The sequence below is a fragment of the Hordeum vulgare genome, chromosome 1H (genome assembly GCF_904849725.1).
Source record: "Hordeum vulgare subsp. vulgare chromosome 1H, MorexV3_pseudomolecules_assembly, whole genome shotgun sequence".
Classification (NCBI taxonomy): Eukaryota; Viridiplantae; Streptophyta; class Magnoliopsida; order Poales; family Poaceae; genus Hordeum; species Hordeum vulgare.
In genome coordinates, this window is record NC_058518.1 from 43,431,563 (window position 1) to 43,503,651 (window position 72,089).

The window sequence follows — 72,089 nt, forward strand, 5'->3', positions numbered from 1 at the left end:
CTGTAAAATTCCTCAACCCTAAATTCTTCACGCGAGTTAATCCTCACCTGTTTTTCTGTGTGCTTGCATACTGTGCAAACTGCTTTTCATATTCTTCACCTTGAAAAATTGTTGTAGTGATACTTTGCACCCCTGATCCTGTGCTATTTCCACTGCAAGTTAGTCATCAGTGAGAAATTTCCTCAAAAGGAATTTCCTCAGTGATGAAATTCTAAAAATCTCCTATTCACCCCCTTTAGTCGATATAACGCACTTTCAATTGGTACCAGAGCAAGGTACTCCCTTGTTCTGTGTGATTTTGGTTTAACCACCTGGAGTTTTAGTTATGTCAACTGCACGCATGATCAAGGTTACTGCAGGATGTCCTACTTTCGAAGGAAAGGACTTTCCCTTCTGGAAGACCAAGATGCAGATGCATCTACAAGCTATTGACAATGATCTCTAGTATATTGTGGAACATGGCCTCCCTATCATCACTGCTACTATCTCTGTCGCTGATGTGAAGAAATTCAAGCAACTTGATTCTCTAGCGAAGAATATCATTTGTGGCCATCTGAGCAAAGGTCAGTATGGCAGAGTGAGTGCTTTGGGCTCAGCAAAACTAATCTGGTAAAGGCTGTCCAAAGTGAATGAAGGAGTATCAACCCAGTGTGATGCTCGTGTTGATGTTCTACACAATCTCTTCAATCGCTTCAAGAGGCTTGACAATGAAAGCTGCCAAGATACCTTTGATCGCCTCACTGACATATCAAATGAACGGCAAGCACTGGGAGCTCGAGACATTACTGACCATGAAGTTGTGAAGAAACTGCTAAGATCTTTGGATTCTTCATTTTATACTTTGGTTCTGATGATTCAAGAAAGACCAGACTACAAGATGCTTGATCCTGCTCATATACTCGAAAGACTCAATACTCATGAATTCCAACAAGAAGAAAAGAGAGATCTGTATGGACCAAGCTATTCTAGACCTCATGCACTGAAGGCCAAAGCAATTTCCTCATCCGAAGAAGAAGACTCGGATGGCAGCATTGGTGATCCTGAAGAATTTGGACAGGAGCTTGCAATGCTCGTGAGGAAATTCCAGAAGTTTACAAGACGTGGTCAGTTTGGTAAATCTTCAAGAAGAGATATGAGGAAATCATAATCTTCATCTGAGGACTACAAGAAAAGAACCTGCCACAAATGCAAGAAATCAGGTCACTACATTGCTGATTGTCCTCGTTGGGTGAAGGAATCAAACAAGAAGAAATACAAGGATGAAAGTTCGGATGATTCGAAGAAAAAGAAGAAATCTTCAAAATCCTCATCCTCGAAGTCCTCATCGCACAAGAAGACTAGTTTCATAAAAGCTCGGGCACTTATTGGCAAAGAAATTGATTCTGAGGCAGAATCCAAGGAATGTGATGAAGAAGAGGGTTCCGATGAAGACTCAGAATCTGGATATGCTAGTCTTTCACTTTCAACCACATTCGTCAGCAAGTCAATCTTCAACCTTGAAGAAAATGATAACACCATCCACATTGATGACTATGCTGATGACTTCGCTCCAACCTATTGGTTCATGGAAAAAGGTTCAAAGGTACCGAATGATGCTTCCTCCTCTGATTCAAGTGACTTTGAACCTGATGATTATAAAAAACCCAGTTACAGTAAACTTGCTATCATTGCTACTAAACAACAAACTTCCCTAGAAAAGCTTCAGAAACTGCTAGACAGAAGCGATGATTTGTTGAATGATGAAATGAATCTTACCCAAATCCTCACTTAAGATATGAAAAGTCTTCAGTCCAGATTTGATAATCTTCAAGATCGTCATGTCACACTCCTCGCTGATCATGAGAAACTTTCCTATGAATTCCTTCAAAGGAAACTTGATCTTGAAAAGCTGAGGATTTCTCATGATGATCTTCGTATGGAAAATGATTCATTACTCGCTCAACAGATCAGTGCCGCTCAGGCTGAATTCATTCCTCCATGTCCTAAATGCATCAAAAGTGAAACTGCTAATTCTTCACCAGAATCATCAAATGCTTCTATTTCTACAAATTCTTCAACTGCTCCTGTGGTATCAAATTCCTCACGTGAGGAAACCACAAATGTCACTGATAAAAATGCAGGGCTGAAGGAATTGTATGTAATAGGCATGTACAAAAGTCTCAAAGGGCACCAAACCCTTTGTGACGTGCTCAAAAAGCAGATTTTGAACAGGAACCCAAGGAAAGAAGGAATTGCTTCTGAGAGGAAATTGAATGTTGATGGATCATACTGGAAACCTGAGCAGTATCCTAAAACTTCATGGGTTGCTGCTAAAGGGCCTCCTGTTGATCCATCCAATTTAGCAGGCTTTGCATGTGAATTATCCTATTCCTCGGATGAGTCATTTGACTCCAACTATAAACTGTTCAAAAATCAATCTGGTGAAGTATTTGCTCGATATGTTGGAACTAACTACAGGAATGGACCACCCCTAAGGAAAATCTGGGTCCCCAAGAGTTGCCTTGATAACCTTCAGGTGAATGTCCTCATGACACCACCTATGAAGAATCTGAACCCGAGATCAAGTTCCTTAGGTGGACCAAAGTCTTCAAGAGGATCAAAATCCTCAACTGGTCAAAATTATGCTCGTACCCGTGCTAATGCTTCTAACATGCAGGGAAAGTACAAGGAATATGAATATGAGCATTATTCTTCAAATCATTATGTTCATAACTCCTTAAAAAAATTCTCTGCATACTCGTTTGAGTACTTTAACCCCCCTACTGTAAAGAGAAGTGCATTAGCTTCAATGCCCCCTTTCTCATATCGTGCTCGCAGGATGATGAATTCTTTACCACCCCTTCAGATGTGGGTGGTGAAGAAATTGAACTAATCACTTGTGCAGGTCAAGTCTCTAGATGAAAATCATCATCTGAAGAATTTGCTGGAGACCTCAAGAAAATGCTTGATAGGACGCAAGCTAACATTGATGAAATGAAAATACATTTCACACGTCCTCATAATTACTGTTTATGATGAAATTCCTATCTAATGAAATTGATATCATATTCTTCAAGTCTGAAGCATATGAGATGGTAAGTTGTACTAATTCATCTGCTGGATGACAAACCCAAGAGTACTCAGTGGGTTCTTGATAGTGGCTGTACACATCACATGACTGGTGACAAAAGCTTGCTGATGAATATGCCACTAACTCCATCACCCCTGAAGCAAATCACTTATGCCGACAAAGGTAAAAGCAAGGTATTGGGACTTGGCAAAGTGGCTATTTCCAAGGACAGGCACATGGACAAAGTGATGCTTGTTGAATCCCTTGGGTTTAACCTCATGTCAGTCGCAATGCTTTGTGATCTTGATATGGTTGTTATCTTTGGAAAATATAGATGTGTTGTCATCATGGAATCTGACAGATCCAAAGTCTTCGAAGGTGTTAGAAGATGGGATTTGTACATTGTTGATTTCTCTACAGGTCCTCAACCAGCCACTTGCTTACTAGCAAAAACCTCAGAAGGGTGGCTATGGCATCGAAGACTTGGTCATGCAGGCATGAGGAATTTGCACACGCTTGCGAAGAAGAAGCATGTCATCGGCATCGAATCAGTCAAATTCCTCAAGGAGCACCTCAGTGGTGCTTGTGAGTCTGAAAAAATGACCAGATCCAAACACCCCTCGAAGACTATCATAACCACTACTCGTCCATTTGAATTGCTTCACATGGATCTATTTGGACCTACTCATTATTCCACTCTAACAAATGCAGCATCTTTATATGGCTTTGTCATAGTTGATGGTTATTCCAGATACACTTGGGTGCATATCATTCTATATAAAACTGAAGTGCAGGAAGTCTTCAAATGATTTTCCTCAGTGAAACTAATCTGGTAAAGGCTGTCCAAAGTGAATGAAGGAGTATCAACCCAGCGTGATGCTCGTGTTGATGTTCTACGCAATCTCTTCAATCGCTTCAAGAGGCTTGACAATGAAAGCTGCCAAGATACCTTTGGTCGCCTCACTAACATATCAAATGAACGGCAAGCACTGGGAGATCGAGACATTACTGACCATGAAGTTGTGCACAAACTGCTAAGATCTTTGGATTCTTCATTTTATACTTTGGTTCTGATGATTCAAGAAAGACCAGACTACAAGATGCTTGATCCTGCTCATATACTCGAAAGACTCAATACTCATGAATTCCAACAAGAACAAAAGAGAGATCTGTATGGACCAAGCTATTCTAGACGTCATGCACTGAAGGCCAAAGCAATTTCCTCATCCGAAGAAGAAGACTCGGATGGCAGCATTGGTGATCCTGAAGAATTTGGACAGGAGCTTGCAATGCTCGTGAGGAAATACCAGAAGTTTACAAGACGTGGTCAGTTTGGTAAATCTTCAAGTTTGGTAATTCCTCAACCCCAAATTCTTCACGTGAGTTAATCATCACCTGTTTTTCTCTGTGCCTGCATACTGTGCAAACTTCTTTTCATATTCTTCACGTTGAAAAATTGTTGTAGTGATACTTTGCACCCCTGATCCTTTGCTGTTTCCGCTGCAAGTTAGTCATCAGTGAGGAATTTCCTCAAAAGGAATTTCCTTAGTGATGAAATTCTAAAAATCTCCTATTCACCCCCCTCTAGTCGATATAACACACTTTCAAGGCCGCTCCATGTCTTCCTGAACTCCAGTCCGGCGAGCATAGTTCCTCGCCAAGGACAATAGTTCTACGTTAGAGTAAGTCACATCATCCATATAATATGTTCGAGTGTATCTCAAACAAATGAATGAAAAGACTATTTTCCCTTTTTCTGATTCCGTTCTTTGTATGATTTGTCTTTGCATTTTTTGAGAGCTTGCCGGCAACTACCGGCAAGACTCCTTGCCGCGTTCAGTACAACCATAGAAATTGCCAAGCGTAGCTTGAGACGAAATCGGGTGCTACCTAGCCGCATGCTCTGTTGATCTGGTTCGAAACAATTTGAAGGCGCTCTATGGTCGTTCAGCTTGTTTGAACGAGTTCGAAACATAGACAAGGTGCACTGATCTTTGGAAAGGTCCCAGTATGCGCAAACTCCACAAAGAAAGATTGGAAACTTTCAAAGGGGAAGCAGAGAATATATCTACTTCATATGTGAATCTTAAACTCAAAAACTTATATGCTCATGCCATGGTCGCATGGCGCTTGAATCTTTTGTCGGTGCGTTGGAGCCCTTGGCAAGCAGGAAGTTACCACTCCTGGCAGCTTTTTCTCCGGCAAACACTTCTTGCCGACAGTCCGTGATCGTCGTTTGGAGAAAAAGCCAGCCAGGGTGTAACCCCTTTGCTTTTCTCTTGCTAGGCTGTGCTTGCGGAGCCCCCGAGCGCACCTTTGGGTGACGATGCGACGCTCTCAGGGGCGCAACACTCGCACTGGAGTGCGCGACGGGGCTTCGGGACCGTGTGGCACATCCTCAACGAATATGCATCACTCCGCAGAGGTGCGTCCGCCGGAGTATGCACCGAGGCCTCTGTGAAGCTCCCAGGCACGCCCTCAACAGTTGCGCGTTGGCCCTGAGCGACGCATCGGCCTGGCGGCGCCGCCTCTGGAGCCTCTGCCTCCCTGCCACGTGCTCGAGTAGCAACGCGCTCACGCAGGCCTTGGGAAGCCGTAGCAGAACAGAGCGTCCGCCGTGGTACCCCGTTCCCGGGGGAACGCGGCGTAGCGCCCAAACTTCGAAGAATCCGGTGCTGAGTTTGCTCTGATTCACGCACAACTCACTAGCCCCCTACCTGGCGCGCCAAAGATGTCGGTGATGCTAGGTCAACACCTATGGGAATCAACATGAAACCCTTGTGATCATAGGGCGGGGAGAGGTGACGTTAAGAGCAGAGCTAACGATCAACACCCGACAAGACTTTTTACCCAGGTTCGGGCCGCTTACGTGTAAAACCCTACGTCCTACTTGTCTGGTTGTATTAAGCATTTTGTTGTTGAATGTTACAGTGACTGTTGATAACCGTCTTCTGGGCCAATGTCCAAAGAGTCTAACCCCTTGTGAGTGAGCTAAGGGCCTCCTTTTATAGGCAAAGGGGTCACCTACACTGCTCGGTGGTAGGTTCACGAGAAGTTACACTGAACCTAGGGCGATGCTTATCCATCTAGCGCTGTCACGTGCATTAAATGCACGTCTTGTCCTTGTCAGCGATGTGTTGGTGAAGACATGTATCCAGGTGTTTCGACACCTGGAGGCTGCGCTAGCGCATGCGGAATGCGCTGGAACTTGGGGGGCGGTGTCACTATGGCAAGGGCGGTTGCCCTCCAGTGCCTAGCCTCGTCATCCCAGCAAGGAGCTTGCCGGAGCCTTGGGTGTTCGTCCCGGCAAGGGAGCTTGTCGGGGGCTTCGGTCGTCATCCCAGCAAGGGAGGCTCACCTAGGTCTTGTACTTTATGAGTTCATCACGCCCTCTGAATGGGCGCGGCCTTGGCTATCTTCCCGGCAAGGCAGGCTTGCCAAGGCCTTGAAATTCTAGGGGGTTACATCTTGATTGGGTTCTGCCATCCCCCTGCCGGCAGGGGCTCTTCGCGCCTGTGCACAAGTCTGGAGCACTAGGGACACCTGTCCTTAGTGCACCGGTACTAAGGATCGTCGCTTGGCGCTAGGGTATGATCGGACGACTGCACTTCGACACTAGGGCTTGAAGAGATGTTGCGGAGTTTTAAGTTGGTCAATGGGGTTATCTTAGGTTTGACCAACTTTCAAATGACCTTAACTAACTCAAAAAAATGAAAAAAAATAGGAAACCTTCGCGGTTCGTCATTTTGTAAGACATAGTTACCATAAAAAAATACAAACTTGGTTTAGGGACATTTTTATGAAAAACATTTTTAAGGTGAGCTACCATTTCCAAGTTCAAATGAGCAGAACTAATTCAAAAAAATCAAAAAAATATGAAACTTGCACCCATAACCGTTTTATGTGACTCACTTGTTCAGAAAAATAAAAACTTGGTCTATGGGTATTTTCATGAAAAAACCTTCAAAAACATAGCTATCATCAACGAGGTTGCACGGATTCAAGCTAGGGTTTACGACTAAGCATGTCATAGTTTTTCAAAATGATCTCATATTGGGCATGGACCCTATATTTAACATGCATATGCCTAATATTTGAGAAGGATCTGAACTTTATTTTTCATTTTTGAAATTTTAAACTGTTTTTATAATGATTTCTAATAAAAATGGTCTTCTTACCCTAACTTTGGAACTCATCACCATGCCATATTTCTCATGACTACGCAGATACATCGGGTTGATCATCTAACATGTGTAATAATTTAAAATCATTGCAACATCGCATCACAGAGCAATGGATTTTGAATGTTGCTTATAATTCAAAGGTTGTTCAAATTCAAATTTCATGCCTAAGCATGTCATAGTTTTTGAAAATGATCTCATATTGGGCATGGACCCTCTATTTAACATGCATATGCCTGATATTTTAGAAGCATTTGAACTTATTTTTTTCATTTTTGAAATTTTAAACCGTTTTCATAATGATTTCCATTAAAAATGTCTTCTTACTCTAACTTTGGAGCTCAGCACCATGCCATATTTCTCATGACTATGCATATACATCAGATTGATCATCTAACATGTCTAATAATTTAAAATCATTGCAACATCACATGAGAGAGCAATGGATTTTGAATGTTGCTTATAATTCGAAGGTTAGTTCAAATTCAAATTTCATGCCTAAGCATGTCATAGATTTTCAAAATGATTGCTTATTGGGCATGGACCCTATATTTGCACACTAGATGTCAAGTTTTGATTTTTGGCTCTTTAGAAAAGGTCAAAAAATTCTTCTTGGGAATGGGGTGTTTAGTCTATCTACGGAACTCATTTGGAGCACATTTTTCATAACTATTGTTTTACATCAACAATAAGTGCTCGGATTGATCACTTTACATGCATATGCCTAATATTTGAGAAGGATATGAATTTATTTATTCATTTATGAAATTTTAATTTGTTCTTATAATGATTTACATTAAAAATGTTTTGTGATTCAATTACATAAATAATAAGTTCTCGTATTTCTATCACATGACATCACATTCGAACATCACATGACTTCACATAACCCTGCATTAACTTTAATTAAACATTAATGTGGGCCACACATGCTGATGATAGTTCACAAGTCTGCCATGCATTACCTAAAAGGATACCTAACTAAAAACATTAAAAATAAAATGAAAACAAGGATGCGAGCTGCCCTAGGTGTCCTCCTGCTCGTCGTCGCGGCTGGTGAGGTCGACGAGGGTCGGCGCCGGGCCAGCCCAGGGGAACATCATCTCCCAGGCGATGGCGACGTTGTCCGTCGGTGGCTTCATCGCCGCTGCCTGGGCTACGACACGATGCTCCTCCTCCTTTGTCTCGGCATCCTTCTCCCACTCCTTGAGCCGCTTACACTCTTCATGCTCCGCCTGCAAGTGTTGTTGTCGCCAGTGCTCCAGGTAGATCTACTCTTGCTCCGCCCTCATCCAGACGGGTGGCACACTCACCCACTCATGCACCACCCCCTCACATATGGACTCATTGGGCTTGAGGAGGGTCAACACCAGCTCGAGCCTAGTGGGGGACGGCAAGGCCAGCGGCGGCATGACGCAGTCTCTGGAAGCGGAGAGCGCAATGGCCTCCGTCATCCATGCGTGGTAAGCTGCCTCCTCCTCCTCCTGCTTGTGCCGCTCTTCATGCTTGCTTTCATGAAGGGTGGTTGCCAACGCCTCCCTGTCTGCATCACGCGTGACGAGGGGTGGAAGATACCATCCCACACGTTGCGGACGCCACGCCGACGTTGCTCCTCGTGCTCAAACACAAGCCAGACCTCCCAATCGGGAGAGTCTTCAGCGTACGTCGGGTTGAGCCGCTGCTGAGGCATGATCTGTTGTCGTCGGTGCCTCACCTCCACCTCATGTGCCCACACCGGCCATGGCACCGCTGACACTGGGATCCTCTTCGGATCCAAGTGCTAGTCATGTGACAGGACAACGTCGGGGCAATGAGAGGTTTGTGGTGTTCCCAGTTCCACCTTGCCTGGTGCACTAGGATGCTAATCCGTTGCCGGGGCGGACGGAAATACGACGGCAGGGATAGCACGCACCAAGGGGCGGCAGGGGCCTTGACCTTGTTCTTGTCGGAGCTTGAGCCAACCCGTGAGAATATTCCCATGGTGGCTACTGGCTAGGGTTTGTTGCTGGTGGGCTAGGGTTTGCAGATCCTACCGTGGGTGGAGGGGGCAGGCTTCGCTTTGGAAGGGTAGAAACTATTGTGGACTGGCCCGTCCATGGTTTTCCATCATGAAGATGATCCTCACATTCCCAAGTGCCTTCATCTTCAGAATGATTTGAGAACTGCACATTGAGGAACTTGGTAACCTTTTGACGAGTGTGACATTCAGTTTGATCAAGAAGGCAGACCGAGTCCTTTTTGTAAGAAAGGTCTTGTTGCAGCTCAAGCATATCATGATCCACTACTCTAATAGGATCGTCCTTCAAGCACCGGCGGAGCCGTGACACATGGAAGACATCATGAACTTGAGAAAGGTTCGATGGTAGCTCCCACTGATATGTCACCTTTCCATTCCTTTCAAAAATAGTGAATGGATCAATATAGAGAGGATCGAGCTTGCCCTTGATCCTAAGGCAGTGTGCACCTCTCTTTGGTGTGACTCAAACATAAGCCTTTTCACCAGGTTGATAGACCATATCTTGGTGATGACGGTCATACTGACTTTTTTGACGAGATAAATCAGCCTTCATATTCTCACGAATAATGCGGACTTGATCTTCAGCATGTTGGATAATATCTGGACCTAAGAGTAATCGTCCCCTAGTTTCTGACCAATTCAAAGGAGTTCGACACTTTCGTCCATACAACACTTCAAAGGGGGCCATATTTAGACTAGCTTGATAGTTATTGTTGTAGGCGAACTTGACATACGGGAGAGATTCCTCCCATTTCTTGCCAAAAAAATTGCACAAGCTTGAAGCATATCTTCGAGAATTTGGTTGACTCGTTCAACTTATCCCTAGGATTGAGGATGAAATGCGGTGATAAAGGACAGATGAGTTCCCTTAGCTTTCTGGAAACTTTCCAGAATCTTGAAGTGAATAAGCTGCCAAATTCGGGGCTAATTACCAATGGAATACCATGGAGTAAAACAATTCTGGCCATATATAGATCTACCAGCTGACTCGTAGTGATGGTTTCCTTGACAGCCCAAAAATGTGCAACTTTACACACGCGGTCAATGATGACAAGAATAGGTTCGTTACCTTTGTGTGATCTGGGAAAACTAGTGACAAAGTCCATTTTGACATGGTCCCATTTCCATTCAGGAATAGTAATAGGTTGCAGAGTTCCAGCAGGCCCTTGATGTTCTGCTTTGATTCGACGGCAAATGTCACATTTTGCAACTTAGCGTGCGATGTCTTGCTTCGTGTTTGACCACCAGAATCTTTGACGGATGTCTTGGGACATCTTGGTACTACCCGGATGAATAGACAGATGTGTATCATGAGGTTTTTTCATCACCATCGGAGTCATATTCAGGTTTTCCCTCTGACTTGGTATGAATAGGCGACCCTTGAAGTACAAGGTGACATCATCAGCCATAGTGAAGCAAGAGGGTTTACCTTTTGCAAGGTAGCCTTTAATATTTTCGACTTCATTGTCGTAGAGTTGAATAGTTTCGATGTCGCCCACGAGATCTAGTTCACCACCCAGGTTATTAAGAGAACCCTGATTAACAAGATGAAGGTTCATCTTGCGGAACTCTTCACGAGGGGGAACAAGCTAGCAGTGAGGAACAATATGGAGGTTCAACTTGCTGAATTCTTCTTGAAGACGGGCCTAAACCTTATGAACCTGGAGGTGATTGCAGCATGACTTGCCGCTCAAGGCATCAACCATTATATTAGCCTTGCAAGGTGTATAAGAAATACCCAAGTTTAAATATGTTATGCTCTCCATCCATCTCTGCTGACGGAGATTCTGATCGGCTGAGTAAATAGGTACTTCAGAATTTGGTGATCGGTGTAGATCTCACAATGATTACCAATAAGGTAATGTTGCCATTGGAATAATGCATACATAACTGCAGCAAGTTCAAGGTCATGAACTGGATAGTTCTCTTCATGAGCACGCAACTATCATGAGCCATAGGCGATCACTCTGCGCTCTTGCATTAGGACATAGCCTAATCCTTGACATGAAGTGTCGAAGTATATGAAAAAATCCTTATTAGTATCCGGAGGAGAAAGCACTCGAGCAAATTGCAATCTTGGATAATTTCTCGACAAATTGACGTCATTAGCTGGATATTCTGAGAAATATTGTGACTTGCTTCACATTCTTCGGGGGAGTCCAGTCAAGAATAGCCTCAACTCATTCAGGTTTGACCACAGTACCATCCTTGGAAATCACATGGCCAAGGTAGGTCACTTCGTCCAGCCATAATTCACACTTTGAATACTTGCCATAAAGTTGATGCTCCCATAGATTTTCGAGTACAAGACGAAGAGGTTCGGCATGTTCTTGTTTATTCTTGGAGTACACCAAGATATCATCGAGATAAACCAAGAAGAATTTGTCGAGGTAGTCCATGAAGATATAATTCATCAACCGAGAGAAGGTTGTCGGGGCATAAGTTAAGCCGAAGGACATGACAGTGTATTCATATGAACCATATCTAACGAAGGCGGTTTTTGGGTTACCCTCTTCGCGAACACGGATCTCTTGGTATCCCAACCTCAAGTCGAGTTTAGAGAAGACTGAGGAACCAACTAGTTGATCATACAAATCATTTATCCAAGGAACATGATACTTGTTTTGAATAGTTTCGTGGTTGATTGCACGATAGTCTTCAACTGAACGATTTGTATCATCCTTCTTGTTAACAAAGAGAGAAGGTTCTCCCCAAGCAGAGGAACTTGGATGAATACAACCACATCTAAGAGATTTGTCGACTTCTTTCTTAAGTTCATGGAGTTCGTGTGGCGGCATTTTCTCGGGTCATTTGGCGATAGGAGTGGTGTGTGGTACTAAGTCAATGACAAACCCGACAGCTCTCACAGGGGGAATCCCTGAGAGTTCTTCTAGAAAGACATCCGAAAAGTCATGGACAATTGAAATGCTTTAAATCCCCTCAAGAGGTGACGCATTTAATGCATCAAGGCATATATTCGGGCTTCGGCATCTCGAACGAGATGAGCATGGTAGATTATTATTTCATTTGAAGGATGTAGGATATGAACGGTTTTGGTGGCAAAAACGATTGAAGACGTACGAGCTTTCAACCAGTCCATTCACAGAATGAGGTTAATATTGGAAGACTTCAGAAGACTTCAGCAACATGGGAGCGGCTAGGAATTCCAATCCTTCAATTTCAACGGGGACATTGGGGCAAACCACGAAGGTTCAACACTAGCCCGTGGGGGTGTTTCCCGCTATTGGAATGCTCATTTCTTCGCTTCTTATATCATGCATTTATGCAAAATTTTCTCACATAGAAGTATATGATGCTCCTATATCAAACAATACATAAGCTGGTACTAAGTTAACAAGAAGTGTACCCGTCACTGTAGCAGGCTCCGTCGGGGTACAAGTCGTCTACAGGATCAGCCATCTCCTGGGCTCCATCATCTGGTGAGTACTCATCCAAAGTACTTGCAAGACCGGCATCAAAACTATGCTAAGTATGCATGAGTATCAAAGGAATGGGGCTATATCTTTGGACTGACTGCAGAAATGCTAGAATACAAAGAGGCCTAGTCCTATCAAAGACTAGCATCTTCGGTGTCTTGCAGCATTAGAAGAGTGAAGAACAACATAAGTATAATGTAGCAAGTTTATTAAGTAATGACGAGAGATCCTTCCTCGACTCCCTACGAGAAAGCAATCTCGTAGCCATGTTTCAAATTAAGCCACACTTGTGGTTGAATTAGATCGGGATACAACTCTGAGCGCCCGTTACCATGGACACAACTACTCGAATAGATATTCTTCCTTGCAAGGGGGCACAAACTTACCCAACACACTCGATCAACTCCGGCTGGACACACTTTCCTGTGGCATGCCCGGCCTCGGCCGATCAACATGTCGTAATCCTACCTAGGCTCAACAAAGAGGTCACACGCCGGTGTAAATCCTAATCACAAAGGGGTATGATACCTCTCCATCGTAGCTACAAATTATTATTGTTCCATGCCAATATTATACAAATTTCACTTATTTTTGGCAACATTTTATATGATTTATTGGACTAACAGACTGCTTCAGTGCCAAGTCCTAGTTGTTGTTTGTTGCATGTTTTTTCTTTCGCAGAATAACCATATCAAACAAAGTCCAAACGCGATAAAAATTTACACATTATTATATTGGAATATATGTGATTTTTGGGAGGCGGAATCAAGGCCAATGAAGGTCCACAGCCTCCACTAGACATGAGGGCACGCGTGCCCCTCGCACGGGGTGGTGTCTAGTGGGAATCCCTTAAGTTGGTTGGGGATCGTTTTCTGGTGGAAGAAAGCTAATTTATGTATAAGGATCCCCTCAAAATTTCAGCGCAATTGGAGTTACAGATCTCCCGTAATTTAAGAAACGGTGAAGGGATAGAAAATAGGAACACGAAAGAGAATAGAATAGAGAGGGAGATCGAATCTAGGAGGCGCTCCTGCCCTTCCATCGCAATGGTGGCCATGGACTAGAGGGGGAACTCTCCTCCCATCTAGGGCGAGTCCAAGGAAGAATAAGGAGGAGGGGGCTCTCTCCCCCTCTCTCCCTGTGGCGCGAGAGTGCCGCCGAGGCAAGGAGCATGACGACGATCTACACCAACAATATTGTCGCCTTCAACATCATCTCTTTCCCCTCTATGCAGCTGTGTAACACCTATTTTCCTGATGTAATTCTCTACTTAAACTTGATTCTCAACACTACATACTATTTCCCAATGATATGTGGCTATCCTATGATGTTTGAGTAGATTCATTTTGTCCTATGGGTTAGTTGTGATATGATGTTATTGATATGAGTTGTGTGTTGATATGGTGTTGTCCTAAGGTGCCTTTCGTGAGGCGCACACATGAAGGATACACACTGGAGGGTTTGTAATATGTTCATAATTCGCTTATAGTGGGTGGCAAGAGTGACAGAAACTTACACCCGAGTAAGGTAGTTGTGCGCGTATGGGAGTAAATGTTGGAAATATGCCCTAGAGGCAATAATAATTTAGTTGTTATTATATTTCTTTGGTTGTGATAATTGTTTATTATCCATGCTATAATTGTATTGATTGGAAACTCAAATACATGTGTGGATACATAGACAAAACACTGTCCCTAGTAAGCCTCTAGTTGACTAGCTCGTTGATCAAAGATGCTCAAGGTTTCCTAACCATAGACAAGTGTTGTCACTTGATAATGGGATCACATCATTAGGAGAATCATGTGATGGACAAGACCCAAACTCTGAACGTAGCGTATTGATTGTGTCGTCTTATTGCTATTGTTTTCTGCGTGTCAAGTATTTGTTCCTATGACCATGAGATCATATAACTCACTGGCACCGGAGGAATACCTTGTGTGCATCAAACATCGCAACATAATTGGGTGACTATAAAGGTGCTCTACAGGTATCTCCGAAGGTGTCCGTTGAGTTAGTATGGATCAAGACAAGGACTTGTCACTCCGTGTGACGGAGAGGTATCTCGGGGCCCAATCGGTAATACAACATCACACACAAGCCTTGTAAGCAATGTGACTAAGTGTAAGTCACGGGATCTTGTATTACGGAACGAGTAAAGAGACTTGCCGGTAACGATATTGAAATAGGTATGCGGATACCGACTATCAAATCTCGGGCAAGTAACATAGCGAAGGACAAAGGGAATGACATACGGGATTACATGAATCCTTGACACCGAGGTTCAACCAATAAGATCTTCGGAGAATCTGTAGGATCCAATATGGGCATCCAGGTCCCGTTATTTGATATTGACCGAGGAGTGCCTCGGGGCATCTCTACACAGTTCTCGAACCCGCAGGGTCTGCACAATTTAGGTTCGATGATGTTTTAATATAGTTGAGTTATACGTGTGGTTACCGAATGTTGTTCGGAGTCCCGGATGAGATCTCGGACGTCACGAGGGTTTCCGGAATGGTCTGTAACGAAGATTGATATATATGATGGCTTCATTTGGTTACCTTAAGGTTTTCGGGCATTACCGGGAATGTATCGGGAGTGACGAATGGGTTCCAGAAGTTCATCGGGAGGGGGGAAACCCACCCGGGGGAAGCCCAATGGCCCTAGGGGTGGCACACCAGCCCTTAGTGGGCTGGTGGGACAGCCCAAGAGGGCCTTGGCGCCAAGGAAAGAAAACCAAAGAAAAAAAAAGAGGTGGGAAGGAAGAGAAGGACTCGAGTTTGCAATCCTAATTGGAATAGGATTGGAGTAGGACTCCTCCTCTCCCTTGGCCGGTGCACCCTTGAGGGCTTGGCCCTCAAGGAAAGCCTCCTCCCCCTCCCTCCTATATATAGTGGTGATTTAGGGCTGATTTGTGACAACTTTTGCCACGTGCAACTCAACCCTAGACCACATAGTTCTACCTCTAGATCGTATTTCTGCGGAGCTCGGGCGGAGCCCTACAGGAGTAGATCCTCACCACCACCGGAGCACCGTCACGCTGCCGGAGAACTCATCTACTTCTCCGTCTTGCTTGCTGGATCAAGAAGGACGGGATCATTGTCGAGAAGTACGTGTGCTGAACGCGGAGGTGCCGTTCGTTCGGCACTAGATCGGAACGGGTTGTGGGACGGATCGCGGGACGGTTCTGGGACGGTTCGCGTGGCGGATCGAGGAACGTGAGGATGTTCCACTACATCAACCGAATTTCTTAACGCTTCTTGCTGTGCGATCTACATGTGTACGTAGATCCAAATCTCCTCTCGTAGATGGACATCACCATGATAGGTCTTCGTGTGCGTAGGAAATATTCTGTTTCCCATGCAACGTTCCCCAACAGTGGTATCACAGCTAGGTTCATGCGTAGATGTTATCTCGAGTAGAACACAAAGGGTTTTGTGGATGGTGATGTTCGATTTGCTGCCCTCCTTAGTCTTTTCTTGATTCGGCGGTATTGTTGGATTGAAGTGGCCGGACCGACATTATTCGTACGCTTATGAAAGACTGGTTTCATCGATTGACATGCAACCTCGTTGCATAAAGATGACAGGCGGGTGTCGTTTCTTCAACTTTAGTTGAATTTTTTTTGACTGAGGCGATCCTTGGAGAGGTTAAATAGCAATTTGCACATCTCCGTTGTGGTTTTTGCATAAGTAAGATGCGATCATACTAGATACCGATAGCAGCCACGTAAAACATGCAACAACAAATTAGAGGACATCTAACTTGTTTTTGCAGGGTATGCTTGTGATATGATATGGCCAATGACGTGATGCGATATATTGGATGTATGAGATGATCATGTTGTCATAGTTAATATCGACTTGCACGTCAATGGTACGGCAATCGGCAGGAGCCATAGGGTTGTCCTTAAACTAACACGTGTGTTTGCAGATGCGTTTACTATATTGCTAGGACGTAGCTTTAGTAGTAATAGCATAAGTAGCATGACAACCTCGATGGCGAGATCGCGGAACACTCGGGTTAAGCTTGAAGATCCTAGAATGTGCAGACATGGCCTCGGAACACATGAGACCGAAAGGTCGAGCATGAATCGTATAGTTGATATGATTAGCATAGAGATGCTTACCACTGAAACTATTCTCAACTCACGTGATGATCGGACTTGAGTGAGTGGATTTGGATCATGTACCCCTCAAATGACTAGAGAGATGTACTTTTTGAGTGGGAGTTCTTAAGTAATATGATTAATTGAACTAATTATCACGAACATAGTCTATTGGACTATGCGAATTACGATGTAGCTTGCGCCATAGCTCTACTGTTTTATATGTTCCTAGAGAAAATTTAGTTGAAAGTTGATAGTAGCAACCTTGCGGACTGAGTCCGTAAAACTGGGGATTGTCCTCATTTTGCGCAAAAGACTTATGTCCTTAATATACCACTCAGTGTGGTGCACCTCGAGCGTCGTTTGTGGATGTTGCGAACATCTGACATACACGTTTTTGATGACTACGTGATAGTTCAGTGCATAATACTTAATAGCTTAGAAGCAAGGCGCCGAAGACGTTTTGAAATGTTGCGGAACATATGAGATGTTCTAAGAGATGAAATTGAGATTTCATGCTCGTGCCCTTGTTAAGAGGTATGAGACCTCCGACAACATTCTTTGTCTACAAAGTAAAGGAGAAAAGCTCAAATCGTTGAGCATGTTCTCAGATTGTCTGAGTACAATAATCACTTGAATCAAGTGGGAGTTAATCTTCTAGATGAGATAGTGATGGTTCTCCAAAGTCACTCCACTAAGCTGCTAGAGCTTCGTGATGAACTATAACATATCAAGGATAGATATGATGATCCTTGAGCGATTCGCAATGTTTGACACTACGAAAGTAGAAATCAAGAAGGAGCATCAATTGTTGATGGTTAGTAAAACCACTAGTTTCAAGAAGGGCAAGGGCTAGAAGGGATACTTCATGAAACGGCAACCCAGTTGCTGCTCTAGTGAAGAAACCCAAGATTGAACCCAAACCCGAGACTAAGTGCTTCTGTCATGAGGGGAACGGTCACTGAAGTGGAGCTACCCTAGATACTTGGTAGATGAGAAGGCTGTCGAAGTCAACAGAAGTATATTTGATATACATGATATTGATGTGTACTTTACTAGTACTCCTAGTAGCACGAGGCTATTAGATACCGGTTCGATTTCTAAGTGATTGGTAACTCGAAATAGAAGCTACGGAATAAACGGAGACTAGCTAAAGTGAGGTGACGATAAGTGTTGGAAGTGTTTACAAGGTTGATGTGATCAAACATCGCACGCTCCCTCTATCATCGGTATTGGTGTTAAACCTAAATAATTGGCATTTGGTGTTTGCGTTGAGCATGATTTGATCGTGTTCATTGCAATACGATTATTCATTAAAAAGAATAATAATTATTCAATTTGCTTGAATAAATTACCCTCAATGGTTTATTGAATCTCGATTGTAGTGTTACACATGTTCATAATATTGGTGCCAAAAGATACAAAGTAATAATGATAGTACCACTTAGTTGTGGCACTGCCACTTGAGTCATGTTGGTGTAAAATGCATGAAGATGCTCCATGCTAATGGATCTTTGTACTCACTCATTTGTGAAACGTTTGAGACATGCAAACCATACCTGTTGGTATAAACGCATGAAGAAACTCCATGCAGATGGGTCGTTTGGACTCACTTGATTTTGAATCACTTGAGACATGCAAAATATACCACGTGGAACAAGAAAGTAACTTGTTGGATATACTACATTTTTTATGTGTGCAGTCCAATGAGCGCTGAGGCACGCAGTGGATATCGTTATGTTCTTACTTCACTGGCGACTTGAGTAGATACAGGAGTATTTACTTGATGAATCACAAGTCTGAAATATTGAAAGGTTCAACGCTATTTCAGAGTGAAGATCGTCGTGACAAGAGGATAAATTGTCTACGATATGATCATAGAGATGAATATCTGAGTTACGAGTTTTTGGTACACAGTTAAGACAATGTGTAAATTGTTTCACATTTCACGCTACCTAGAACACCATAGTGTGATGGTGTGTCCGAACGTCATAGCCACGCCCTATTAGATATAGTGCATACTATGATGTCTCTTATCGAATTACCACTATCGTTTATGGGATTTGCATTAGACACAACTGCATTCACTTTAAATAGGGCACCGCGTATTTCCGTTGATATGACACAGTATAGACTATGGTTTGGAGAAACCTAAGCTGTCGTTTCTTAAAAGTTTGGGTCTGCGACGCTTACGTGAAAAAGTTTCAGTCTGATAAGCTCAAACCCAAAGCGGATAAATGCATCTTCATAGGATATCCAAAATGGTTGGATACATCTCCTATCTCAGATCCGGAAGCAAAGTGTTTGTTTCTAGAAACGGATCCTTTCTTGAGGAAAGGTTTCTCTCGAAATATTTGAGTTGGAGGGTGGTGGAACTTGATGAGGCTATTGACCCGTCACTTCAACCAGTGTGTAGCAGGGCGCAGGAAGATGTTCCTGTGGCGCCTACACCAATTGAAGTGGAAGCTGATGATGGTGATCATTGAGCTTCAGATCAAGTTACTACAAACCTCATAGGCCGACAAGGTCTCGTACTACTACAGAGTGGTACGGTAACCCTGTCTTGGAGGTCATGTTGTTGAAACAACGATGAACCTACGAGCTATGGAGAAGCGATGGTGGGCCCGAATTCCAACAAATGGTTGGAGGCCATGAAATCCGAGAGAGGATCCACGTATGAAAACAAAGTGTAGACTTTGGAAGAAATACTTGATGGTTGTAGGACTATTAAGTAAAGATGGATCTTTAAAAGGAAGACAAACGATGATGGTGATTATTCACCATTAAGAAAAGCTCGACTTGTCGCAAAGATGTTTCCGGTAAGATCAAAGGGTTGACTATGATCAGACTTTCTCACTCGTAGCGATGCTAAAAGTCTGTTGGAATTATGTTAGTAGTTGCTGCATTATTTATGAAATATTGCACATAGGATGTCAAAACATTGTTTCCTCGACGGTTTCCTTGAGGAAAGGTTGTATGTGATACAACCAGAAGGTTTTGTCGATCCTAAGGATGCTAACCATTATGCAAGCTGTTGGAAATATGCCCTAGAGGCAATAATAAATTAGTTATTATTATATTTCTTTGTTCATGATAATCGTTTATTATCCATGCTATAATTGTATTGATTGGAAACACAGTGCATGTGTGGATACATAGACAAAACACTGTCCCTAGTAAGCCTCTAGTTGACTAGCTCGTTGATCAAAGATGGTCAAGGTTTCTAGACCATAGGCAAGTGTTGTCACTTGATAACGGGATCACATCATTAGGAGAATCATGTGATGGACTAGACCCAAACTAATAGACGTAGCATGTTGATCGTGTCATTTTGTTGCTACTGTTTTCTGCGTGTCAAGTATTTGTTCCTATGACCATGAGATCATATAACTCACTGACAACGGAGGAATGCTTTGTGTGTATCAAATGTCGCAACGTAACTGGGTGACTATAAAGATGCTCTACAGGTATCTCCGAAGGTGTTCGTTGAGTTAGTATGGATCGAGACTGGGATTTGTCACTCCGTGTGATGGAGAGGTATCTCAGGGTCCACTCGGTAATACAACATCACACACAAGCCTTGCAAGCAATGTGACTTGGTGTAAGTTGCGGGATCTTGTATTACGGAACGAGTAAAGAGACTTGCCGGTAAACGAGATTGAAATAGGTATGCGGATACTGACGATCGAATCTCGGGCAAGTAACATACCGAAGGACAATGGGAATGACATACGGGATTATATGAATCCTTGGCACTGAGGTTCAAACGATAAGATCTTCGTAGAATATGTGGGATCCAATATGGGCATCCAGGTCCCGCTATTGGATATTGACCGAGGAGTCACTCGGGTCATGTCTACATAGTTCTCGAACCCGCAGGGTCTGCACACTTAAGGTTTCCACGTTGTTTTATGCGTATTTGAGTTATATGGTTGGTTACTGAATGTTGTTCGGAGTCCCGGATGAGATCACGGACGTTACGAGGGTTTCCGGAATGGTCTGGAAATGAAGATTGATATATAGGATGACTTCATTTGGTTACCGGAAGGTTTTCGGGCATTACCCGTAATGTACCGGGAATGACGAATGGGTTCTAGATCTTCACCGGGAGGGGGGACCACCCACCCGGGAGGGCCCAAGGACCTTGGGGGTGGCGCACCAAGTAGGTGGGGTCAGCCCAAGGCTGTCTTGCGCAAGAGAGAAAGAAAAAACAAAAGAGGAGAAAAAAAAGGAAAGCTGGGAAAGAAGAGAAGGACTCCACCTTCCAATCCTAGTTGGACTAGGATTGGAGGAGGACTCCTCCTCCCCTTGATGGTGCAGCCCTTGGGGCTCCTTGAGCCTCAAGGTAAGCCTCCCCTCCCCTCCTCCTATATATATGGAGCTATTAGGGCTGATTTGGGACAACTTTTGCCACGGCAGCCCGACCACATACCTCCACGGTTTTTCCTCTAGATCGCGTTTCTGCGGAGCTCGGGCGGAGCCCTGCTGAGATTAGATCACCACCAACCTCCGGAGCGCCATCACGCTGCCGGAGAACTCATCTACCTCTCCGTCTCTCTTGCTGGATCAAGAAGGCCGAGATCATCGTTGAGCTGTACGTGTGCTGAACGCGGAGGTGCCATCCGTTCGGCACTAGATCGGAGCGGATCGTGGGACGGATCGCAGGACGGTTCGTGGGACGGTTCGCGGGGCGGATCGAGGGACGTGAGGATGTTCCACTACATCAACCGCGTTTCTTAATGCTTCTGTTGTGCGATCTACAAGGGTACGTAGATCGGAAATCCCCTCTCGTAGATGGACATCACCATGATAGGTCTTCGTGCGCGTAGGAAAATTTTTGTTTCCCATGCGACGTTCCCCAACACAAGCTCCAGCGATCCTTCTATTGACTGGTGCAAGCATCTCGGAGTTGGAAAATACGCTTTGATGAGATGATCAAATCTTTTGGGTTTGTACAAGGTTTATAAGAAATTTTCCAAAGAATTGAGTGGGAGCACTATAGAATTTCTGATAAGTATATGTGGTTGACATATTGTTGATTGGAAGTGATGTAGAATTTATGTGAAGCATAAAAGGTTGTTTGAAAGGAGTTTTTCAAAGGAAGACCTGGATAGAGCTATTTGAACATTGAGCATTAAGATCTATAGAGATAGATCAAAACTCTTAATAGAACTTTCAAATGAAATGCATGCCTTGACAAGTTTTTGAAGGAGTTCAAAATAGATCAGCAAAGAAGGAGTTCTTGGCTTTGTTGTAAGGTGTGAATTTGAGTAAGACTCAAAAGCCCGACCACGGCAGAAGAAAGAGAAAGGTTGAAGGTCATCTCCTATGCCTTAGCCTTAGACTCTAAAGTATGCCATGTTGTGTGCCGCACCTGATGTGTGCCTTGCCACAAGTTTGTTAAGAGGTACAGAGAGTGATACAGGATTGAATCACTGAACATCGGTCAAAGTTATCCTTAGTAACTAATGGACTAAGGAATTTTTCTCGATTATGGAGGTGGTTAAAGAGTTCGTCGTAAAGGGTTACGTTGATGCAAGCTTTGACACTAATCTAAATAGCTATGAGTAGTAAAACGGATTCGTATAGTAGAGTACATATTTGGAGTATTTCCGAATAGCACAGTAGCAACATCTATAAGATGACATAAAGATTTGTAAAGCACACACGGATCTGAAAGTTTCGGAACCGTTGACTAAAACCTCTCTCACGAGCAAGATGTGATCAGACCCCAGAACTGGGTGTTGGATTCGTTAAAATCACATGGTGATATGAACTAGATTATTGACTCTAGTGCAAGTGGGAGACTGTTGGAAATATTCCCTAGAGGCAATAAAAATTTAGTTATTATTATATTTCTTTGTTCATGATAATCATTTATTATCCATGCTATAATTGTATTGATTGGAAACTCAAATACATGTGTGGATACATAGACAAAACAATGTCCCTAGTAAGCCTCTAGTTCAGTAGCTCGTTGATCAAAGATGGTCAAGGTTTCCTAACCATAGACAAGTGTTGTCACTTGATAACGGGATTACATCATTAGGAGAATCATGTGATGGACAAAACCCAAACTATGAACGTAGCATATTAATCGTGTCGTTTTATTTCTATTGTTTTCTGCGTGTCAAGTATTTGTTCCTATGACCATGAGATCATATAACTCACTGGCACCGGAGGAATACCTTGTGTGCATCAAACGTTGTAACGTAACTGGGTGACTATAAAGGTGCTCTACAGGTATCTCCGAAGGTGTCCATTGAGTTAGTATGGATCAAGACTGGGATTTGTCACTCCATGTGACGGAGAGGTATCTTGGGGCCCACTCGGTAATACAACATCACACACAAGCCTTGCAAGCAATGTGACTAAGTGTAAGTCACGGGATCTTGTATTACGGAACGAGTAAAGAGACTTGCCGGTAACGAGATTGAAATAGGTATGCGGATACCGACGATCAAATCTCGGGCAAGTAGCATACCGGAGGACAAAGGGAATGATATACGGGATTATATGAATCCTTGACACTGAGGTTCAACTTATAAGATCTTCGGAGAATATGTAGGATCCAATATGGGCATCCAGGTCCCGCTATTTGATATTGACCGACGAGTGCCTCGGGGCATGTCTACATAGTTCTCGAACCCGCACGGTATGCACACTCAATGTTCGATGATGTTTTAATATAGTTGAGTTATATGTGTGGTTACTGTCGTGGTTTTGTCATGACAGATGTCCTCATGAAAGGACTTAAAGATGAAGCCACCGCATCTTGGTGGCGACTCTAAGGGGGTGAGCGAAAGCGATACTCAGATTTACCCAGGTTCGGCCCCTCGTGTGGAGGTAAAGCCTACGTCATGCTTTGTGTAGATTGATGATGGTTTCGATTACAGGGAGGGCGTAACTTGCCTGACCTGGCTCTCGATGATTTCTAACTTGCCCTATCTTTCCCAAGGGCTCGCCTTTATATACAGGTCGAGGCCCTAGGGTTTACAAGAGTCCTGGCTATGCTACAATTTGTAGCTTTCCCTATCTCCGTGTTTGCCAAGACTAGAAACCTCCATGGCGGTTTGTCCTCTATAGCTTCTGAACCGCCATCCGGCTCCTAGCCCAAGGCATCTATCACCAATGAATGAGTCGCCCCCTTAGTGACCCGGCCCAGCTAGGGCGGGTTACACCGCAGGCAATATCCCCAACATTAGGCCCCAGATTATCTTGAATTTATTCACGCCAATAAACCTTCACTTATTTTGGGGCGACTTGTATCACTCCTATCTTTTGACAGATGATAAGCCTCCATCCATCATGAACCATGTGAGACGCCATGCAATTTTTGACGATATCACCTTATCCCTTCAATTTCGGGATTTTAATGCTGTAACCGCCCATCGAATCTTTTGCACCGCCATTTACTTATCCCGAAAATCTAGGCGCCATCATTGCAAATTTTCAGTTTTGACGCCTCTATTCCCGTGCCTATCGCCTCGATTCCAGCTCCTATTCTTTTAAATTGCCACAGGGGGAGTGGGGCCACCGTCACCTACCTCCACTTCGGCTTCCTCGCGACCTCCGTCTTCCGCGCGCCCTTCGTCTTCCTCGTGCCAGCGCCTCGGCCTCCTCATCGGCCCCCGAAGCTCCGTCGCCAGTCGCTGTATCTTGGGCATCTCCGGGCAAATCGAAGGCGCGAAGCTCTCCGCGTCCATTTCCGGCGCCGTCCTCTTCTCTCAGGTAAATGTCTTTCCTCATTAGGGTTAGACCGAGTTATCCATTGTTCTCGCAAGCTAGCTCCGGAACACGACGAACCTCTTTCTTTACTCTAGATCCGTTTAACATCCTTGCGGTAGATCCCCGGTAATAACAAACTGCAGTAGTCTTATCGCATCTCTCAACCATTAGAGGCTTTGCTCCGTAGATCCAGATGATAGTACTGCCGCATTATCGCGTCCATAGCTTTTGCAATTTTTCCCAAGTATTATCCTTTTAATTCGATCCACCCGTAGATCCGTAATTTATCGCTCGCTTTGAGAAACATGTTTGTCCCTCTCCCAGGAATATCCCTAAGGAAGAAATCCTTTGAGAATCGCCGCTCACCTTCCTTCACCACGGCGAGTTAGATTATCACCATAGCTACGCCTTTTGTTGGTCGAGGGGCGAGTCATAACACCCTCGTATTACCATAAATTGCTCATCTGGCGAGTTAGAATGCCTTCATATCCATCCCTTTAGTTACCTAAGGGCGAGTCATAAGGTCTTGATAGATACATCGTAGATCTCCAACTGGCGAGTCACCATATTTCATGGTTTTCACTGAGCCGCCTTGTTTCCTCCTTTTTGTAGTCCTGGTTGGCGTCTCAAAATGCGATTGGTTACCCACCAAGATTGATGACGCTATTATTGGAAAGTTTGTCAAGTCGGGTCACATCGATAGTAAGGAAGTCATCGGTTGGCGAACCGCCCCAGGCGAGGTAATCCCCAACCCTGCCGAAGGGGAAATAGTCGTCTTTACTGACCACCTAGAACAAGGCTTCAAACCGCCCGGGTCAATGTTCTTCAGAGACACTCTACATTTCCTCAATGTTCATCCTCAAGACCTGGGATCCAACTCCATCAATAACCTCTATAGTTTCAAGTATTCTGCGAGGTATACCTGCAAAGAGAGGCCACTGTTCCATTATTTTGGAACTTCTTTCATCTGAATCGCCAAACCGAATTTTCCAATGGGCCCAATCATGAACTCGGAGGAGGCGCTGCAAACGTGGATTTCCAACTGTCCTTCTGCCCATCCATCCCAAAGGCTGGGCCGAGTCTTGGTTTTACTATCGGGACACTTATCCTCCTGGCGAGAACCCACTTCCGGGTTATAGAGAAGATTGTCAGCCCATGGACTTCAAGCTGCCCAAGAAGCTTACAGAAGAAGAAGAATCGGAGTTCATCCGAGTCTTCTCTGAGTTGTGATCACTGACCAATAACGGGCTTACCGGGGTTGATCTATTCCATTGCTGGGTGGAATGGAACATTGTTCCTCTGAGTCGCCGGGACGGTTTGATGTGTGAATATGATGGTAGTGTGAACCATCCACAATGCTTCCATCATGAAAAACTCGCAGAGAGAGACAATGTTGGGATAATCAAGAAGTTAACCGGTGAGTCTTTGGAAGACTGTGCCAAGATCGGGATCAAGCCCTTCTATCTCGCCAACCCGGCTCCCCCGGTAACTATCCAAGCTGTCTTCTTTTACTTTTTAAGTATACGTGCCAATGCCCCGAGTTTGACATTTTATTCTATCCACCAGAAAAGTGATCCCTTTTGGCGAAGGGGACCCAAGGTGACCGCCCAGAAAACAACAAAGCCACCAGCGTAGAAGAAGAAGAAAACAAGAAAAGGCAGAGCCGCCGCCAAGGATTCATCCGTTGTTGGCGAGTCACAAGCCGTCGAAGAACAATCGGAGGTAAAAACTTCTCCTTTACTTATCACCCTTCTGTGCTGACTCATGGTTATACCCTGTGCCTTTATACGTAGGGTGATGACTATGAAAGCCAAGATGACGTGGTTGAGGTAACTTCTATTTCTTCCGACTCACCTTCCTCTTCACCTAGGCCAGCCCGGCGGATTTGTGGGAAAGTTCCCATGTCTCACCCTAACGCTTATATGGATCCTGATTTCCTTTTGAAGAAGGCAAAATATACTCCGAAGCGTAAAACCCGGAGCTGCTCTGGCGACTTAATTTCCGGGTTGCCTGAAAAGACAACCGGCCGGAAGCGCACAAGCGAGGTATACTCTTGTTTAAACACACTCTTCCTTGTGGAAAATGCGATTCACAACTCCCTCAGTCTTCATACTTTTATTCTTTTAGACTTCTCCTCCTTCATCTGGCGACTCAGCGATGTCAGCTCTTCCGCCAATGATTCGTGTACAAGGGTGAGTTCTTTTATTAACTCTTTCTCTTCCCAATAATGATATTTGCCCTAATTTTGGTGCCTTCATCTCAGAGCACAAGCAAAGAAGAGAAAGACTGGCGACCCGTCTTCCACTCCTAAGACGACTGAGGTCTTAGGCACGAGCGCCCCTGTCCCAGAGCTTGATGAGGACCAAGTGGCGGCTCATGATGTTCTTGTGGATGACATTCCCGGTGTCCGGGATGACTCGCTAGCATCTTGAAGGAAAGTGCTGACAATGTTAAGTCGTCGAGCCCTCCCAAGGTGAGTGAGGATCCAGATGTCATCATAATCACTGGTGCTGGCTACTCCAAACCTGTGGTGGCGGTGTTATCTAAGCACACCTCAAAAGAATCTCATCCTTCCACCGAACAAGATGTCAGTAAGTTGAAACTTCCCCAGTATGAGAAGCTGGAATTTGATCAACTCTGCTCTGGCTTCGCGAGTCGCCTGGAGACGAGTTATGAAATGAACAAAAGCTTGATCCACTTGATGAAAGTTAAACATGAGGTATGTCTATTATGTATTCTCTTCCACCCATTAGCCTTCCAATAGACTAGCCTTTGCTTCATGAAATAATTTTTGTTGCAATGTATATTTGGCCCGTATCTGTCCATAGCCCCCAAGGGTCGGGTTACCTTTTGAAAGATAAGTCGGGTCTTGTATATATTGAAATCTTGAACCTGTAGCCTCCAAGGGTCGGGTTATCTTTTGAAAGATAAGTCGGGTCTTGTATATATTGAAATCTTGAACCTGTAGCTTCCAAGGGTCGGGTCATCTTTTGAAACATGAGCCAGGTCTTTGTAGTTAAAGAAAAAGTTCAGACTATAGTCCTCAAGGGCCGGGTCATCTTCTGAAAGACGAGTCGGGTCTTGTAGTTAAAGAAAACTTCAACCTGTAGCCCCCAAGGTCCGGGTCATCTTTTGAAATATGAGTCGGGTCTTATAGTTAAAAAAACTTCAACCTGCAGCCCCCAATGGCCGGGTCATCTTTTGAAAGATGAGACGGGTCTTGTAGTTAAAGAAAACTTCAACATGTAGCCCCCAAGGGCCAGGTCATGTTTTGAAAGATGAGCCGGGTCTTATAGTTAAAGAACTTCAACTTGTAGCCCCCAAGGGCCGGGTCATCTTTTGAAAGATGAGCCGGGTCTTGTAATTAAATAAAACTTCAACCTGTAGCCCCCAAGGGCCGGGTCATCTTTTGAAAGATGATCCGGGTCTTGTAGTTAAAGAAAACTTCAACCTGTAGCCCCCAAGGGTCGGGTCATCTTTCGAAAGATGAGTCGGGTCTTGTACTTTGTATGACTTTGAATAACATCATGCATTAGCCCCCAAGTGTCAGGAATATTACTTGCAATAGTTTTGAGACTTGTCTCCCCAAATCTTGTTTTGCAGCAATCTATGACTCAGGTCGAGTCATCCCTAGCCGACTTAAGGAAAAATTTAGCCGAACAGCAGAATGCTCGGTCTGAGTCGGAGAGGAAGTATCATGTGGTGCTGGCTGAATTGGAGAGAATGAAGGCTGATCACCAGAAGCTCGAAAAGAAAGCCAAAGCTGACCAAGCCACCCTCCTGAAGTGGGCCGAGCAAGCCGAGGAGAAACTGGAAGCTGCCCAGCAAGAGCTCTCCGGCTTGAAACAACACATCTCCAACATGACTCAAGCCATGTTTGCTAAGGATCAATTTTCCTTCATCGAAAAAGAATCAGTCCATTTTGTCAATACTAACAAACACGGATTTATCCATGGTAGGCCTACGAGCCGCCAATCTCCAAGACGACTGTATGCTGAAGCTAAAGGCGATGTATACCTTCACCGAACAGTTGTATACAAGAGACATACTGACAATAAAAGCAGTGATGGGAAACAAAGAGCCAGTTAAGTCCATCAAGAGCATGCTTGGCTTCCTGTCTACATTGCCTCCTCAAGTGGAGGAGCTGAAGAGGTAAGCCGCCCGGAAGGGAGTCCTGAATACCCTAAGCCGGTGCCTGGCCTAAGCTCCCAAATTGAAACCAGAGGAGGTAACTACGGGCTATCCAGAACTGAAAGACGACGGGTCGGAGTTCACCAAAGATGACTATCATCGAGTAATCAAGGAGTCCCGCTTTGCGGTGACTCAACTAGCAGCCAGCTTGGACTTAAACAAATACCAAGCTACGTATGATGATAATAACAAGACGGTGACTCCTCCATCGTATGAAACTACCAGTCTGACTCCTCGCCGACCCAAAAATCCCTTTGACTTCGGAGCAGATCTGTCTTCCTACCTTGATGATGAAGATGAGTTCGTCGCCTTAGCCAAGTATAACTTGAAACTGGGCGATGATACGTCCATTTTGCATCATGTTTTCATGTTGATATTTATCGCTTCTTGGTCTATTATTTCACTTCATGGTGCTATTCTTATGCATTTTCTTTCTTATTTTGCAAGGTTTACATGAAGAGGGAGAATACCGGCAACTGGGATTCTGGCCTGAAATTGGAACAAAGTTGAGATACCTATTCTACGCAACTCCAAACGCCGTAAAAATCAACAAGGATTTTTTTCCCAATTTATAAAAAATACTGGGCCAAAGAAGTGCCAGAGGGGCACCAGGGGGTGCCCACAAGCCTGCACGGCGCGGCCACCCCCAGGCCACGCCATGTGGTCTTTTGGGCAGCCCACTAGCCCACTCTCCCCCCTCTTTTGCTATATGAAGGGTTTCGTCCAGGAAAAAATCAGGGAGGAGATTTTTCGTGGTTTCACCGCCGCCACGAGGCGGAACTCGAGCAGAACCAATCTAGAGCTCCGGCAGGACGATCCTGCCGGGGAAACTTCTCTCCCGGAGGGGGAAATCGTCGCCATCGTCATCACCAACACTCCTCTCATCGGAGGGGACTTGTCACCATCAACATCTTCATCAGCACCATCTCATCTCCAAACCCTAGTTCATCTCTTGTAACCAATCTCCGTCTCGCGACTCCGATTAGTACTTGTAAGGTTGCTAGTAGTGTTGATTACTCTTTGTAGTTGATGCTAGTTGGATTATTTGGTGGAAGAGTTTATGTTCAGATCCTTGATGCTACTCATTACCTCTCTGGTCATGAATATGATTATGCTTTGTGAGTAGTTACTTTTGTTCCTGAGGACATGGGATAAGTCATGCTAATAGTAGTCATGTGAATTTGGTATTCGTTCAGTAATTTGATATGTTGTTTGTTGTTTTTCCTCTAGTGGTGTTATGTGAATGTCGACTACATAACACTTCACCATTATTTGGGCCTAGAGGAAGGCATTGGGAAGTAGTAAGTAGATGATGGGTTGCTAGAGTGACAGAAGCTAAAACCCTAGTTTATGTGTTGCTTCGTAAGGGGCTGATTTGGATCCACTAGTTTAATGCTATGGTTAGACTTTGTCTTAATTCTTGTTTCGTAGTTGCGGATGCTTCCGAGAGGGGTTAATCATAAGTGGGATGCTTGTCCATGTAAGGGCAGTACCCAAGTGCCGGTCCACCCACATATCAACCTATCAAAGTAACGAACGTGAATCATGTGAACATGATGAAAACTAGCATGACAGAAATTCCCGTGTGTCCTCGGGAGCATTTTTCCTCCTATAAGACTTTGTCCAGGCTTGTCCCTTGCTACAAAAGGGATTGGGCCACTTTGCTGCACCGTTGCTACTTTTTTTACTTGTTGCTTGCTACGAATCATCTCGCCACACAATCACTTGTTACAGACAATTTCAGTGCCTGCAGATTTTTCCTTGCTAAAAACCACTTGTTAGATCCTTCTGCTCCTCGTTGGGTTCGACACTCTTACTTATCGAAAGGACTACGATTGATCACCTATACTTGTGGGTCATCAAGACTCTTTTCTGGCGCCATTGTCGGGGAGTGAAGCGCCTTTGGTAAGTGGAACTTGGTAAGGAAACATTCATATAGTGTGCTGAAATTTATTGTCACTTGTCACTATGGATACTAATCCTTTGAGGGGCTTGTTCGGGGTATCTTCACCTCGAACGGAAGCACAAAGAGTTGCTCCTCAACTTGCTGCACCTACTGAAAATATTTTCTTTGAATTTCCTTCGGGTATGCTTGAGAAACTACTGGCTAATCCTTTTACAGGAGATGGAACATCACATCCAGACATGCATCTGATCTATGTAGATAAAGTTTGTGGTTTATTTAAGCTTGCAGGTGTGCCCGAGGATGAGGTCAAGAAGAAGGTCTTTCCTTTATCTTTGAAGGATAAGTCGTTCACGTGGTATAGGCTATGTGATGATACTGGATCATGGGACTACAATCGGTTGAAATTCGAATTTCATCAAAAGTTTTATCCTATGCATTTAGTACATCGTGATCGAAGTTATATTTATAATTTTTGGCCTTGTGACTGAGAAAGCATCGCTCAAGCTTGGGGGAGGCTTAAATCAATGCTATATTCATGCCCCAATCACGAGCTCTCGAGAGAAATTATCATTCAGAACTTCTATGCTCGGCTTTCTCATGATGATCGCACCATGCTTGACACTTCTTGTACCGGTTCTTTTATGAAGAGAGATATTGACTTCAAATGGAATTTATTGGAGAGAATTAAACGCAACTCTGAAGATTGGGAGCTTGAAGAAGGTAAGGAATCAGGTATGAATTTCACTTTTGATTGCGTTAAATCCTTTGTTGAGACAAATACTTTTTGTGACTTTAGCGCTAAGTATGGACTTGACTCTGAGATAGTAGCTTCATTGTGTGAATCTTTTGCTGCTCATATTGATCTCCCCTTTAGATATCATCCTCCTTTAGAAGTCAATGTAGTTAAACCCACTCAAGTTGAAGAGAGAGTCATTGCCTATAATGATCATGTGGTTCCTAGTGCTTACATTGAGAAACCACCTTTCCCTGTTAGGATAAAGGATCATTCTAAAGCTTCAATTGTCATACGTAGAGGCTATATTAGAACACCTACACCCCCTGAGAAAATTAGAGTTGAACCTAGCATTGCTATTATCAAAGATCTTCTGTCCGACGATGTTGATGGACATGATATTCACTTCTGTGAAGATGCTGCTAGAATTGCTAAACCTCATGCTAGAGACAAACGTAGGCCTGTTGCTGGCATGCCTGTGGTTTCTGTTAAGATAGGAGATCATTGTTATCATGGTTTATGTGACGTGGGTGCTAGTGTTAGTGCAATACCTCAATCCTTATACGATGAAATCAAAGATGAGATTGCACCTGTTGAGATAGAGCCTATTGATGTCACTATTCAGCTTGCCAATAGAGATACTATCTTCCCTGTGGGAATTGTTAGGGATGTTAAAGTCTTGTGTGGTAAAACGAAGTATCCTGTTGATTTCCTCGTTCTTCCTACCGCACAAGATAGCTTTTGTCGCATCATATTTGGCAGACCCTTCCTCAATACTGTCAATGCTCATATTGATTGTGAGAAGCAAATTGTCACTGTTGGCTTTGAAGGTGTGTCACATGAGTTCAATTTCTCCAAGTTTGGTAGAAAACCTCATGAAAAAGAATTGCCTAGTAGGGATGAAACTATTGCCCTAGCTTCTATTGTCGTGCCTCCTACTGATCCCTGAGAGCAATACTTGCTTGAGCATGAAAATGATATGCATATGGATGAAAGGGATGAGATAGATAGAGTTGTTTTAGAACAATATCCTATTCTTAAGAATAACTTGCATGTTGAATTTCTTGGGGATCCACCTCCACCAAGGGGTGATCCTGTGTTCGAGCTTAAACAGTTGCCTGATACTCTAAAGTATGCCTATCTTGATGAAAAGGAGATATATCATGTCATAATTAGTGCTAGCCTCTCAGAGCTTGAAGAAAAGAAGTTACTAAAAACTCTGAGGAAGCACCGTGCTGCTATTGGATATACTCTTGATGATCTTAAGGGCATTAGTCCTACTCTATGCCAGCACAAGATTAAAACTGATCATGATTTCAAACCAGTCGTTGATCATCAAAGGAGATTAAATCCTAAGATGAAAGAAGTAGTGAGAAAAGAAATAGTAAAGCTCCTGGAAGCGGGTATTATCTATCTTGTTGCTCATAGCGATTGGGTGAGTCCGGTGCATTGCGTTCCGAAGAAGGGAGGCATTACCGTTGTCCCTAATGATAAGTATGAGTTGATCCCACAGAGGATTATTACTCGCTATTGGATGGTGATTGATTTTAGGAAGCTGAATAAAGCCACTAGGAAAGATCATTACCCTTTGCCTTTTATCGACCAAATGCTAGAAAGACTGTCTAAACACACACACTTTTGCTTTCTAGACGGTTATTCTGGTTTCTCCCAAATACTAGTTGCACAATCTGATCAGGAGAAAACCACTTTCACCTGCCCTTTCGGTACCTTTGCTTATAGACGTATGCCTTTTGGCTTATATAATTCACCTGCCACCTTTCAAAGATGTATGATGGCTATATTCTCTGACTTTTGTGAAAAGATTGTTGAGGTTTTCATGGATGACTTCTCCGTTTATGGGTCTTCCTTTGATGATTGCCTCAGCAACCTTGAACGAGTTTTGCAGAGATGTAAAGACACCAATCTTGTCTTGAATTGGGAGAAGTGCCACTTTATGGTTAATGAAGGCATCATCTTAGGACATAAAATTTCTGAAAGAGGTAATGAAGTCGATATAAGGCTAAGGTTGATGCAATCGAGAAAATGCCATACCCCACAGATATCAAAGGTATAATAAGTTTCCTTGGTGATGCTTGTTTCTATAGAAGGTTCATTAAAGACTCCTCTAAGACTTCTAGGCCTCTTACCAATCTCTTGCAAAAGGACATTCCTTTTGTTTTTGATGATGATTGTGAAGAAGCCTTCGAAATACTTAAGAGGGCTTTGATAACTGCACTTATTGTTCAACCACCTGATTGGAACTTACCTTTTGAAATTATGTGTGATGCTAGTGATTATGCTGTTGGTGTTGTTCTAGGGCAAAGAGTTGATAGGAAGTTGAATGTTATTCACTATGCTAGTAAAACTCTAGACAGTGCCCAGAGAAACTATGCTACTACGGAGATGGAGTTTTTAGCAGTCGTGTTTGCATGTGAAAAGTTCAGGTCTTACATAGTTGATTCCAAAGTCACTATTCACATTGATCATGCTGCCATTAAGTACCTCATGGAGAAGAAGGACGCTAAACCTAGACTTATCAGATGGGTTCTCTTGCTACAAGAATTTGATTTGCACGTTGTCGACAAAAAGGGTGATGATAACCCAGTAGCAGATAACTTGTCTAGGTTGGAGAACGTTCTTGATGACCCACAACCTATGGATGATAGCTTTCCCGATGAGCAATTGAATGTCATCAATGCTTCACGTAGTGCACCGTGGTATGCTGATTATGCAAACTATATCATTGCCAAATATATACCACCTAGTTTCACGTACCAGCAAAAGAAGAAATTCTTCTCTGACTTGAGACACTACTTTTGGGATGATCCTCACCTTTATAAGGAAGGAGTAGATGGTGTTATTAGACGCTGTGTACCTCAACATGAACAGGGACAGATCCTACAGATGTGTCACTCCGAGGCCTATGGAGGACACCATGCGGGAGATAGAACTGCACACAATGTATTGCAATCAGGTTTTTATTGGCCCACTCTCTTCAAGGATGCCCATAAGTTTGTCTTGTCTTGTGACGAATATCAAAGAATAGGTAATATTAGCAAACGTGAGGAAATGCCTATGAACTATTCACTTGTCATTGAACCATTTGATGTTTGGGGCTTTGATTATATGGGACCTTTTCCAAAATCCAATGGGTATACTCACATCTTAGTTGCTGTTGATTACGTCAATAAGTGGGTAGAAGCTATCCCCACTAGTAGTGCTGATCACAACACCTCTATCAAGATGCTGCAAGAAGTTACCTTCCCTAGATTTGGAGTCCCTAGATATCTAATGACCGACGGTGGTTCACACTTCATTCATGGTGCTTTCCGTAAAACGCTTGCTAAGTACGATGTCAACCATAGAATTGCATCTCCCTACCACCCTCAGTTCAGTGGTCAAGTAGAGCTAAGCAATAGAGAGACTAAACTGATTCTGCAAAAGACTGTCAACAGGTCTAGAAAGAATAGGTCTAAGAAGCTCGATGATGCACTGTGGGCTTATAGGACTACCTATAAGAATCCCATGGGCATGTCTCCGTACAAAATGGTGTACGGTAAAGCATGTCATTTACCTCTTGAGCTAGAGCATAAAGCTTATTGGGCAATCAAAGAGCTCAACTTTGATTCAAACTTGCCGGTGAGAAGAGGTTATTTGATATTAGCTCGTTTGATGAATGGAGAACTTAGGCATATGAGAATGCCAAGATGTTAAAAGAGAAGGTTAAGAGGTGGCATGATAAGAGGATACAAAAGCGTGAGTTCAATGTAGGTGATTATGTCTTGCTATATAACTATAATTTAAGATTATTTGCAGGCAAGCTTCTCTCTAATTGGGAAGGTCCCTATGTTGTTCAGGAAGTATATCGTTCCAGTGCTATCAAGATCAACAACACAGAAGGTAATTGTCCGAGAGTGGTAAATGGGAAGAGAATCAAGCATTATATCTCAGGTACTCCCATAAATGTTGAAAGCAATATCATCAATACCATAACTCCGGAAGAATACCTAGGGGACATTTATCAGCCTGTTTTAGACTCCGGAAACGAAGAGGTATGTGATTCGGTAAGAAAACAGAGTCCAAAACTTCTCCACTAGGAATTTTTCTCCGTTTTGTAATATTTGAAAAAATACAAAAATTGCAAGTAGTCCGGAAAGTGCGCGACGAGGCGACAAGCCTGCACGGCGCGGGCCCACCCCCTGGCCATGCCGTGAGGGGTTGTGGCCACCTCGTACACCTCCCGGACTCCGTTTTTGCGCAGGGTACTCCTTCTGGTCTGGAAAAAATCATTATATATACTCCCGTTTGGTCTGACCCCTGCATCACGCAGATTTCCTCTGTTTTTCGTTTCGAGCCTGTTTTCTGCCGCAGATCTAGGTCAAGATGTCTTCTCAGGATTCAGAGGGGGAGAGCTATGTGGCTGATTACCTTGCTAACCCCAAGGTCTATGGGGACTTTGATCCAGATGGCTGGACCACTGATGAGGAAGAAGACTATGATCCCAAGGGGAAGGAACAATCAAGTTCCGATGAAGAGGAGGGTCCTCTACCTCAACCTGGACACACACATGTGGAGTTCAAGAAGTTGAGCCTCCCTGACTCAAGGAAGAAGCCTAAGACCTTGTTTATCCCTTCTCCTTTCTTGCAAGAGAGTAAGCAGGAATTATGCCAAAGGGTGTTGAAGCTTGAAGAGGAAAATGATGATCGGAGGGAGCATAATTTTATGCTCAAGTGAAAATTAAACAAACTCAAGACCTCTTCAACAACTCCTCCACCATCACCACCAAAGGAAGACAACTGAGCATTGGTATGCACAATCCCCTTGGCTTGTGCCAAGCTTGGGGGAGTTGCCCTGGTATCATATCACCATCACATCTTTTGCCTTTACCTTTGTTTTAGTTTTCCTTTTCGGTTTTCTCTTTCTCTAGTAGATTTAAAGTCTTAGTGTTTTAGTCTTGAGTTTTGCTTTGTGTCACCCCCGATGTATTCGAGCTCGTGAGCCATATAATAAAGAGTGTCTAGTTGAAGGTCTTTGCCTCTTGCCATGATCAAAAGAGTGAGAATAGAACAACAGCATGAAAGATCATGTAATGATCTTATGAGAAGTGATGGCTTCACATATAAAAAGAATGAGGATTGAAAATTTTTGAGGGTAGGCAAACGTAGACCTTGGTCATGTTTGCAATTAATAGGAAGTGATAAAGAAGGAGGTTCACATATAAATATATCATCTCTGACACCATCTATGATTGTGAACACTCACTAAACTATTTCATGCCTAGAAGTAGATGTTGGACAAGGAAGACAACATAATGAATTGTGTTTGCTTGGCTCCGAACAATGTTATATGATTAGATATCCCTTAGCATGTGAGGATTGCTTCCACCTCATATTAGCCAAACCTCTAGCAATAAGTAGAGATACTACTTGTGCATCCACAAACCTTCAACCCATTTTTGCCATGTGTGTCCACCATACCAACCTATGGATTGAATAAGATCCCTCAAGTAAGTTGTCATCGGTGCAAGAAATAAAAATTGCTCTCCAATATGTATGATCTATTAGTGTGTGGAAAATAAGCTTTGTACAAACCTGTGATGAGGAAGACATAAAAGCGACAGACTGCATAATAAAGTTCTTTATTACAGGGGCAATACAAAGTGATGTTCCTCCGCACTAAGTGGACACGCATCCAAACCTCAAAAGCGCATGACAACCTCTGCTTCCCTCTGCGAAGGGCATATCTTTCACCTTTACTTTTTTCCCTTGAAAGAGTCATGGTGATCTTCACCAATTCCTTATTTCGCCTTTATCTTGGCTAACGTCGTATGCTTGGGAGAGATCTATATTCATATGTCAACTTGGAGGTAGGCATTCATGAATTATTATTGTTGACATTACCCTTGAGGTAAGAAATTGAGAGGCAAAACTATAAGCCCCTATCTTTCTCTGTGTCCAGCTGAAACTTCGATCTCATGAGTACCACGTGAGTTGTAGCAATTGTAGAGAAGGAAAGAATGATTGAGTATGTGGATTTTCTTTACAAGCTCTTATTTGACTCTTTCTGATGTTGTCATAAATTGCAATTGCTTCAATGACTAAAGGCTATGGTTGTTACTTCTCGGTAAGGTTCTTGATCCATGTTTTACTTTGTGAAGGAATTATCACTTTAGCATGAGAGATTATATGTTGGTATTGCTGTTCTGATCATGATCATGATGCATGCATGTTCGTATCTTGTTTTGTCGACACCTCTCTCCCTAAACATGTGGGCATATTTATTGAGCTAGGCTTCCGCTTGAGGACAAGCGAGGTCTAAGCTTGGGGGAGTTGATACGTCCATTTTGCATCATGTTTTCATGTTGATATTTATCACTTCTTGGGCTTTTATTTCACTTCACGGTGTTGTTCTTATGCCTTTTCTCTATTATTTTGCAAGATTTACATGAAGATGGAGAATACCGGCAACTGGAATTCTGGCCTGAAAGTGGAGCAAAGTTGAGATACCTATCCTGCGCAACTCCAAACGCCGTAAAAATCAACAAGGATTTTTTTCCCGATTTATCAAAAATACTGGGCCGAAGAAGTGCCAGAGGGGCACCAGGGGGTGCCCACAAGCCTGCACGTGGTGGCCACCCCCAGGCCGCGCCATGAGGGCTTGTGGGCAGCCCACTGGCCCACTGGCCCCCCTCTTCTGTTATATGAAGGGTTCCATCGAGGAAAAAATCAGGGAGGAGCTTTTTCGTGGTTTCGCTGCCGCCACGAGGTGGAACTTGAGCAAAACCAATCTAGAGCTCCGGCAGGACGATCCTGCCGGCGAAACTTCCCTCCCGGAGGGGGAAATCGACGCCATCGTCATCACCAACACTCCTCTCATCGGAGGCGACTCGTCACCATCAACATCTTCATCAGCACCATCTCATATCCAAACCCTAGTTCATATCTTGTAACCAATCTCCGTCTCGCGACTCCGATTGGTACTTGTAAGGTTGCTAGTAGTGTTGATTACTCTTTGTAGTTGATGCTAGTTGGATTATTTGGTGGAAGAGTTTATGTTCAGATCCTTGATGCTACTCATTACCTCTCTGGTCATGAATATGATTATGCTTTGTGAGTAGTTACTTTTGTTCCTGAGGACATGGGATAAGTCATGCTAATAGTAGTCATGTGAATTTGGTAGTGGTGTTATGTAAATGTCAACTACATAACACTTCACCATTATTTGGGCCTAGAGGAAGGCATTGGGAAGTAGTAAGTAGATGATGGGTTGCTAGAGTGACAGAAGCGTAAACCCTAGTTTATGTGTTGCTTCGTAAGGGGCTGATTTGGATCCACTAGTCTAATGCTATGGTTAGACTTTGTCTTAATTCTTCTTTCGTAGTTGCAGATGCTTGCGAGAGGGATTAATCATAAGTGGGATGCTTGTCCAAGTAAGGGCAGTACCCAAGCGCCGGTCCACCCACATATCAAACTATCAAAGTAACGAACGCGAATCATGTGAACATGATGAAAACTAGCATGACAGAAATTCCCGTGTGTCCTCGGGAGCGTTTTTCCTCCTATAAGACTTTGTCCAGGCTTGTCCCTTGCTACAAAAGGGATTGGGCCACTTTGTTGCACCGTTGCTACTTTTGTTACTTGTTGCTTTCTACGAATCATCTCACCACACAATCACTTGTTACCGACAATTTCAGTGCCTGCAGATTTTTCCTTGCTGAAAACCACTTGTCACATCCTTCTGCTCCTCATTGGGTTCGACACTCTTACTTATCGAAAGGACTATGATTGATCCCCTATACTTGTGGGTCATCAGGCGACTTACAGATCGAAGGTCGAGAGAGCTCGAGGCAAGGCGACCCAGAAGCAGCTTGAATCTTCTTGGGATGTAGTCATTGCTTTAAAAACAATCTGATCTCTTTGTTCGGGAGATGATGCCCGACTTGGCCATGTGAGCCATGTAATAGGTTGCTGGATTGTAGGAAAACAGTCTTCCGCCCATGCCTTTTGCTTGACATTGCTGGATAGTTTATTCTTTCTGCGAATCATGAATCGGCATTTACAATCCTTTTGCTTAACAAGCTAGGAAGTGTCATAGTTCGATAAAAATCTTCAACCTGTGTGTCAGGGAAAAAACATCATGAGCCGACTCAGTGAGTTACGGCGGAAAATAAGCCAGCCCCCTAGGCTATGGCAAATAATAGTTCAAAAAACTGCCAATGTGTTACGGCAAGTTATGAACAAAAGCCGAGTCAATGAGTCGTGGCCAGTTATAGAAGGGTTTTATGAAACCTTGTGGCCGTGCCACCAAGATAGAAAAATCATCGACTCAATGAGCTGCGACGGGTTAAGACGAGTTTGCAAAACTCTAGTGTTACCCCCAAGAAGGCTTTTGCAACAGCCCATATTGTTTAGACCGACTCATCAGGCGCGAGTCAAGCTTCAGTGAAGGAGGTTTAGTGAACCAATGGTTTCTCTATTTTCCATGTGTGGCTCCGGCCGGTACCTTTTATGTTTTAACCAAGGCGAGTTCAGGGTCCAAATAACGGATTGACTCGCCCAGAGTACATAGGTCCATGTGCCGACTTGTCCAACACATAATCTAGTATAACCTTTTGTAATGCGGTAATTTTTCGCTAGCCAAGAGGGTATTCAGGCTGAACTCGGCGAGTGGAAGCCCCCAAGTGACCTATGATTTAGGAAAAGTTGGGCATAGGATTGCAGAAGCGTGTACGCTCTTACTGCAAAACGACTTGGGAACTTGTAGCCCCCAAGTAAGTCGACTTAATTCTCAAAATCATATAAGGCGCCGATGTTTGAACCATGCAACGTGGCGACTGGTCCTCTTTGGCTTACGAGGGACCAGTTTTGAAATAAGTGTAGCATGACGATTTATGCTTTTTGGCCGTGATAGCGTCCATGTTTGGACGACTCATAGAACAATAAAGACTCATGCTTTCCAGAAGCTGAAATGGCAAAGGACCCCGAAGTTTGTGGGTGCCGGCTTTATTCCTTTATAAATAAAGGATTACAATTTCTAAAGTTTGGAAAAAAGAAAGGAGCCCATGGCTCTAGGTGTAGTAAGGCCGCAGGTGGGCTATATTCCAGGGGCGAGTTGTCTCAACCTCTGTAGTTGGTCGATCTGGGTGAAGATCCACCAAGTAGTATGAGCCGTTTCGAAGATTCTTGCTGATGACAAACGGTCCTTCCCATGGAGGTGATAGCTTGTGCATACCAGTGTGATCTTGAATCAACCAGAGCACTAAGTCACCCTCTTGAAAAGTCCGACTCTTGACACGGCGGTTGTGGTAGCGTCGTAAGTCTTGTTGGTAGATCGCCGACTGTGACGCGGCCAAGTCACCCTCTTCCTCCAAAGCATCCAACGAGTCGTGTCGTGCCAACTCATTGTCCTATTCCACATAGGTGGCGACTCGCGGTGAATCGTGTCTGATGTCGCTTGGCAACACCGCCTCTGCCCTATAGACCAGAAAGAAAGGAGTAAAACCCGTGGAGCGATTTGGAGTGGTCCTGATGCTCCATAATACTCAGGGAAATTCTTCCACCCAACATCCTGGAGTATGTTCCAAAGGTACCATGAGCCGGGGCTTGATTCCCCGCAATATTTCCTGATTCGCCCTTTCTGCCTGCCCATTAGACTCGGGATGTGCGACTGTAGAAACGTCAAGCCGGATATGTTCACGACTGGAAAACTCTTGCATTGCGCCCTCCTATAGATTAGTATCATTGTCAGTAATGATACTATGAGGGTATCCAAACCGGAAAATCAATTTTTTCAAGAATTTGACAATCGTATCTGCATTACATCTACTAACGGGCTCTGCCTCGATCCACTTAGTAAACTTGTCAACCGCCACCAATAGGTGAGTCTTTTTATTGGACGCCATCTTGAAAGGGCCAACCATGTCTAGCCCCCAGACTGCAACCGACCAAGTGATTGGTATCATCCGCAACTCCTGAGGCAGCACGTGCATCTGACGTCCAAATTTCTGGCAACCATCACATCGGCGAACTATCTCTTCTGCGTCTACATGAGCCGTCAGCCAGTAGAACCCATGTCTAAAGGCCTTGGAAACCAAAGATCGTGACCCAGCAAGATGACCATAGTTGCCTGCATGAATCTCATTGAGGATCATACATCCTACCTCTGAAGAGACACACCTTTGAAATACCCCTCAAGTGCTTCGCTTGTGCAACTCGCCGTTGTGTATGACCATGGATTTGCACCGATGGACGATTTGGCGAGCCAATAATTCATCTGTGGGTAACTCGCCTCGGGTGAGATACGCCATATAGGGAGTCGCCCAATCCGGAGTGGCACGAAGAGCCGCCACGAGTTGAGACTCGGGGTCCGGCACCGCCAAGCCTTCCTCTGAAGGCAACCTCACCGAAGGGTTATGTAATACATCCAAAAAGACATTGGGAGGAGCCGGCTTACGCTGTGAACCAAGACGGGAAAGAGCATCCGCTGCTTCATTAAGTCGTCGGTCGATGTTATCCACTTGATAGCCATGAAAATGACCCGCTATATCTGACACAGCTCGCCTGTAAGCCGCCATCAAGGGATCTTTTGAATCCCACGTGCGAGAAACCTGTTGTGCCACCAAATCTGAGTCGCCCAAACATCTGACTCGCGTGAGGTTCATCTCTTTGGCGAGTTGCAAGGCTTCATACTCTGCTGCATTGTTGGTACATGGAAACATGAGCCGGAGGACATAGCAAAATTTGTCACCCTGAGGCGAGGTTATCACCACACCAGCCCCCGATCCTTCCAACTGCCTGGATCCATCGAAATAGATGGTCCAATAGGTATGATCGGGCCAATCCTTTGGGATTTGCAAATCGTGTTGGAAATATGCCCTAGAGGCAATAATAAAATGGTTATTATCATATTTCCTTGTTCATGATAATCGTCTATTGTTCATGCTATAATTGTATTAACAGGAAACAGTAATACATGTGTGAATAAATAGATCACAATGTGTCCCTAGCAAGCCTCTAGTTGGTAGCTCGTTAGTCAATAGATGATCATGGTTTCCTGACCATGGGCATTAGTTGTCATTGATAACAGGATCACATCATTGGGAGAATGATGTGATGGACAAGACCCAATCCTAAGCATAGCACTAGATCGTATTGTTCGTATGCTAAAGCTTTTTTAATGTCAAGTATCTTTTCCTTCGACCGTGAGATTCTGCAACTCCCGGATACCACAGGAGTGCTTTGGGTGTATCAAACGTCACAACATAACTGGGTGACTATAAAGGTGCACTACGGGTACCTCCGAAAGTGTGTGTTGGGTTGGTACGAATCGAGATCGGAATTTGTCACTCCGTGTGACGGCGAGGTATCTCTGGGCCCACTCGGTATAACATCATCATGAGCTCAATGTGACTAAGGAGTTAGTCACACGATGACGTGCTACAGAACGAGTAAAGAGACTTACCGGTAACGAGTTTGAACAAGGTATAGGTATACCGACGATCGAATCTCGGACAAGTTCTATACCGACAGACAAAGGGAATCGTATACGGGATTGATTGAATCCTTGACATCGTGGTTCATCCGATGAGATCATCGTGGAACAAGTGGGAGCCACCATGGGTATCCATACCCCGCTGATGGTTATTGGCCAGAGAGGTGTCTCGGTCATGTCTGCCTGTCTCCCGAACCCGTAGGGTCTACACACTTAAGGTTCGGTGACGCTAGGGTTATAGGGAATTGTTATACGAGGTTACCGAAAGTTGTTCAGAGTCCCGGATGAGATCCCGGACGTCACGAGGAGCTCCGGAATGGTCCGGAGGTAAAGATTGATATATAGGACGGATGGTTTCGGATACCGGAAGTGTTTCGGGCATCACCGGTAACGTACTGGGACCACCGGGACCACCGGAGGTGGCCCCGGGGGACCACCGAAGGGGGCAACGACCCCGGGAGGTAAGGTTGGCCAAGTGGGGGTGGGAACCAGCCCCTAGGTGGGCTGGTGCGCCTCCCCACTCAGCCCAATGCGCAGGGGAGAGAAAAGGGGGGGGCAAACCCTAAGCCACGTGGGTCTAAGGCCCACCAGATGGTGCGCCACCCCCTCCTCCCCCTTCTGGCCGCCGCACCTCCCATCTGGGGCGGCTGTCGCACCCCCTAGGGTGGGAACCCTAGGGGTGGCACCCCCTCTCCCTTCCCCCTATATATATCGGGCACTTTTGGCCATTGAGAGACAAACTTTTTCCCTCTCCCTCGGCGCAACCCGGCTCTTCTTTCTCCTCCTCTCTGCCGGTGCTTGGCGAAGCCCTGCCGGGAGACCTCATCTCTCCATCGACACCACGCCGTCGTGCTGCTGGAGTTCTTCCCCAACCTCTCCCTCCTCCTTGCTGGATCAAGGTGCGGGAGACGTCACCGGGCTGCACGTGTGTTGAACGCGGAGGTGCCGTTGTTCGGCACTAGATCGGAATCGCTGCGAGTACGACTCCATCAACCGCGTTCTAGCAATGCTTCCACTTAGCAATCTTCAAAGGTATGAAGATGCTCCTACCCCTCTCTCATTGCTGGTCTCTCCATAGGAAGATCTGAATATGCGTAGGAATGTTTTGAATTTATGCTACGTTACCCAACAAATTGGTACAATCATTGATGAAGTCCACTAGTCCTTGAGACTTAATAGCCGTACGGGGAGTATACCGCACGTGATGGGGCCATAACTCAATGGCCCACTTAGCAATTCATCTGGTTGCTTCTCGATTTTTTATAATGTTGCCAAGGGGGGCAGAACTGACAACCGTGATGGGATGTTCCTGGAAGTAGTGCTTCAGCTTCCGACTCACCATAAACACCCCAAAGACCAGCTTCGGCCAATGCGGGTAGTGTTGTTTGGAGAGGGTCAGGACCTCGCTGATAAAATACACTGGTAGCTGGACCGGGTATTCCTTTCCTTCTTCCTTCCGCTCGACAACCACTGCCACGCTCACTGCCTTGGAATTGGTCGCAATGTACAAAGGCATAGGCTCCTTGTCCGTCGGAGCCGCCAATACTGGCGGCTTAACTAATTCTCGCTTCAAGGCTTCAAAGGATTCGTTGGCTTCGTCTGTCCATACGAATTGATTAGTTTTCTTGAGCAGCTGATAGGGAGGGATGGCCTTCTCCCCTAGGCGATTATAAAGAGGCTTAGAGCTGCGATACGACCCGCCATGCGCTGGACTTGGTTAATATTAGTTCGCTTTCCTAGCGAAGTAATCACTTCGATTTTGTCTGGGTTAGCTTCAATGTCGCGTTCTGACATCAGAAAACCCAATAACTTTCCTGCAGGAACACGAAACACACACTTGCTGGGATTAAGCCTCATCTGGTAGACGCGCAAGTTGTCAAAAGTCTCCTTGAGATCCTCCAAGAGCGACTCTTTCTTCTGAGATCTGACTATGATGTGATCCACATAAGTGTGGACATTACGACCGATCTGGTTATGCAAACAATTTTGGATGCAACGCTAATAAGTCGCCCCCGCACTCTTGAGCCCGAATGGCATAGACACATAACAGAAGGCTCCAAAGGGGGTTATGAAGGATGTTTTCTCCTGGTCTGCCACCACCATCTTAATCTGGTGGTACCCTGAATAAGCATCCAAGAAACACAAACACTCGCAACCCACCGTCGAGTCAATGATTTGATCAATGCGGGGAAGGGCGAAGGGATCCTTTGGACAGGCTCTGTTGAGGTCAATGTAGTCGATGCACATGCGGAAAGTGTCGTTCTTTCTTAGCACCAGGAACGGGTTAGCCAATCATGCGGGATGGAAAACCTCGATGATGAACCTGGCGGCCAAAAGCCAGGCGACTTCCTCTCCGATCGCCTTACGACGCTCCTCATTAAACTTGCGAAGGTACTGCCGGACTAGCTTTACTTTGGGGAAATTCTCTCGGTACACCTGGCATGTCAGAAGGTTTCCACGCGAAGATATCCCAATTCTCACGGATTAATTCGATGAGCGCGCTTTCCTATTTGGGATCCAGACCCGTCCCAATAGTGAACTTCTTGGTGGAGTCGCCAGGCATGAAGTCTATGACATTGGTGTCGTCCGCTGGTTTAAACTTGAGGGGCGGCTCAGAGTCGATTGTTGGCCTCTTGAGCGGCATCATGTCTACCGGATCAACATTGGCTTGGTGAAACTTGAGCTCTTCGGCCGCGCAAGCCGACTCGTCATAAGTTGCGTCTCCCTCTTCGCATTCTTGGGCTATCTTCCTGTCTCCGCTAATTGTAATAGGTCCCTTAGGACCAGGCATCTTGAGCTTGAGATAAACATAACATGGGCGAGCCATGAATCGGGCGTAAGCCGGCCTCCCAAACAACGGGTGGTAGGGGCTCTTGATTTTGACCACCTCAAACATGAGAGACTCGCTCCTGTAATTGGACTATGTGCCAAGAGCCACGTTAAGTTTAATCCGCCCAATTGGATACGCCGACTTACCGGGACGGTGCCGTGGAAGACCGTGGACGTTGGCATCAAGTCTTTCTCCAGGAGATTCATCCGTCAAAAGGTATCGAAGTATAGGATGTTAATGCTGCTGCCTCCATCCATGAGGACTTTGGAAAGGGTGTATCCTCCGACTTGGGGAGCGATGACCAAAGCCAAGTCGCCAGGGTTATCCACTCGGGGCGGGTGATCCTCCCTTCTCCAGGTTATGGGTTGTTCAGACCAGTGAAGGTACCTGGGGAACACCGGCTCAACCACGCTGAAGGTTCTATGCTTCACCTTCTGATCCCGTTTGCAGGTGCTGGTGGTGAACACATGATATTGCCCGATGTTCAGTTGCTTAGGGTTATTCTGGAAACCGCCACGATCATCATGTTGCTGGAGATCCCCTTGCGGGGGTGGTTGCTGAAACACTCCTGGCGGGTTGTACTGCTGTTGGTTGTGAACTTGGTATTGTACACTGTTGGGTTGCGACCCGCCCTGTGGACCCAGGTTAGGAAAGCCGCCGAACGGGCTCTGGCGTGTCCCGGACGCGCCGAACTGCTCCTGTCGCTGGCCCTGATCAACACCCTGGCCTTTTTTGAGCGCCTCGGCCTGGAACTCCTGCATCACGTAGCAATCCTCCCAAGAGTGAGTCGTCAGCCCCTCAGTCGTAGCATGCTGTGGACAAGGGCCTTTGAGCATCTCATGATAATTGTGTGGCTTCTTCCCACTGAAACCTCGCTTCTTCTAGTGCTGGTTTCCGTTGTCGGTATTGGTATTAGCAACGAAATATGTGGAACCTTCCTGTTGTCTCTTTTTGCCTTGCCCACCATGATGGTGGTTGGCCCGGCCCTGAAACTGAGAATGACCCTTCGACGACTCGCCCCTCCTGGCGGTGCTAGCTTTGTCGTCGTCCTCTCTAGGATCCTTGGTGTCATCTGACTCGGCCTATCTGGTGAGGGTATCCATCAACTCGCCCATGTCCTGTAGTTTACGCTTAAGTCGCCCCAGCTTCAGCACCAGAGGCTCGTAATGGTAGTTTTTCTCCAGGATCAACACTGCCTGATCCGCCGAGATGCCCTCTGATGAATGAATAACTTCTGCGACTCGCCGAGTCCAATGATGGGATGATTCATCCGGCCGCTGGAGGCAGTGTTGTAGGTCGACAATGGTCATCGGGCGTTTGCAAGTCCCTCTGAAATTCTTGATGAAGCGCTCTTTTAACTCTGCCCAAGTGTTGATGGAGTTAGGCGGCAAGTTTTTTAACCACGCCCGCGCCATTCCTTCAAGCATCATAGTGAAATACTTGGCGCAAACCGCCTCGTTTACGTCGAGCATGTCCATCACAAGTTCGTAACTCTCGATCCAAGACCCTGGTTCAAGATCTGGCGTGTAGTTAGGCACCTTCCTGGGTCCTTTGAAGTCCTTCAGCATCCGCTCATTGCGTAGAGCGGGCATGAGACATGACACCCCAATGTGCTTGCCTCCAGCATCGAGAGGCGCGGGAGGTGTGTGGGTGTAAGCCAGATAACCCTGACCCGCCACGGCTGCCGTTTCCATCTGACGCGTAGCTCGCGCTGCGTCCACATTGTCTTGGGCTCGTGTGTCGGGTATCCCAATTGGGTTGGTTTGAGGAAGGCGCCGTTGCCCGCTGGTTACTGCGGGTAAGTCCTCGTGGCGACTTCTGGTGTGACTCGCTTGGGGCGTGGAGTGTAACCGGTCGAGGCTGTGAGAATATTGCGTGTGTTTGACCACAGCTGTCTTCAGCATCTCAATGGCGTTTCTCGCCTCTATCTTGGTCGGGGAGTTTCCGTAAATCGGGAGGGACTCCATGTGGCGGGTTGCTGCTAGCACATTATCCACGGGATTTGGGAAGTGGCCTCGTGGCGTCTGGAAGCGAGTTGCATGGGCATCCATTGGTTGAGGCGGTGGCGGGTTAGGTGGTTGAACCGGACCTCCCCCTGAAACAGCTTGCAAAGGTCGATCAGGACCCGCCCCAGGGGTGCGTGGGGTGTCGAAGAGGCGAGTTGGGTGTAAGTCGGTCGGGATGCGTCCGTGGTGTCTCCTTTGGTGAACGGCGTCGGACGCCTGCTGTTGTCTCTCGAGCCGCAAGCCTTCGGTGTTTAGCTGTTCCATCTCTGCTGCGATCTTAGCCTGCTCCATCTCTACCCTCGCGGCTTCTGCCTCCACGTCCCGCTGGGCTTTGTCCATCGCCTCCCACAGCTTCGCCAGCTCGGCGTTGATTGATTCCTGATTCTCGGGCGTCACGGCGGTTGCCATGAGCATGGTGACCTCCGCCGCTAAATCCGCCATGGCTTGAGCTGGGGTTTTTGATGTCCCGCCGGTCTCATTGTTGTCGGCCGGGTTTTGCTGAGGTTGTGCCGCCCCTGCCATATAGATGGCGATTTGTCGATGGGATCTCTCAAGGATCTCGGGGTCCATCGCGAGTGACAGCCCTCCGAGTTGTCCTTCATGAAGAGGATGAATTCAATCTGTCTCGCCGATGGACGACTCTGATACGTCTTCATCGTATCTACTTTTCTGAACTCTCTTGCCCTTGTTTTGGACTCTAACTTGCATGATTTGAATGGAACTAACCCGGACTAACGCTGTTTTCAGCAGAATTTCCATGGTGTTGTTTTTGTGCAAAAATAAAAGTTCTCGGAATGTCCTGAAAATTTACGGAGAATTTTCTGGAATTAATGAAAAATACCTGCGCAAAGATCCACCGAAGGAGGTGGGCCAGTAGGCCACAAGCCAACTGGCTGCGGCCACACACACACACCCCCAGGCCCACGAGGCTCCACCGCCTCCAAACTCAGCTCTATATATTCCGTTTTGCCCGGAAAAAATCAGAGAGAAGGATTCATCGCGTTTTACGATACGGAGGCGCCGCCACCTCCTGTTCTTCATCTGGAGGGCAGATCTGGAGTCCGTTCTCGGCTCCAGAGAGGGGAAATCGTCACCATCGTCATCATCAACCTTCCTTCATCGCCAATTCCATGATGCTCTTCACCGTTCGTGAGTAATCTCATCGTAGGCTTGCTGGACGGTGATGAGTTGGATGAGATCTATCATGTGATCGAGTTAGTTTTGACGGGGATTGATCCCTATTATCCACTATGTTCTTAGATTGATGTTGCTACTACTTTGTCATGCTTAATGCTTTTCACTAGGGCCCGAGTTCCATGATTTCAGATCTGAACCTATTATGTTGTCGCCGATATATGTGTGTTTTAGATCCTATCTTGCAAGTTGTAGTCACCTACTATGTGTTATGACCCGGCAACCCCGGAGTGACAATAGCCGGAACCACTCCCGGAGATGACCATAGTATGAGGAGTTCATGTACTCACCACGTGTTAATGCGTTGGTCCGGTTCTTTATTAAAAGGAGAACCTTAATATCCCGTAGTTTCCATTAGGACCCCGCTGCCACGGGAGGGATGGACAATAGATGTCATGCAAGTTCTTTTCCCTAAGCACGTATGACTACATACGGAATACATGCCTATATTAGATTGACGAACGGGAGCTAGTTACTTATCTCACCGTGTTATAGCTGTTACATGATGAATCACATCTGGCATACTCATCCATCACCGATCCAATGCCTACGAGTGTTCTACTACTGGTCCTTGCTACGTTACTTTGATGCTACTCCTGTCATTATTGTTACTATTGCTCTGTTGCTACTGTTGTTACTCTGCTCCTATTGCTGTTACTACTGCTGTTACTTGCTCTGCTGCTACTACTGTTACTTGCTACTGCTGTTACTTGTTACTTTGTTGTTCCTTGCTGCAACACTTTACTGGCGCCATTGATACAACAAGTTAGGAATAGTCTGCCGTCAACAGACCTGTTTCTGGCGCCGTTGTTATCATACTGCTTTGCTACTGATACTTTGCTTGCAGACACTAATCTTTCAGGTGTGGTTGAATTGACAACTCAGCTGCTAATACTTGAGAATATTCTTTCGCTTCCCTTTGTGTCGAATCAATAAATTTGGGTTGAATACTCTACCCTCGAAAACTGTTGCGATCCCCTATACTTGAGGGTCATCATGACATTTTTCTGGCGCCGTTACCAAGGAGGCACAGCTATATTCTCTGAGTCACTTGGGATTGACGTCTGCTGGTCACTATGAGGAATCCGAAAGATCCCAGAACTCAAATCTTGCCCTCAACTACGAGGACATGTAAGGAATTGCCATCTAGCTCTGCACTTGATTCGCCTTTAGTTATGAGTAAGTTTGTGACATCGCCTCCTGCTAGAAATCTTGATATGTCGCCTGTACTTGATGATGCTACTTCTGCCGCCCATGATGCTTATGATGATGCTATGCTTGATACTGCTTTGCCTGATGATGCCATGCTTGATACTGCTTTGCCACTAGGTGCATTCCTTGATGCACAAATTGCTAGAGTTGCTCCTACATGTGATGATACTTCTGAAACTGCTGATACTATTGAAGTAGAACCTGCTATTTTGCCTGCTAGAACTAGCTCTCCTATGCCTGAATTGCGTGATATGCCTAAGCGTTATGTTATGGAGGGAGAGATAGCTGAGGACTTTCTTGGGTGTAAGGATAGCTATGATCTTGAGAAAATACTGCTCAAGTGGAAAGAAAAATCTCTGAACGCTAGGATTAAATACGACCCGAAGTTTGCTACTTCGCCTATCTTTGTGACCGATAAGGATTATGAATTCTCTGTCGACCCTGAGTTAATCACTCTGGTCGAATCTGATCCTTTTCACGGTTATGAGTCTGAAATGGTTGTAGCCCATTTTACCAAACTGCACGACATAGCCACCCTATTCACTAGCGAGGAAAAGATCCGCCACTATTATATGCTCAAGCTGTTTCCTTTCTCGCTAAAGGATGATGCTAAGACCTGGTTCACTTCTCTTGCTCCTGGATGTGTGCATAGCCCCCAGGATATGGTCTACTACTTCTCTGAAAAATATGTCCCTGCCCATAAGAAGCAAGCTGTCGTGCAGGAAATATACAACTTTGCTCAAGTTGAAGAAGAGAATCTCCCACAAGCTTGGGGGAGGCTCATCCAGCTGCTGAATGCTTTTCCTGATCACCCTCTTGAGAAGAATGAAATACTTGATATCTTCTATAACGGACTTACCGATGCTTCCAAAGACCACCTAGATAGTTGTCCTGGTTGTGTTTTTATGGAACGAACTGTAGAACAAGCTGAGATTCTATTGAATAACATCTTGTGCAATGAGAATGCTTGGACTATTCCCGAACCACCTCCTAAGCCAACTCCAAAGAAAAGAGGTATTGTATTCCTCAGTCCTGAAGATATGCAAGAAGCTAAAAAATCTATACGAGAGAAAGGCATTATATCTGAAGATGTCAAAAATCTACCACCTATCGAAGAGATTCATGGTCTTGATAACCCGATACAGGTAGTAGAAGTAAATTCTCTGCGTAGGTTTGATGAGAGTGATATTCCTTTTGATAAACCTGCTAGCTTATGCCTGGATGAATTTGATAACTTTGTTGTCAAACAACAAAGTTTCAATGATTACGTTAGCAGACAATTGGAACAGAATGCTCGTATGCTTAGTCATTTAAGTGTTTGTGTGGACAGAAATGTCAATGATCTTAAGCTTCTGAGTAACCATGCCTCTATGGTTACTACTCACGTAGAACAAGTACTTAAGGCTCAAAATGACTTGCTGAATGAGTTGACTGACAATTACGTCAGAGTCGTTACTAGAGGCGGTAGAATGACCCAGGAAGCTTTGTATCCTGAGGGTCATCCAAAGAGAATTGAACAAGATTCTCAAGGAGTTAGCACTGATGCACCTAGTCATTGTAACATCCCAAAATTATAAATTTTGGAATGTTGATATAATTATTAGATTGATTGTTTGTTGGTTGCCTGAGTGATTGAAACTTGTGTGAAATTTGAAACTTTTCGAAACTTTTGAATGAGAGGGAATAAAATGACTTTCCCCTTCTCCGGTGAATTCAAATTCAATCTTTTAAAAGCAAAGAGAGAAGATGACATGACTTCTTCAACTATAAAGAATTTGAACGGAGTTTGCATTTGAATCCTTTCAAAATATTTGCCCTTGCTTCTATATTTTTCTTCCCCGAGAAAATGCCCCGACAAAATTCTTGCACGCAAGAAAGAGCGGAGGAACATGACCCTCCAACACACGGGCATTTCGAAAGTCATTTGAACCCTAAAACTTAGAGGGTCATTTGAAAATTATTTGCAAAAGAAAATAAACCTTTTAGGCAATTTTGTGAAAATAATTTTTCTGAAGTTTTTATTTTTGCCGTGGAAAAATGCCCATCATCTATATTTTATTTTTCTGATAATTTTGGTATATAGAAACTCTTTATTCCGAATTGATTTAATTCCCTTTTATCGTTTTAGTTTCCTAGTATTAAAAATAGGAAAGGAATCCCTTTTTATTTGGAAAGACTTGCTGGCCCATTAAGAGTTTCCAAACTTGGCCCAACAGGAGATCTTCTCCTACCTCTCCTCTCCCTCACGTCACAGCAAGTTTTCCTTCCATGGACAGAAGATCTCCACCTCCGGGATTCGCGAAGTACCTTCCCTCCCAGCGCCTCCCGTCGCCTCTATAAGAACCCCCATGGCCTCCTCATTCCATTCCCGTTGAAACCACCCCTTCTCCTCGCCTCTAGCTCGCGCGCCACCTCGCCGGAGTCGGCACCAGAGAACTTGCCGGCCACCTCCACATCGCCCGTGCACCCTCCCCTCCCTGCCGAGCCCACCCCACCACCCTTCGGCCCCTCCTCCAACACCCCACCCCGCCGGCCACTCTCCTGCACCCCTCCTCCACCACCCCTCCACCTCGCTGCACCCCTCCCCATCGCCCCATTGCCAGGAGCACGAACTCGCGAGAGAACTTCCCCCGTCGCCCCCCCCCCTGCAGGTTTCCCTCCACCTCGCCTCCCTCCCCCCCAGGAGCCTCCACCCCCCCCCCTGCCACCCCACGTCCTCCTCGTCACCCCCCTGCCACCCCACCCCGCAGAGAGTTTCTGCCAGAAACTTCCTCCCGTCGGCCTCCCCCTGCACCCCTCGCCACTCCCCCTCGCCACCCCCTGGAGCCTCGCCACCACCCCCCTGGAGCCTCGCCACCACCCCCCTGGAGTCTCGCCACCCCCCCCCCCCCGTCGGAGTGCCCCCTTTCCCCGCCGGCGCAGCTCCCCAACTCCGGAGAAAGCTCCAGCCCCTGCTGGGTTCACCCACGGGAGGTAATCCCTCTCCTCTTTCTTTTTTTTTCCTGCTACTTGTTCTGTTTTTTTATTGTGTAGTTTCATCCCTTAGATCAGGATCTACGGTGTAGATTACATAGGTACTTACCCCTTCGGTTTTCTAAAAAGAACCGGTCCAACAGTTAAGTGAACCAAAGCATTTTTCTTATTTAGCGGCCATCCGCTGTTTAGCCTATGCAGCAAACACCCCTTAGCCAATCAGTGAGCGCCACGTGTCTATAACAATTATTCTCTTTTTCTATCTAGTTCCAAAAACAGCAAAGTTCCTGTTGTGTTTTGGCCATAACTTTTGATCCATAAGTCGAATAGAGTTGATTCGTTTTCCAGTAGCTCACAAATTTCCTCTAGTTTTTAAAAACATATAATTTGTCTATGTTTGAAATTTGCAAATTAGAGTTAGATCAGATTTAGTTTAAACCTTGTTTTGCCTATTCCAGGAGTTTAAAAATAGCTTTTAATTTGATTCTTTTTGCTACTGATCACTAGTGATCTTAGTTACCAGTGGTAAAAATTTCAGATTTGTTTGAGTATTCTAGCTCACTGTTTCTTGTGAAACAATTTCTGTTTCACCTCTTTTAGGATTTCGGCTAATTCCTTTTCTATCTTTGTTTTAAAATATTTTCTTTATTATTTCAGAAAACTTTATTGTTTTGTTTATGTTAGTTAAACAGTAGTTTTGCAACAAGTTTTTATTTTATTTTTATTCGTTATCATGAAATCAATTCTAGTTCCTTAGTAACTTGCAATTGGTTTCCCCACTGTTTCAAATCCCGTTTGGGAATACTTTCAAGTAGTTTTGTGAAAAATACTTTATTTTATCTTAGTCAAACTTATATCTTAGTTCCTTGTTATTATTTTCTGTTAGACAAAAACCATTTAGTGTTTGATGTAGTAGAAGACCCCTAACTTTAGTGAAGTTTCTTTCGGATTCTTATTCGCTCTCTCTTTTGTTTTGATTGCTAGAATGATTGCTAGTATGAGTGCTTATGTGAACGACATGTTTGTTATATAGATTTCATCGGAGAGTAACGAGTAGTCTATCAAGTTATTTCTCGAGAAATTCTACTTCGTCACCAGGCAAGTCACTTTGATCATACTATCACCTATGTTTTATGCATCGTAGTTCTACCATCCTATGCCCAATTGCATGCTGCTTAGGTACTTGGAAATTTTAGTATAGATTGTAGTATCATGTGGTAGGCATACAACAACCCCAATACTTGGCCCCGGGACGACAAATTTCATATTGCTATGCTTGAGTAGACGGGATTTCGGTTGAGTGCATAACACGAGTGATGCGAAGTTGATTAAATAATCAAGACCGGTTAAGACAGGATTTTCAAGAGCTCGGACGCAATGCAACTCTGGGTGAAGGACGGTTGATCGGCTCCCTGGAGAACCCAGTGGATGACCCGGGATGCTGGGGACGGCCATGACATCCTGCGGAAAGCTTCACCCAGGCTCAAAGAGACGGATGGATATTTTCAAGACCCAAGGCTTACCTGCACAGCCACAAGTCATTATGGGCTCTGGCTTGGTTGGACAACGCGGCGACTCTGGACAGGCGGTGCTAGCAGATGTAGAAGAACGGTAGGAATGGATGGGCACCGACAGGGATTCAGAGGGACCCGTTGAAAGACCATGTTTTGATCATCCGGTCTTGAAACACCCTGAAGTGCGAGGACATACACGGAGGCGATCAAATCTTGTGGGGAACGTGTGCAAAACTCTGCAGAGTACTCAAACCTAATCGATTAGCCGTGTCCACGGTCATGGACACCTTGAGCCAAAGGAACTGAAGTTATTTGGATTTCTCAACACCATTAAATATATTTGATGAGGGTAATTATTGACAACTCGGGTACGAGAACTGATTGGTGGAACCATCTTGTTAACAACCAACAATGTAGTAACATTTTGCTTTTAGCCCCCTCTTGATGTAGGAGAAAACTTGCTTTTCGCTAAAAACTTATAGCCCCACCTGCCATATATGCATATAGTATAGATGATTACTTTTCACCCCTCTCTTATGTGACTTGCCAGCATATTCAATATGCTGACCTACACGGCTGCAACGTCTTATGTTGCAGATATCTTTCTTCGACGAGTAAGAGTACGATTCAGGGTTACGGTCTACACTCAACTTGCCGTTGGTGTTTATTGGGACTCCACTCCCTTGACCGCTTCCGCTAAGATAATTAAGGTATATATCAGTTTTACGCTATTTACATGTGATTGCACTTTGATATATAATTGATGTACTGTGTGTGCCAGCATACTGATCCAGGGATGGCACAGAAACACAGAGGCTTGACTCGTTTTGAGTCGGGTTGCTACAGAAATGGTATCAGAGCACATGTTGACTGTAGGACGTGACCCCTAGAAACTGGAAATTTCTTAGGAAAGGATCTCTCAAAAATTTCTATTTTTTCAAGAACATCCTTCATTTCTCAGCTCTTCTGATTTCATCAAATGTTCTCTCTCACCTCAAATAGTTATACAATCCCCTTACCCCTTCGACCTCATGAAGAATCAACGGAGTTCTACTTCAAAGTAAAGAGGATTTCACCACGCGTTTGAAGAATTGACGCTACACCAACAGCGGACTCTCAAGACCCGAAGAATTCGGAGACCCTGAAGCGTTCGAATATTTATATGACCATTAGAAGTCCAAACCCCTTTTATGTACCCATGTTAGATACGATGAATTTGTGAACCGTCTTTGGTGTGTGTTTTCCGACGGCCACAACTAAAATCTATTCTCAAAAATATTGTTTGTATTGTGTGTATCTTCCTCCCTCTCTTACCCGTCTCATCCCCAAAACCTCAACCCTACCAGATGGAGTATGAAGCTGGACTTGTAGTCTCTGGACCAATGATCCAGCTGGAGGCTGAAATATGGATTCAGAACATGGAGAACCACTTCGGGAGTAACTTGATCTCAAGGAAGTATGAAGTGGAACACGCTCTCCAGACTTTACACAAAGTGCTGCTATCTGGTGGAAAATGCACCATGCCATACAAGGATTTAGTGGAGCAGAAAGTTGGGAAGAATTCAAGAAGACTCTGTGAAGATCCCGTCTCATTCAGAAGGGTTATTATAATCCGAAGGATAAGACTTGTGCATGCAAGATCTGTGGAGAAATAGGACACACCCAGGAAGAACACACGGATGGATGCACTCATTGTGAAGAAAATCACCCAGCTGAGGAGTGCCCAAGTAGTCAGGTGACTTGTTTCCTTTGTGAGGGAACCACCCACTACCCAGCTCAGTGTCACATTTACCCCAAGGTGCAACAAGTTGTCAAGCAGCAGAAAGATGTAGTGAAGGAAACCCTCAAGGAGAAGATTCTAGAAGAACCGGTGACGAACGAAAATATTGAAGACCCTGATGGACAAGGTCTGACCAGATTTTTCTCCAACGCATGCTACTCATGTGGAGAAGAAGGACATTATTCAGAGGATTGCACGAAGAGAAGCCAAGAGTATCTGGGAAACTTCCCGACGGAAGAAGTGGAGTTTGATCCACTTGAAATAGAAGAACTGGCCAAGATGAAGGAGTCCGGAAAGAAGAAAAAGTACCCTCGGAAGAGCCAAATCTCTGCAGACATAGACCTGAGTCATGTCAGATGTTACAAGTGTATGAAGTTTGGCCACCACAAATACATGTGCTCAGGAAGGAAGCCGGGAACCCAAGGAGCAAAGGCAAACACTAAGACGCCTCGAGACTTGTCAGAACTCATTTGCTTTTGTTGCAAGGAAGCAGGACATTTTGCCAGCGATTGTCCACAAAGGAAGAAAGCTAGAATGGAGTAGTTAAGTTTTGACCGTGGCAATAAGTGTAATCTGAAGCACTCTTGTTTTTCATGAGATCATGGAGTGCAATTTTTGTAACATAAGTCCCTGAGATTGTAATAACATCATGAATAAATGGAATTTATTGTCTCATGATTGTCTATGTTGAAACTGTATGCGTTGTTTCTCTACGAGCAAAGCTCTCTGAACAATTACGAGGATATGAGAAAATATGGTCTATGCAGGCATGAGTATAATTCATTTAAGTGTGGTAGTAATCGGTAAACCCACAGGATCCATTGAGTAGGAGTGTACCGTAATTGCCAAGGAGACACATACATTCCTCTGAGTACCTATTTACTGACACCTGCAGATGACAACTCTCTACGAGTCATTCCTCAAGGGACCAGAAACGATCATGACCCTGACCAGCGATCATGATTACCCGAAAATCCTGAAGGACATGATGAAGCACATTCACCTTGAAGGAGATGCAGTCTACAAAGGCTACCCATTTGTGGAAAATGGAGTGGAACTTTGGTATGTGGAAGTACACCTCCACCATGTGAAAGGAGTTTGTCCAAAGACTATGGGGCAATACTTCTTCATTTCACGTGTACCACGAGCAACCTTCTTTGATGTTGTTCGTGAAGCTGCCATGGAAGCCATACGTCAGATCGGAGAAATACTTGAAGCAAGACTCCGTCATACCCAGGAATACCTGAGTGAGGTACGTGCGGAGATGATGGAGATGAAGCTCATGACCACCATGATGAAGCAAAAGATGGATGATTTCAAGGAGCATCTCGGAAAGTTCAAGTGGAACTAAAGTACCTCCAAGAGAGGCAGATGAATAAAGTTGGCAGAAATGCTCGACCATACCGAACAATGTGGATGGCAGCATTTGTAATAGAGTACTTTCTAATTGGAGTTTTTGATAAGAAATTAAGGATGTAATAAAGGATTGATTATGAAATGAATATGATTTATGGAAGAAGCTATGATGGATCAGCAAACGTTTTCTTAGGAACATACGAAAACCTGAGAGTTGTGAAGATACGATAGATGTTTCGTTCAGCTTGCAGAACCAATGGATTATCCGAACTTCGTTCGTGGACAAGAGAAATTCTGCAACGCTTGTGGAGATGCCCGAGTGTTAGAATGCGAGATTCGCTAAACCTTATACAGAGAAATGATTTGGGTGTGGAATGGATTGATCACCATGACAACTTACTCTTATCATTTATCTTGCTATTCGGAATGGTAAATGTGAGAGACTTACCCATAGTGAGAGACGACGTTCTTTGAAGCTTTTGTTTAAGCCTTAGAGTGGTATAAGAAAAGCCCATCTACATGGCACTTGTTGTCACGCGTAGGAAATTTTACGGTGAGGATAAAACCAAGACCCCTTTCTCTGCAGGATAACCACAAATGGTAGACCACCATGAGAACCATCGATATGTTATTTAGAATTGACCACGAGACTGTCAGTTAAAGAAGACCCAGCAAAGGAAGAAGCTTATATCAACGGGAGAGCATCACCAAAGGATTTAATATGAAGACTATGCGATGTCAGTTGCCAAAACCCCAGAGGATCGTTACAGCATTTTGAGGGACCAGTATCTCTCATTTTAAGTGTGGTAGCATCCCACCTTGCCGGAGATTGGATTTCTTAGAAGACCCCAAACCCTAACCTTTCTTTCTAGCCTCTTCGAATCTCGAGGACGAGATTCATTTTAAGTGTGGTAGTTTGTAACATCCCAAAATTATAATTTTTGGAATGTTAATATAATCATTAGATTGATTGTTTGTTGGTTGCCTCAGTGATTGAAACTTGTGTGAAATTTGAAATTTTTCGAAACTTTTGAATGAGAGGGAATAAAATGACTTTCCCCTTCTCTGGTGAATTCAAATTCAATCTTTTAAAAGCAAAGAGAGAAGATGACATGACTTCTTCAACTATAAAGAATTTGAACGGAGTTTGCATTTGAATCCTTTCAAAATATTTGCCCTTGCTTCTATATTTTTCTTCCCCGACAAAATTCTTGCACGCAAGAAAGAGCGAGGGAACATGACCCTCCAACACACGGGCATTTTGAAAGTCATTTGAACCCTAAAACTTAGAGGGTCATTTGAAAATTATTTGCAAAAGAAAATAAACCTTTTAGGCAATTTTGTGAAAATAATTTTTTCTGAAGTTTTTATTTTTGCCGTGGAAAAATGCCCATCATCTATATTTTATTTTTCTGATAATTTTGGTATATTGAAACTCTTTATTCCGAATTGATTTAATTCCCTTTTATCGTTTTAGTTTCCTAGTTTTAAAAATAGGAAAGGAATCCCTTTTTATTTGGAAAGACCTGCTGGCCCATTAAGACTTTCCAAACTTGGCCCAACAGGAGATCTTCTCCTACCTCTCCTCTCCCTCGCGTCACAGCAAGTTTTCCTTCCATGGACAGAAGATCTCCACCTCCGGGATTCGCGAAGTACCTTCCCTCCTAGCGCCTCCCGTCGCCTCTATAAGAACCGCCATGGCCTCCTCGTTCCATTCCCGTTGAAACCACCCCTTCTCCTCGCCTCTAGCTCGCGCGCCACCTCGCCAGAGTCGGCACCAGAGAACTCGTCGGCCACCTCCACATCGCCCGTGCACCCTCCCCTCCCTGTCGAGCCCACCCCTCTACCCTTCGGCCGCTCCTCCAACACCCCACCCCGCCGGCCACCCTCTTGCACGCCTCCTCCACCATCCCTCCACCTCGGTGTACCCCTCCCCATCGCCCCATTGCCAAGAGCACGAACTCGCCAGAGAACTTCCGCCGTCGCCCCCCCCCCCCCTGCAGGTTTCCCTCCACCTCGCCTCCCTCCTCCCCAGGAGCCTCCTCCGCCCCCCTGCCACCCCACCTCCTCCTCGTCACCCCCCTGCCACCCCAGCCCGCCGAGAGTTTCTGCCAGAAACTTCCTCCCGTCGGCCTCCCCCTGCACCCCTCGCCACTCCCCCTCGCCACCCCCCGTGGAGCCTCGCCACCACCCCCCTGGAGCCTCGCCACCACCCCCCTGGAGTCTCGCCACCCCCCCCCCCCCCCCCGCCGGAGTGCCCCCTTTCCCCGCCGGCGCAGCTCCCCAACGCCGGAGAAAGCTCCAGCCCTTGCTAGGTTCACCCACGGGAGGTAATCCCTCTCCTCTTTCTTCTTATTTTTTCCTGCTACTTGTTCTGTTTTTTTTATTGTGTAGTTTCATCCCTTAGATCAGGATCTACGGTGTAGATTACATAGGTACTTACCCCTTCGGTTTTCTAAAAAGAACCGGTCCATCAGTTAAGTGAACCAAACCATTTTTCTTATTTAGCGGTCATCCGCTGTTTAGCCTATGCAACAAACACCCCTTAGCCAATCAGTGAGCACCACGTGTCTGTAGCAATTATTCTCTTTTTCTGTCTAGTTCCAAAAACAGCAAAGTTCCTGTTTTGTTTTGGCCATAACTTTTGATCCATAAGTCCAATAGAGTTGATTCTTTTTCCAGTAGCTCACAAATTTCCTGTAGTTTTGAAAAACATATAATATGTCTATGTTTGAAATTTTCACATTTGAGTTAGATCAGATTTAGTTTAAACCTTGTTTTGCCTATTCCCGGAGTTTAAAAATAGATTTTAATTTGATTCTTTTTGCTACTGATCACTAGTGATCTTAGTTACCAGTGGTAAAAATTGCAGATTTGTTTGAGTATTCTAGCTCACTGTTTCTTGTGAAACAATTTCTGTTTCACCTCTTTTAGGATTTCGGCTAATTCCTTTTCTATCTTTTTTTTAATATTTTCTTTATTATTTCAGAAAACATTATTGTTTTGTTTATGTTAGTTAAACAGTAGTTTTGCAACAAGTTTTATTTTATTTTTATTTGTTATCATGAAATCAATTCTGGTTCCTTAGTAACTTGCAATTGGTTTCCCCACTGTTTCAAATCCCGTTTGGGAATACTTTCAAGTAGTTTTGTGAAAAATACTTTCTTTTATCTTAGTCAAACTTATATCTTAGTTCCTTGTTATTATTTTCTGTTAGACAAAAACCATTTAGTGTTTGATGTAGTAGAAGACTCCTAACTTTAGTGAAGTTTCTTTCGGATTCTTATTCGCTCTCTCTTTTGTTTTGATTGCTAGAATGATTGCTAGTATGAGTGCTTATGTGAATGATATGTTTGTTATATAGATTTCATCGGAGAGTGATGAGTAGTCTATCAAGTTATTTCTCGAGAAATTCTACTTCGTCAACATCACCAGGCAAGTCACTTTGATCATACTATCACCTATGTTTTATGCATCGTAGTTCTACCATCCTAGGCCCAATTGCATGCTACTTAGGTACTTGGAAATTTTAGTATAGATTGTAGTATCATGTGGTAGGCACACAACAACCCCGATACTTGGCCCCGGGACGACAAATTTCATATTGCTATGCTTGAGTAGACGGGATTTCGGTTGAGTGCATAACACGAGTGATGCGAAGTTGATTAAATAATCAAGACCGGTTAAGACAAGATTTTCAAGACCTCGGACGCAATGCAACTCTGGGTGAAGGACGGTTGATCGGCTCCCTGGAGAACCCAGTGGATGACCCGGGATGCTGGGGACGGCCATGACATCCTGCGGAAAGCTTCACCCAGGCTCAAAGAGACGGACGGATATTTTCAAGACCCAAGGCTTACCTGCACAGCCACAAGTCATTATGGGCTCTGGCTTGGTTGGACAACGCGGCGACTCTGGACAGGCGGTGCTAGCAGATGTAGAAGAACGGTAGGAATGGATGGGCACCGACAGGGATTCAGAGGGACCCGTTGAAAGACCATGTTTTGATCATCCGGTCTTCAAACACCCTGAAGTGCGAGGACATACACGGAGGCGATCAAATCTTGTGGGGAACGTGTGCAAAACTCTGCAGAGTACTCAAACCTAATCGATTAGCCGTGTCCATGGTCATGGACAACTTGAGCCAAAGGAACTGAAGTTATCTGGATTTCTCAACATCATTAAATATATTTGATGAGGGTAATTATTGACAACTCGGGTACGAGAACTGGTTGGTGGAACTATCTCGTTAACAACCAACAATGTAGTAACATTTTGCTTTTAGCCCCCTCTTGATGTAGGAGAAAACTTGATTTTCGCTAAAAACTTATAGCCCCACCTGCCATACATGCATATAGTATAGATGATTACTTTTCACCCCTCTCTTATGTGACTTGCCGGCATATTCAATATGCTGACCTACACGGCTGCAACGTCTTATGTTGCAGATATCTTTCTTCGACGAGTAAGAGTACGATTCAGGGTTACGGTCTACACTCAACTTGCCGTTGGTGTTTATTGGGACTCCACTCCCTGGACCGCTTCCGCTGAGATAATTAAGATATATATCAGTTTTACGCTATTTACATGTGATTGCACTTTTATATATACATTGATGTACTGTTGTGTGCCAGCATACTGATCCAGGGATGGCACAGAAACACAGAGGCTTGACTCGTTTTGAGTCGGGTCGCTACAGTCATCCTAGAAAGAAGAAGAAAGATGATAGGAACCAGCACGCTAGCAACCCTGTTGCTGCTACACCTGAGAGTCCAAACGATGCCTCTGTCTCTGATGTTGAAACACAATCTGGTGATGAACATGAGCCTAATGATGATATCAATAGTGATGTTCATGTTGATGCTCAACATAGCAATGATAAGGATGTGGAGATTGAACCTGTCAATCATGATAACCCGCAGCCTAAGAATAAGAGATATGATAAGAACGACTTTGCTGCTAGGAAGCATGGTAAGGAAAGGGAACCATGGGTTCAGAAACCCATGCCCTTTCCTCCCAAACCATCCAAGAAAAAGGATGATGAGGATTTTGAGCGATTCGTTGAAATGATCAGACCTATCTTTCTGCAAATGCGCTTGACAGATATGCTCAAAATGTCTCCGTATGCTAAGTACATGAAAGATATTGTGACTAATAAGAGGAAGATACCTAAGGTTGAGATTTCCACCATGCTTGCTAATTATACCTTCAAGGGTGGAACTCCTAAGAAACTAGGTGATCCCGGTGTGCCCACTATACCTTGCTCCATTAAAGGTAACTACGTTAGAACTGCTTTATGCGACCTTGGAGCCGGTGTTAGTGTTATGCCTCTCTCTCTTTATCGTAAACTTGAACTGGATAAGTTGACACCTACTGAAATCTCTCTGCAAATGGCCGACAAATCAACTACTTTCCCTTTGCGAGGATGTGCCTGTTGTGGTTGCTAATGTCACTATCTTAACAGACTTTGTTATCTTGGATATTCCCGAGGACAATGTCATGGCAGTCATCCTCGGAACACCCTTTTTAAACACTGCAGGGGCTGTTATAGATTGCAACAAAGGCAATGTCACTTTCCATGTCAACGGTTATGAGCATACGGTGCACTTTCCGAAGAAACAATATCGAGTACATTGCATCAATGCTATCAAAAAACTTCATCGATTCTTATTGGGAGCTTTGAATGCCCTATTCCTCGTGTCAAGATGAAGTATGATTTGCTTGTTGGGGAAATACATATCCCCATTGAGGTGACCAAGTGACTATTCGAGAATTCTCCGTTCTCTTTTTGCGATTCGAAAATGTTTGTGAAAGAGACTTGATCAACCTCACTGACGGATTTCTTTCGAGACCATGAGATGGATGAATCAAGGAGTCATAAACCTCTATTCCAAGCTTTCACCTTCGGTTGCTTAGAACAAAAATTATAGGTTTAGTTTAGTTTCCCCAGTTTTCTGTTTTAGCGTCTGGTACAAAAGTACCCCGAAAATAAAAGTTCTCCGAACGTCCTGAAAATAAAGTATGATTTTTTCTGGAATTTTTTAAAAATTCTGAGACGAAGAGCTTGTCTGGGGGCTGTACCAGTGGGCCACAAGCCCTGACGGCGCGGGCACCCCCTGGTCGCGCCACCCAGGCTTGTGGGGCCCACAGGCACCCCCTCCACTCATTCTTGCTCTCATCTGATTCTCCTACTTCCAAAAAAATCGTTTCGCAGCTCAAACCCGTGTTCTTGCTCCTCTTGCTGGGATTTTCGATCTCTTTGCTCAAATCACCATTCTTCGAACTATTTTGGGGAAATTGCGCCATGGTAAGTGAATCCTACATTGGTCCAATTCGTTTTTGCTCTAGTGCCTTATACTCCGCGTATTTTTTCTGCCTTGGTGACCATGTTCTTGAGCTTTGCATGCTGATTTTAGCTGGTCCCAAGTAGTTTTGATGCATAATATGGCCTCAGGGCACTTGTCGGAGTAGTTTCTACGAGTTTCGTTAGTCCTTGTTCACTTTTCCTTAGAATCACTAAAAAATTCAGAAATTTTCAGAGATAGAAAAGGGAAAAGATGAGGAGGTTCTTAAGAGGCTCTTCAAGCCGTGAACCCAAGGATGATGGAAGTGAGAAGAAGCCCAAGTATCTGGTCCCTTGAATCGCAGAAGTTCGAGCGAGCGAGTGGCCAAGCGACGTGTTCTTACGCGCCGCTGGAATTTATGAGGACTTTTATCACTTGATCGAGAACGCAGGCCTTACCGCCTTCGTCGAAGATAAGTGTCCGCAATACCTCCTCCTCACTAATATCTTCGTACAAAACTTTAACTTCTATCCGAGGAAGAATCCTCCTATGGTTGAGTTCAAACTTTATGATATCCCCCAGCGCATGTCACTCCAGGATTTTTGCAATGTTTGCAAATTACCTTACGTAAGGGATATTCATGAACCTCGTCCATGGGACTTGGAAGCTTTCATCGATACAATTGCTGTAGAAGAGGAGAGAGGAGTGTCTTGCGCTAGAGCTGCTAGCATTCATTTTCCCGTGCTTCGGTACTTCTCACTTTTTGTGGGAAAATGTTTGATTGGTCGTGCGAAAGCTGGGTCACTTAGTTCCCCAGATCTTGCGGTCTTGCGCGAAGCCCTTTATAATGATAAAACTTATAGCTTGGGCGCTATAGTAGCTCAACGGTTGAACCTGAACCGTTCTGAAGGTGTTGTCTATGGAGGTATCTATGCTACGCGTCATGCCAGACACTTTGAGATACCCATTAGACTGGAGGAGGAAGAAGAGGTTCTTCTTCCCGAGAGATATCTAGATTACGATAGCATGGTTCGCCATGACTTTCTTGATAGAGATATAAGTAGAAGGATGACTTATAACCTAGTATTTAGTCAGGGTACTCATGAGATTATTACTTTGCCTGCTCCTTCTTTGTTCAATCTTCATGCAGGCAGGTACATTATTATGCCCTCGGACATCTACGAATATTGGGGCTTAGCCCAACCACAGGTGCCCGTGCCCGAGCCACCAGTCGAGTACCAGACGTCAATTTATTAGTGGGAGCCAGAGGAGCTCACACAGCAGTGGCATCCTCAGTCCACTCCGGAGTATCCCGGAGCTGGTTATTTCCCTCCTTGGGAGTAGACCAACTTAGGCCAAAAGCCTAAGCTTGGGGGAGTACGTGGTCTCACCGACTTTACATTCTTGCTTATGCTTTCACTTTGTTAGTCGGTGTTCACACTTTGCCACTTTATCATCCATGCTAGTTTATTTTCTTTTTCTCGTTTTCTTTTCGTGTGTCTGTCTAGTTTGAGAAACCCAAAAAGATTTTCTTTTACTTCTTTTGCTTGTTGGCAGCTTTCCCGTGTAAATAGTTTTCTTTTTCTTTGGGTTAAGGTAGAAGATATTGGTTACAATGTTTAGTGGCTCTTGCATGCATACCTTTTTAGCTTTCAAAGAGCCATATTACTTTGTCTTCTCCTTTGTGATTGCCTGCAGATTCCAGCTTTAGTCCAATGCACGAGTACGCTTATTATTGTTCACATCGTTCGGTCGTGCAAGTGAAAGGCAATAATGACGATATATGATGAAGTGACTGAGCCTGGAAAAGCTGGTATGAACTCGATCTATTTTGTTTTTGTAAATATGACTAGCTCATCATGCCTGATTCAGCTTTGATGTGAGAGAAACATGTTTGCAATGACAACTTAGAGATCATAGTTGCTTATGCCATGCTTACTTAGCTAGGAGCTTATAATGGTTTCTCTTGGATGCCCACATGAATTTTGAGATGACTGTGTTGTAGTATGATAGGATGGTATCCTCCTTTGAATGATTCAAGTGGCTTGACTTGCCGCATGTGCACGCATGTAGTTGAAACAAAATCAACATAGCCTCTATGATGTTCATGTTCATGGTGATTTATGTCCTACTCATGCTTGCACTCAATGTTAGTTAATCTCAATGCATTTTGATGACTGTTGTCGCTCTCTAGTTGGTCGCTTCCCAGTCTTTTGCTAGCCTTCACTTGTACTAAGCGGGAATACTGCTTGTGCATCCACCTCCATAAACCCAAAGTTGTTCCATATGAGTCCACCATACCTACCTATATGCGGTATCTACCTGTCGTTCCAAGTAAGTTTGCATGTGCCACTCACTAAATCTTCAAGAAATAATCTGTTTTGCATGCCCGAACCGCTCATGTGGTGACAGGGGGCTATTGGTATCTTCCATGCTAGGTGTGTTATCCTCGATATGTGTTTATTCACTATCATTCATGAGAAAGGGGCCGGTAATTGGAATTTCCAGTTCCATGCTCAAGTCGAAAAGATACTTGCAAACAAAACTCCCCCAGGATTGATGTTGGTATGGACGGTACCCGAGGATACGGCTAGCCGTGGAGTGTGATTGATTGGTGGCGGCGGAGTCAAAACTTTACTTTTATGTTTGGGAACCGCCTATAGCATGTGTAGTGTGGAAGATGTTGAGAACTCTTAGTCATTGCGTTGACAATGAAAGTATGCCACCCAAAATTATTATCTTTGTTTTCAAAGCTTGAGATCTGGCACCTCTGCAAATCAATGCTTCCCTCTGCGAAGGGCCTGTCTATTTATGTTCCTGTTGAGTCATCCTCCTCTTATAAAAGCACCAATTAGAGAGCACCTCTGTCATTTTTATGCTTTGCTTTTAACTGTGTTGAGTATGACTATGACTGGATCTTCTTTGCCATGAGTTACAATGCTTAGTCAGCCCTTGGTCTTTGAAGGTGCTATGCATTTATGTTTTGCGGTCTCAGAAAGAGCTAGCGAGATACCACGTGTTCGTACTGCTTCATGTTGTTTTGATTCAAGTGTTGACATTTGAGGCTTATTATTATTTGCTCTCTAGTTGATTATGCCATTGATATGAGTTTACCGTGAGACCTAGATGCCATTTGCTTATGTGGTTAGCTTGTGATCTTGCTGAAATTCTGGTTGTGAGTTAGACATAGTTGCAACAACAAGATCAAACAGAGTTCGTCAAAGTTTTTCTTTTGTCTCATTCAGTTTGTCAACTGAATTGCTTGAGGACAAGTAAGGCTTTAAGCTTGGGGGATTTGATACGTCTCTGTCGTATCTACTTTTGCAAACTCGTTCGCCCTTGTTTTCGGCTCTAACTTGCATGATTTGAATGGAACTAACCCGGACTAACGCTGTTTTCAGCACAATTGCCATGGTGTTGTTTTTGTGCAGAAATAAAAGTTCTCGGAATGTCCTCAAAATTTACGGAGAATTTTTCTGGAATTAATGAAAAATAAATGCGCAAAGATCCACCGGAGGAGGTGGGCCAGTAAGCCACAAGCCCACTGGTCGCGGCCACCACCCCAGGCCGCGCTGTGAGGGCTTGTGGGGCCCACGAGGCTCCACCGCCTCCAAACTCAGCTCTATATATTCCGTTTCACCCAGGAAAAATATCAGAGAGAAGGATTCATGCGTTTTACGATACGGAGGCGCTGCCACCTCCTGTTCTTCATCTGGAGGGCAGATCTGGAGTCCGTTCTGGCTCCGGAGAGGGGAAATCGCCACCATCGTCATCATCAACCTTCCTTCATCGCCAATTCCATGATGCTCTTGATTGTTCGTGAGTAATCTCATCGTAGGCTTGCTGGACGGTGATGAGTTGGATGAGATCCATCATGTAATCGAGTTAGTTTTGACGGGGATTGATTCTAGTATCCACTATGTTCTTAGATTGATGTTGCTACTACTTTGACATGCTTAATGCTTGTCACTAGGGCCCGAGTGTCATGATTTCTGATCTGAACCTATTATGTTGTCGCCAATATATGTGTGTTTTAGATCCTATCTTGCAAGTTGTAGTGACCTACTATGTGTTATGACCCCGCAACCCCGGAATGACAATAGCCGGAACCACTCCCGGAGATGACCATAGTATGAGGAGTTCATGTATTCACCACATGATAATGCGTTGGTCCGGTTCTTTATTAAAAGGAGAACCTTAATATCCCATAGTTTCCATTAGGACCCCGCTACCATGGGAGGTATGGACAATAGATGTCATGCAAGTTCTTTTCCCTAAGCACGTATGACTACATACGGAATACATGCCTACATTAGATTGACGAACGGGAGCTAGTTACTTATCTCTCTGTGTTATAGCTGTTACATGATGAATCACATCCGGCATACTCATCCATCACCGATCCAATGCCTACGAGTCTTTTACTACTAGTCCTTGCTACGTTACTTTGTTGCTACTGTTGTCACTTCTGTTACTGTTGCTCTGCTGCTACTGCTGTTACTCTGCTGATACTCTGTTAGTACTGTTGTTACGTGCTCTGTTGCTACTGTTGTTACTTGCTACTGATGTCACTACTGCTGTTACTTGTTACTTTGTTGTTCCTTGCTGCAACACTTTACTGGCGCCATTGATACAACAAGTTAGGAATAGTATGCCGTCAACAGACATGTTTCTCACACCGTTGCTATCATACTACTTTGCTACTGATACTTTGCTCGCAGACACTAATCTTTCAGGTGTGGTAGAATTGACAACTCAGCTGCTAATACTTGAGAATATTCTTTCGCTTCCCTTTGTGTCGAATCAATAAATTTGGGTTGAATACTCTACCCTCGAAAATTGTTGCGATCCCCTATACTTGAGGGTCATCAGACTCGCCGTGAGAATTGGCGGGGGTGACCTCCTGGGTCGCCGGTTCGTCTTGTACGTTGTTTCCCTGCGTAAAGCCGACAAAAACACGGCGGCTCCTGTCCTATCGTGTGATGGGGAGGACGTACCTGGCCGGCTCGACGATGTCGGTGGAGGTGTCCATCTCAGGCACGGGTGTTCCAATCATGCCGATGAAGATGTTGATCTTGCCGAAGGGGACTCTATAACCAGATTCGACTGAATGGGCTTCTGGCCCCCACAGCGAGTTGTCGATGTAGTATGTTCCGCGGCGGCTCTTTGTCATGATGCCGACCGCATAGCTTTCTGGCCCTGGTAGGGCTCCCTTTGAGAACTCAACTCCACCGTGCGCTAGCCCCACGGTGGGTGCCAACTGTCGTGTTTTTTTCACGGCACATGTCCTCATGAAAGGACTTAAAGATGGAGCCATCCCACCTTGGTGACAACTCAAAGGGGGTGAGCGAAAGCGAGACTCAAATTTACCCAGGTTCAGCCCCTCGTGTGGAGGTAAAGCCTACGTCCTGCTTTGTGTAGATTGATGATGGTTTCGATTACAAGGAGGGCGTAACTCGCCTGACTTGGCTCTCGATGATTTTTAACTTTCCCTATCTTTCCCAGTGACTCGCCTTTATATACAGGTCGAGGCCCTAAGGTTTACAAGAGTCCTGGGTATGCTACAATTTGTAGCTTTCCCTATCTAATTCGCCGTGTTTGCCAAGACTTGAAACCTCCATGGCGGTTTATCCTCTGCATAGCTTCTGCACCGCCATCCGGCTCCTGGCCCAAGGCCTGTATCACAAATGACTGAGTCGCCCCCTTAGTGACCCGGCCCAACTAGGGCGAGTTACACCATAGGCAATATCCCCAACAGTTACCGAATGTTGTTCGGAGTCCCATATGAGATTACGGACATCACGAGGGTTTCCGGAATGGACCGGAAACAAATATTGATATATAGGATGGCTTCATTTGGTTACCGGAAAGTTTTCGGGCATTACCGGGAATGTACCGGGAGTGACAAATGGGTTCCGGAAGTTCACCGGGAGGGGGGCAACCCACCCAGGGGAAGCCCAATGGCCCTAGGGGTGGCGCACCAGCCCTTAGTGGGCTGGTGGGACAGCCCAAGAGGGCCTTGCCACCAAGGAAAGAAAATCAAAGAAAAAGAAAAGAAAAAAGAGAGGTGGGAAGGGAGAGAAGGACTCCACCTTCCAATCCTAATTGGAATAGGATTGGAGTAGGACTCCTCCTATCCCTTGGCCAGCGCACCCTTGAGGGCTTGGCCCTCTAGGTAAGCCTCCTCCCCCTCCCTCCTATATATAGTGGTGATTTAGGGCTAATTTGTGACAACTTTTGCCACGTGCAACTCAACCCTAGACCACATAGTTCTACCTCTAGATCGTATTTCTACGGAGCTCGGGCGAAGCCCTGCAGGAGTAGATCCTCACCACCATCGGAGCGTCTTCACGTTGCCGGAGAACTCATCTACTTCTCCGTCTTGCTTGCTGGATCAAGAAGGTCGAGATCATCGTCGAGTTGTACGTGTGCTGAACGCGGAGGTGTCGTCCGTTCGGCAATAGATCGGAACGGATCGTGGGACGGATCACGGGACGGTTCGTGTGACGGTTCACGGGGCGGATCGAGGGACGTGAGGATGTTCCACTACATCAACCGCGTTTCTTAACGCTTCCTACTGTGCGATCTACAAGGGTACGTAGATCCGAAACTCCTGTCGTAGATGGACATCACCATGATAGGTCTTCGTGTGCGTAGGAAATTTTTTGTTTCCCATGCAACGTTCCCCAACAGTAAAGAGGACTTGATATTTAATGCTATGGTTGGGTTTACCTTAATGATTTCTAGTAGTTGTGGATGCTCGATAGATGTCCAATCATAAGTGCATACGATCCAAGTATGGAAAGTGTGTTAGTGTATGCCTCTCCCTCATTGCACATAATAAGTATCTATCATGTTATATTCAATTGCTTATGGACATCTTTTTCTTCCTTTACACAAAAAAAGATTTCTATTAAACAGCCCCAAACTTTTATTTACTTGCTCTTATTTTTCCGTAAAATAGTTTCATACTTGTTCTAGGTAAAGTAAGTGTTTGCGCATGTAGAGTTGTATAAGTGGTCGATAGAACTTGAGAGATATTAATTCTACCTATATCTCCGTGTTGGGTTCGACACTCTTACTTATCGAAAAAGGCTACAAATGATACCCTACACTTGTGGGTTATCAAGACCTTTTTTCTGGCGCTGTTGGCGAGGAGCAATAGCTTGGGGTGAATATTCCCACATGTGCTTGTTTGGTTTATCAATAAGTAATTCTTATGTTCTGTTATTAGTTGTTTTACATCTTTAGTTATGGATATGGAACACGAAATACCATAAAAGTTAGTGGTACTTGCTAGTCATGGATATGGGGAACCTCCTAAAACCCTCGGTGCTAGTTATGTGAAATGCGTTAATTAATCATTTGATAATCCTGAGAAATCATCATTAAAATTTATAATGGGAGACATGTTGGATCAACGTGAGTACTTCAGGGATTATTGCTTATCTCAAAAAGGGAAACACTTATGGGATCAAATTAGAATTTTGCATTGGTTTGCTTGGGATGCATGTTTGAGATGTGATTATACTTGTTGCTCCAAGATTAAGGGTATACACCTTCGATTTCAATGTGAATTTAATGATAATAAAACCTTGGCTTCTTATGCTAACGGAATATATGATTACTATGATGTGGAACGAATAGAAGACATTGGTACTTTTAAAGGTGCTTATGAAATTGCTTCTTTGCATGAAAAGTATGATGATGTTCCTTAAAAATCCGAAAAAATTCCATACTTAAATATTGCTATGATAATTATGAATACAGTGCTGATATTGATGAATTTATTGAAAGAATGACGGCTGTCCTGGAAGAGATTAATATTTTGCACGAATCTATGGAAGAAGAAATTTCTGAAATTGTGAGCTCATTAGATGAAAAAGATGAGGAGGAGAGCGAAGAACAAAAGGAGGAAGAGCGGATTATCTACCCGTGCCCACCTTCTAATGAGAGTAACTCTTCAACTCATACATTGTTTAATTTCCCTTCGCATATACCGAAGGATGAATGCTATGATCCTTTCACTAGTAGAAAACAGGGATTTGGCCCACGCGAGATAAGAGCTTTAATCCTGGTTTTGTTATGAACCGGGACCAATGG